Here is a 72,089-nt window from a genome sequence, read left to right on the forward strand (position 1 = left end):
CCCGGCCGGAAATCGAACGCGGGACCCCGTGATTCAGAGGCAGCAACTTTATCCATTATACATTCGAACTGCCATTGTCATCGCTCAAAGAATTGTCACTTTTATTGTAACATCACCCGATTGTCAAGGATCTGGCGTTACTTATTTTTGTCACACTACAGAAGCTCACTTTTACCGACTGTCTGTCATTGTGTAATATTCTGTTGCTGAACTGGTGTTTAAGAAAAAGCAGTTAATAAACGGAATAAAAGTAAAAGCATGTAATTATGAAGCATGCTCCGAGTGGTGGCACATTTAAAGCAAGCATCGCAGTCCTTTGTTGCCTCCTCTAACTAAATAAACAAAAAATAAGTAAATAAAAGTAAATAAATAAAATAAAAAAATTCAGTCCTGGACTCTGTAGCGTGCTTTCAGTTAAAATGCCTTTTCCGTAACTTTAGCGTAGCACACTGTTTTTAAAGCAGGATAAGCCTAAATAATCAAAAAGTCAGCCCCTTGCATTACCCAGTACACACAGACACTCCAAAGCAACCTTACGATGTGTGGTAGAGGACCGTTCACAAGATTCCTTGTGAGCTCCAATTTAACTCCGCCTACACAGTCTCCTCCCAAGATATTTGTAGGTAGAAACAAAATGCTGTTTGTCTCTTCTGCAAACGTACGCTGTCGAAAATTTCGCAGTGAACCTAATGCACAAACCATCTCTCGCACCATCTACTTTTTGAATTTGATATGTCCGTGATGCTTTCAGACTTATTGGGACGCACCGGCGACGATAGACACCACTATTCATCTGCATCATACTCCACAAGCCATCTACTGATGTGTGGCGGAGAGTACTTTAGGTATCACTATCTGATCCCTCCGACCCTGTTCCACTCGCGAATAGTGCGTGAGAAGAATGATTGTTGGTAAGCCTCTGTATTTGCTGTAGTTTCTCGAATTTTCTCCTCGTGGTCAATACGCAAGAAGTATGTGGGTGGAAATGTTTTCTGTCTCCTTCTGAAAAGTGTTGTCCCGAAATTTTAATAGTAAATCTCTCTTTGATGCACAACGCCTCTCTTGTAACGTCTGCCAGTGGACTTTGATTAGCATCTCCGTTACGCTCTCCCGCCAGCTAAACGATCCCGTGACAAAACGCGCCGATCTTCGTTGGATCTTCTCTACTTCCTCTATCAGTTCTAAATGATAGGGATCCTAGATGAATGAACAGTACTCAAGAATCGGGCGATGGGTTACATTTCCTTAAGATTCTTCCAATGAATCTGAGTCTTGCGTCTACTTTTCCCACTATCTGTTTTATACGGTCATTCCAGTTAAGGTCGCTCTGTATAGTTACGCCTAGATATCCTATCACACTTCCCCGCGGTACTCCGGATATTACCTTAACATCTGTCGATTTAGTTCCGTTAAGAGCGACGTGCTGAGTTCTATCCGCAAGAAAGTCTTGAATCCGATAGCAGGACTGCTCCGACGCTCCGTAAGCTTCCATTTTTTTCTTTAAACGGCAATGCGGGACGCTGTGAAATGCCTTACTGAAATGAAGGAACACGGCATCAACCTGAGCGCCGTTGTCCAATGAGCTGTGGATCTCGTGGAGGAACAAATCGAGGTGAGCTTTCCTCCTATGGTTCCCAGACTGACGAGCAATATTCAAATACTGATCTAATGCAGATTTTGTAAGCTATCTTCTTTGTTGATAGTCTACATATCTAGTTTGTCTGGTGTCTGCCTTATCTACGATTAGTTTTGTGTCAGTATTTCACTTTTAATCGCTTCATACTTACAAATATTTAATGAATTTTACTGTTTCCAGCGATTATTCTAAAATCGTGTAGTTAAAAACATTAACGGAGCTTACCGCCTAATGAGGTGCAACATGTTTCATTTGTTTATGTTGAGCGTGAAATATCAGTCACTATATCAAACATCAATTCTCTGCAGAGCGTCGCCATTTTACTACCATGTGCTCTAGCTTTGCGACTTCTCTATATAAAGCAGTATCATGCTTGATCAGCCCCATGGACCTTCCCATGTTTCCCAACAGGTACTTCAGAAGATTTTACGACACCCAGGATATCCATGGGATCACCCATCCAAGTACTAACAGGGCCTGCGTGATTGTGCGTGAACCGGTGTGTCTAAACTGGCAAGGCCGTTTTCACGAATGAGTAGGAAACTTAAACTGAGTCCTATCTCATTCCTTGGTTGAAGAACACTGCCGGGTGAGTGCCAAAACTGGACACTCGCGAGCGTAACAAAAATATCTTGAGACGTATGGTTGTAACGTTTCGCCTGTAAAGATTAAGAGAACATCTTATACACCACGATATATCGATATTTTCGCAGTTAACATGAACTTAAATAATACAGTATTCATGTTAGTCATTTTTTTCTTTTCTCTATATTTAATATTTTATTCTCTATGTTTTGCGGTGATTAAAAACTTATCAGCAGCCAACGTCTCTTTCACGTAATTGTTCTTACTGAAAAGATGGTCGATATCGGGCAGCAGCAGGTAAGGTACCACAGCGACATCTTTACATAACTATAACAATACACTATTGGCAGTGGAAAGCATATACAATTTCCCACATTGATTCCCCGTATTGATTCGTACACCTTCCACACACGGCGGGATATCGACGTAGGTTTTCACTTTTTACACGCCCTTCACTTATTAAATAGCGGTTATGTACATTTGCGGTACAACCGAAGGTACTTTTACTTCAAAAGATTTCCCTGCGTTAACAACGCCATTTCCTCCAGTAACAGATGAGTGGAAAATTGACAATGATTGCCATACTTACCGTTTCTCGGTACGAAGAGTGCCATTTATTGATTCTTAATCACAATGAATTCCTGACGCGTATTGAAATGACGTTCTTTCTTGTGTAAGAATAGGAAACCGGATTCACGTGGTCCTTAGCAGTACCACTCAAACATACGCTTAAGCTTCCAACAAACAGACTCACTATAAACTTTATTCCACACACAAGATTAATTTGTAACGTTTTCTATGTTGCCTTAACATGCCTATCGCTCGATATGTTACCAACCCGTCTCACAACTACTCTCTCGTGCAACAAGATCCTTAACTCTCCGCGTTCCCTTGGAACCACATTCTGCACGATAATTAATTATGAACATCCTTTAACATAACATTTTGTGTCTCTTACGCGAAATGTACCACTGATCAGTCTAACAAACACAATTACACGTCCCTCCACACGCCACTGTCCTTCAGCTATCTCCCGCTACCGGTTGCTCCGATTTTACATTGATATTAATTTCTCTTAGTATTTATACAATACAAAATACACATGTGAAACATTTTATATGTTGGTTTATATAATCTAGAAAAAAATCGTAGATAAATAAACACCCAAAGAACCATTCCGCTTCAAAATAAGGGACCGTATTTCATCCCTAGCTAAGTTCCCTTGCACACCAGAACGTGTCTGAACGGCAAGCACTGTGGATCGCCCCCTGTGGTGTTCTGTGTAGTTGTGTGAGCCCGTCGACGTGGCCCAACGCGTACGGCGACTCACCAGTGCAGACAAGCATTGTACATGACCCTGGCTTAGTTGCTGCGTCCATGTTAGTTGTAGCATGCGGCGAACAGCGATACACGTGTACAGCAGCGGCTTATACATTCAGCGACGTCCATTAAAGATCCTATTTAAGTGTGTTGCCTTTCCTAATAACGCTAAATTGATTTCTAAAGAAAATTAATGTAAGATATATCTCTCACGTGTTACACGTGCGCCCTACTTCGAATACATTTTATTTAAGCTTTAATTACATTTGCGCTCTACCAAAACTGCGATTCGGTACTGCGTAAAAGAAGTAGGAAATTGTAGGTTTGCCGGTACTATTAGTATGGAAAGACACATAAAGGAAAGTTTAAGAGAGAAACTGGGAGCCGACGTCTTCTCTTTGTTTTTTTGTTTGTGTGGTTGTTTGGTTTGCACATAATTAGAACCGCCCATCATTCTGTGTTAATTCATCGTGTATTTTATATTTTTACAGAATATAAATAGCATTGTATAAGTAATAAAAATTAGTTCATCGCCTTGCTTCTGCGCTTTCATTACGTTTGATGTAAGTATAGTTTGTATGCACGAATATAAAAATTATGTTGAATATTTTCGTTATTTTTTACTCATTAGTGCGTTCTTCATCATGATCAAAGGCAGTTGCCTGTTGTTATTGGTAAGTTCGAAGGTTGCTTCTGAATAAGAGAACCATATTGCACATAATTTCGACGAAGCATTGAAACGATGTTTGATACGCTTTGCGTTTCACTTTTATTTTACCTTTTTGTTGACGAAATTACATTTTCTAGCGCTATGTGATAAATCTATTTTGTTTTCTTTACTTTTACTATAGCATCCCTCAGTTTCACGTTAAAAATCAACAATATTCGAATAAAACCTGAATTAAACATTAACAGTTTCAGTTCTTCTATAAATGCTGTTTACTTTTAAAAACGGACAGACAGGTAAAACTAAAATGTTCCGTTGGTTATCTAGCCCTTTATATATCCCTACTCAGTTTTTAGACGATTCACCACTTCCGATTTTTAAGAGAATCTAGTAAGACACTGATCGCTTGCGTAAGGAGAGCGCTCGTTTGAGGTAACGGACGACAGGTATGCAACACACCTAACATACAGGTAACGTGGGTACATTGTTAACTGATCAAAGCTACTAGGAGAACTATCGTAGTCTGCGCTTGCTTATGATAAGCTACGGTAGCCCCGGTACTTTTACAGCTCTAGTTTTAACGCAACAGACGCTCAGTCTAAGTTTAAATAGCCTAAATGATTATATAGCCTAAATTACACTGCAATCAAGAGGTAACTTACTAATTTTATGTTACACTGAATAAACGCGTGTTAGTCAAGAGTGATTAATTTCACTTGTGCGACTCTGAGATAAAAAACTGAAATAAAGTTAGTTAAGTGTTTAACTCAAAATCCGTAAAGCGGTACTCGGCCTACCACTTTTACCCTGCACGTAAAGGCAGAACGAAGAAAACTGCATAAACATAATTCTCTGACATTATAGTTCCCATAAAAACGAAATACCAATGTTGCTGAGTAATAAGTATGCATGCACCCAGAACTAAGTTCAGTCTCTTGAAATATACTGACGTGCCCGACACACGCAGTTCATATTACACGGTAAACAAGTTAGCGCCAAACACTGGTGCACCAGCGGTAGGGTTTGAAGGCAGTGCTTGCTGCAGTTCTCGATCAATCAGAACAATGCGCACTTATGACATGTCCGTGCGTAAGCCTATGATGGCGGCTTGCAGAACTGTCCACTTGACAGTTTAACTTACTTATTACGTGAGTCATCAGATCCTCCGGAACACGGCAAATGCCCTGAATGAATGGAAGCATTTATGACTACTATTTTGCAAATTAACAGTGGGAGGTATGTGGAGCAAACAGTATATTTATATATACAGAGCGCAGGAAAACTACGTATACAAAGTTTTAGTGTTTAGAGGAGATGAAAAGCGACACATTTTTATGGGCTACCCTTGATAGTTTTGATAAGAGACTTCCTTTAGGCCAACGTTCACAGTATTTTTGGTTGGTTCGTATGCAACACGTAGGCATCTGTGACAAAATTACGTCTTACTGCTACTAGAGATACGTGTTAATTGTTGCTAGCATCCCTGTACAAACGACTGCATTATTACGCTTATGTTGTGTTGACAAGAAAGTTTCTACTGATGTTTACAGGTTCTTTTCGGCTAAATACACAGGAACCGAGATAACTGACACGCATGTCGTTTACAGGCAGGAAGAATGGAACAGTCGAACAGCTAGGTGCCCGAATGCGGAACGATTTCTAGGGACGCAGTTACCGAATAATATCGCATTTCAATCAGTTGATGGCTATCTTCAATTTCCCTACATCACTCCTGTGGATTTCTCATTGCGAAGCCAAAAGAAGCGATTCGCGTAAGAGGCGCCGATAGACAGCCCAGAAGAGCTGGTTGCCCATTTGGCTGAAGCTACAGCCATTTTTCGTGAAACACCTGGTCGTTTCGAACGCGTTGGACACGCAGAGGTCAGTTATGCATTAACGTAAACGAATGACAACTACTGTAAAATAATATTATCACGCGGCATGTTGAACACTGACTCCAAACATCACTAGTATCAAAAACTGTCAGTATTTTTCGCATGGCCGCACGGGCTAACCGCGCGGGGTAACAGCGCGGTCTAATGGGTTCTTGCCAAGGTCCACAAGGCTGCCCCCATTGGAGGTTCGAGTCCGCTGTCCTTAGCGTAAGTTAGTTTAAGTTAGATTAAGTAGTGTGTAAGCCTAGGGACCGATAACCTCAGCAGTTTGGTCGTCCCATACGAACTCACCACAAATTTCCAATTTTCGCATGATTTGTCACTGCTAAGTTACGTAACTCGGTGAGACGTAAACCACACGTAGACAGGATTTCTGCAGTATAGTACAGAACGTAATTGAAAAGAATGTGCCATGAAACGAACAGAAATGACACTTTTATTCAAAGACAATAGTTACACAGAAATCATTGCATTTGGGCATTACAAGAGGAGGAACGTGTTTCGTAATACGGTGTCTAATCAACACGGGGGGCATTGATTACTCTGAAAAGTACTTCCATGCTGGCCGCAAGCTGTAAGGAGTTCTTGAGCAGGGCGTTCCATTCCTCTAGCAGTGCGATTAACAACAGCTAGACCGAGCGAGGTGGCGCAGTGGCTAACACACTGGACTCGCATTCGGGAGGACGACGGTTCAATCCCGCGTCCGGCCATCCTGATTTAGGTTTTCCGTGATTTCCCTGAAGCGCTGCAGGCAAATGCCGGGATGGTTCCTTTGAAAGGGCACGGCCGACTTCCTTCCCCGTCCTTCCCTAATCCGATGATACCGATGACCTTGCTGTCTGGTCTCCTTCTCCAAACAACCCAACCCAACAACAGCTGGATGGACGCTGGCGCCTGTGAACCTGCTGCACTTCGTCTTCCCAGTGCACACGTCGCGTTGTCGATGGGGTTGAAGGCGGGAGAACGAGCAGGCCTGTCATCTCGTCGAGTATCCTCTCTTTCCAAGAACTCCTCTACCTGCGCTGTTCGATCCAGTCGCGCACTGTCATCCATAAGTCAGGGAGAATGAACCACTGATAAGACGCATCTGGGGAAGGAGTACAGATTTACAATAACGTTGATCGGTGAGTGTACCGTGTGCAAAGATCTGGAGATCATTACGCCCACGCTACATTGTGACTTCCCAAACCATAACATCTGGACCAGCAAAACGATCTTCTTCGACCATTCTGACCGTACACTCATAAGGCAAAGGGTGGGATTACGTAATGCACCCAGCAACATTGTTGAACATGATCGTTTAAGGCTTTGCGGTCAGCAAAGAAGCACTTTGCTGAGGATCCATTGTTGTCCGTCCGTGATGATCAAGCGTTGTCAAGTCCCGAGAATCATCATAAATAGCGTTTACTTCAGTGCAGTTATTGACTCTGAATAAAAGTGTCATTCGTCACACTGCGTATTCCTCTTAGCTACCTTCTGCCGTTTGCTGTACTGTAGCAGTTCTTTCTATGTATGGTCCAGGTTTCATCGAACTATGTGACTTGGCAGTGGCACATCAGGCGAAAGATACTTTCACCCTTACATTTTGCACGTCAGTTCTGTTGCATGAATAGGTGATGTCGATCTAAGGCAATATTACAAGCGGAACCACTTTTATTTTAAAGGGAAAACAGCAGAAAACTTCTGCATTTGATAGCCATCCTATTAAGCAGTTTGTTGTAAAAACGTCTGCTTTGGCTGACCTCATTTCAGGATTCCGAAATACTGTGATGACGATGACGCGCAGTGCTACTTTCGACGATTCTTCGTTAAAAGCCGTCTCCATATCCGTTAAATTTCAGCTACGGGCGACTCCCATTCTGCCACTGCTGGCGTCGGAAGCTTGATTCTGTGGTACTGCAGTTCCAGAGTGCGCACAATTTTAAAAACGAGATACTGACATTTTTGTGGGGGGATCTTTGTTTTCACCATATCACACTCCGTAGTGCAGCAACAGTTTCTGTTCATTAAGCAACACGACACAGTTCAAGGACCGGCCTCTGTGGCCAAGCGGTTCTAGGCGCTTCAGTTAGGTACGCGCTGCGCTGCCTTCGGCATGGATGTGTGTCATATCCTTAGGTTAGTTAGGTTTAAGTAGTTCTAAGTATAGGGGACTGATGACCTCAGATGTTAAGTCCCATAGTGCTTAGAGCCATTTGAACAGTTCAAGGCTTATTCGCATGAAAGCACATTCCATTCAAATGTGGTATTATGTAGATGTGTTGTTTCACCAGCGACGCAACGATTCACGTCCACTGCAAACGATAAAACCGTTTTAGTTCATCCAGGAATAGAAATGCATGACAGTCCAAAGTTTTCTCAAATGTAATCGCTGTTTCTTTGCAGTTCAATTTGATACGGTACACTAATTACTTTAAACGTTTTATTCGTAACATCTCGCACGAAAGGCAACCCACCATTCATACTGCCGCCAAAACAATTATCGTTTCCCTACCACTTTTACCCTGCACGTAAAGACAGAACGAAGAAAACAGCATCCCTAACCATTGATTTTTCAATTTCGATAACTGAAATAAGCTCTCTAACAGCGAAGATACATTGAATTATTTATGTTGAAGCAGTTATATTTGTAATAATTGAACTTTAAACGTTTATTACTAAATAAAGGGAATAAAGCAAAATAATATAAGACGAAAAAGATGTATAGGCCGTTTAGAGATGTACGTTTACAACCCATCTTCATGTAGAAACGCAGCGCATTCTAGTGGCGTCGTATTGGGTTCCTTTCCCCTTCCGTTCAGCAATGTTATGAATCAGAGAGTTGACAAGCGGTAAAGGGTCGTTTCGTCAAGAACTTTAGATGCTCGACTGAGGTAAGATAAAGCAGGGGAGAGGGGAGAAAACTAAGGGCCCGGAACGGATAACAGCAGAAGCCTGTCCAATATGAAGAAAATAATGAAGGCAATCCGATAACATGCTGTCTAATAAACGTGACGGAGCAAGAGACAAACCGCATCAGACAGCGGAACTGAAATCAATACCCGCAGAGAGGAGCGAGCGAAAGGGAAACTCAATAAGAGACAGATCTTTCGATAAGACAGGCTGCGAGTCGGACGACAGTGAAGCGGGGAGAGTTGTCCGCGACGGGGTAGGATAAAATCAGAGGAAAGGATTCCTAAAGAACTTTCTTTAATGTTTCTTTCTGGGTGAAAGCACAAACAATGGACGTGCTGTATTCGTTCAAGGAATAACTGATTCAGGGTCTGAACTTGTAGAAATCGTAACACTTGCATTTTCACTCCGGCGTTGAACTTCATCTTATACAGCTAGTTTTAACTTGGCGTAGGTAGCTTGCTACAGCTGCTAAATATTTGAAGAAAAAAAAAAGCCTATAACCATTAGCAGTTTTTATAACATCTACATCAGTATCTACGTACATACATACTCCTGTCCCACTCGCAAATAGAGCGAGTTAAAAACTACAGCCTATAATGCCTCCGCGCGAGTCGTGATTCTTCTTAACTTACGTTCGTATTCCTTACGTAACGTGTACGTTGGTGGTAGTAGAATCGTTCTTCAGTCAATTTCATTCTCAGTAGCGTTCCTCGGAAAGAACTTCGCCTTCACTCCAGGGATTTACCACAGCATCTCCGAAATACTTGCATGCTGATTGGACACATCGGTAACAAATCTAGCAACCTAACTCTGAATTGCTTCGATGTCTTCCTTTAATTCGACCTGATGTGGATCGAGCAACACCCAAGAACTGGTCGCTTTAGTGTTCCATGTGCGGTCTCTTTTACAAATGAAAATCTCTTTACGAAAACTCTTCCAATAAACCGAAGTCGACCACACACTATCCACGCTACAATCATTACATGCTCGTTCCATTTCATATCGGTTTACAGCGTCACGCCTAGATACTGAATAGACCTCACTGTGTCACGTAGCACTCTACTAATGCTGAGTTCGAATATTAAGGAATTGTTTTTCCTACTTATCTGCATTAATCCGCATTTACAGCTATCAGCCTTCCATCGTACCAACAAGAAATTTTGTCTAATCATCTTGTATCCTCCTACGGTCACTCAACGATGATACATATACAGTGTGTTAACTATAAGACGGTAGATTCGTGAGGGGAGTACGTGGAGAGGAGGATGCAAGCATTGGCTGGCGAAGGGGAGGAGCCTGTGGGGGAGGGGGGGGGGGGGGCAAGGCACGCCTACCAGTTGCAGTGCTGGCACTACAAACTGCGCGTCATGCTTACACAAAAGCAGACGAAAGGCTTGGAAGTAAAACTCGCTTTAAATGTTGTTCGTAAACGAAACTGAAATCGTCATGTACATTAATATATATATATATATATATATATATATATATATATATATATATATATATATATATATATATATATATATATATATATGAATGTATGTACATTTGTCTACTATGCGCTCACAAACCATTCATCCGACTGCAATGAAACTTTGGTGAGTTGTTCTCCGAACGCCCGAAAACAGTAATAGACAATGATTCAACAGTTACGTTACTGTTGTATACGTAGCGCAATTGATTAGGTAAAGGCTTGTCACGCAGCGTACCCACGTTCGATTCCCATTACTCGCAACTTTTTATTTCATTCCCCGCATTGTTAAACTATTAATTATAAAATTTAAATACACTTAAGGAGGTCATATTGTATAACGTAACTGTCAATCTCTATATATAAAAATGAATGTAAGTATGTCTGTCCGCCCTCTGTGCGTTCCGAAACCATTCATCCGATTGCGATGAAATTTTGGTGATTCCTTCAAAGTGATTGCGAATAAAATATCTGAAATGGAAACTCACCTTTTCTTGCCAGGCCTTTGTGGTGATACGACAGGATGATTCTTGGAAAACTGTTTGAATCTTCCAATGCAACGCATGCTTTGTCCTGTGTATGTAGCAGCTCTCACTGAAGATTTGTAAATGGGGTGAAGCAATTTTTTCTGCTCCCTTTCCCTTTCGTAACATTCAATCACACGCAATATAATTTTGCGAGCATCGCTGCATAATACTGGATTCCTTCTAACCGTAGGCCTACCGGTGGGGGTTGTTGGCGACTCCTGAGATGGGCCAGCAACTGCCTCTTCACTCATTTTGATAATGTTTAGCACAACTGCACAATAAAAACACGCAGAACAGTACAGCGCAAAACAATAACGAAGCAGACGACAACGGCTACCTTGTACAACACAGTCAGCTACGTAATGTTGGCAGCAGTCGAAACTGCGTGCCTACCGAAGCCTCCCGACGTTTACCGACTTCTGCCGATTCAGGACTAGGGAGAGGTCTGCCATCTAAAAGTTTACACACTGTACGTACACCTCAGCCCCATCATCAAACAGCCACAGATCGCTGCTCGCCCTGCCCGTCGTATCATTTATGTACACAGGGGTCCTGTCACACTTTTCCGGGGCACTGCTGACGATACCCCTGTTTCTGGTTAACAACCGCTGTCGACGACGTACTGAGTCTTACTACTTCAGATGTCTTTGAGCCACTCACATATCTGTGAAAATATTCCGTATCTTCGTATCGTCGTTAATAGTCTGCAGTGGGGCACCGTTTCAAACAATTTTCGGAAATCTAGGACTGTGGAATCTTCCCGTTGCCCTTCATCTACTGTATAGTTCGTAGAATATCATACGGGAAAAGTGCAACCAGAGTTTCGCGGGAACAATGCTTTCTAAAACCGTGTTGATTTGTGTACAGAAGCTTTTCTATCTAAAGAAACTTTATTACACTCAAACTGAGATATGTTCAAGTATTTCGCATAAAATCGATGTTAAGGATCAGTAATTTTGAGGATAAGCTCTTTTACCCTTCTTATACACAGGATCAAAATTTCATACTACTCATATTTGACCTATTATCATGGCAGATACAACGATATTTCACGGTGTTACGTAACTTACAAATAATTTGGGTAATGTCATGGATCACGCAAGTAGGTTTCAACTCAGTATATACACTACTGGCCATTAGAATTACTACACCAAGAAGAAATGCAGGTGATAAACGGGTATTCATTGGACAAATATATTATACTAGAACTGACATGTGATTACATTTTCACGCAATTTGGGTGCATAGATCCTGAGAAATCAGTACCCAGAACAACCACCTCTGGCCGTAATAACGGCCTTGATACGCCTGCGCATTGAGTCAAACAGAGCTTGGATGGCGTGTACAGGTACAGCTGTCCATCCAGCTTCAACGCGGTATCACAGTTCATCAACAGTAGTGACTGGCGTATTGTGACGATCCAGTTGCTCGGCCACCATTGACCAGGCGTTTTCAATTTGTGAGAGATCTGGAGAAAGTGCTGGCCAGGGCAGCAGTCGAACATTTTCTGTATCCAGAAAGGCCCGTACAGGACCTGCAACATGCGGTCGTGCATTATTCTACTGAAATGTAGGGTTTCGCAGGGATCGAATGATAAGTAGAGCCACGGGTCGTAACACATCTGAAATGTAACATCCACTGTTCAAAGTGCCGTCAATGTGAACAAGAGGTGACCGAGACGTGTAACCAATGGCACCCCGTACCATCACGCCGGGTGATACTCCAGTATGGCGATGACGAATACACGCTTCCAATGTGAGTTCACCGCGATGTCGCCAAACACGGATGCAACCATCATGATGCTGTAAACAGAACCTGGACTCATCCCAAAAAATTACGTTTTGCCATTCGTGCACACAGGTTCGTCGTTGAGTACACCATCGCCGGCGCTCCTATCTGTGATGTAGCGTCAAGGGTAACCGCAGCCATGGTCTCCGAGCTGATAGTCCATGCTGCTGCAAACGTCGTCGAACTGTTCGTTCAAATGGTTTTTGTCTCGCAAACGTCCCCATCTGTTGACTCAGGGATCGAGACGTGGCTCCTCGATCCGTTACAGCCATGCGGATAAGATGCCTGTTACCACGACTGCTAGTGATACGAGGCCGCTGGGATCCAGCACGGCGTTCCGTATTACCCTCCTGAACCCACCGATTCCATATTCTGCTAACAGTCATTGGATCTCGACCAACGCGAGCAGCAATGTTGCGATACGATAAACAGCAATCGCGATGGGCTACAATCTGACCGTTATCAAAGTCGGAAACGTGATGGTACGCATTTCTCCTCCTCACACGAGGCATCACAACAACGTTTCACCAGGCAACGCTGGTCAACCGCTGCTTGTGTATGAGAAATCGGTTGGAAACTTTCCTCATGTCAGCACGTTGTAGGTGTCGCCACCGGCGCCAACCTTGTGTGAATGCTCTGAAAAGCTAATCGTTTGCATATCACAGCATCTTCTTCGTTTCGGTTAAATTTCGCGTCTGTAGCACGTCGTCTTCGTGGTGTAGCAATTTTAATGGCCAGTAGTGTATTTCATTGGATTGTAAACTACTTGGGTGGTTTATGACATTAGCCAAATTATGTGTAGGTTTCCTACCACTGTAGAATATCGTTATGTTTGGCATACAGATAACTCATTTGCGAGTAGTATGCAGTTTTGATCCATGTCATGGACTGCTTTTCTTCCAGAGATGATGGTTATAAAAACCGAAACCGGTAAGGGATAAAGTTGAATGCGTACAGCTGATGGTATAAAAATGCTTTTCTCAGTTATTTAATTAAATCAGTATAAGTTACACAGCCTTTCCGAGATTACATCAAGTTTGCGATCAGCAATTACTGGCCATTTGCCTTTGCAATGAGGCCTAACAGTTGCTGATTATTTATCGTTTCTGGATCTTTGTGATATTTACTGCTACTTTCTGTACATTTACGTTTCCTGAAACAAACTGAATTCCTGATCACAGGACGAAGAGAGATGGCGCAAGTTTTCTTTATTGTGGGCGAGCAGTGTGATAACGGCACCGGCTGGGCGTCTCAACCAGTAATTTGACAACGGAGTTCTTAGGCTTCCGAACGCATACTCCTCATAAGCAACAAACAAATTCTAATGACTCTCATGGCAGCAGAAAAGCTGGAATATCGCCCCTGTGCTCAGTCCTTTGCTGTAGGATGTCTATAAATATAGGGAAAATTTTAAGTGGATTAATACCTCGAACTGATGATTTCCTTACCGAGTCCTAACACACTCTGTTCGGTGTCACAAAATGTGTCGGCACCTCTCATTGCATTAAGGTTCATAAGTAAAGTATACTGCGATTTAAACTTAAGTCATCTGTGAGCTCTACATATACGAACAATGCCACGTGCACAAGGTGCGTTTTGATTGTAACGTTTTATTTCTGACAAACCTTAGCATAATATGCTATATTTTATCCAGTAATACGACAACCTGGCATGAGGTTCCAACTCACATTGAACACGTTTCGTAAGAGAAAGATTTGAAGGCCAGAAGGTGACAGCAAAATCTGCTGAAACCGGCTGTCCGAAATGATGCAGTATTTATGCGATTCTGGCTATAGAAAACTTTTTACTAAGTAAAAGAGATTTTCCTTCTCATTTTTCAAAATGAGAAAATTCGACTACAGTGGTGTCCAAGTGAGTTAGGTCTCGGAAATACACTCCTGGAAATGGAAAAAAGAACACATTGACACCGGTGTGTCAGACCCACCATACTTGCTCCGGACACTGTGAGAGGGCTGTACAAGCAATGATCACACGCACGGCACAGCGGACACACCAGGAACCGCGGTGTTGGCCGTCGAATGGCGCTAGCTGCGCAGCATTTGTGCACCGCCGCCGTCAGTGTCAGCTAGTGATGGGCTAAACTGCGATTTTCCGATATCAGTGATTTCTGTGAATGCTACTTTTGAGTATCTGTGATTCTTAACTGTGATTTGTCGCAGTTAAGAGTCGCAGTTAAGGAACATAGGTCGTGTATCCCTCCGCCACTGCTATTTCTGCGATTTCTGCTACTTCTGCGATTTCTGCTACTTCCGCGATTTCTGCTACTTCTGCGATTTCTGTGACTTCTGCTACTTCTGCGATTTCTGCGATTTCTGTGACTTCTGCTACTTCTGCGATTTCTGTGACTTCTGCTACTTCTGCGATTTCTGTGATTCCTGCGATTTCTGCGACTTACCACCGTATGAGAAAGTTACATCTGTCAACACAGAAAATTGCATCTCAACGAACCTGTCTTTGGCAAGTATGTTTTACGTTTTTTCTTCCGTTGGCTTTAATTTTGTATTAAAGAAACAACTGTGAAAATATTAATAGTGTAATTAATATGTAAGTAGACGTACAGTACCGTAATAGTTCGTATTTAGAAAATGAATTGTAACATATTGTTATGTTCACAGGTACCTGAAATACATTTCAGTCACTCAGTAAAGTGATAACTCAAAATATCATTGTCAACAGATCTGAAGAAATTGCCACTGTGTCTTCAGACCGTTTTCGTCAGACGAGAGGTTAGTTTCTAAGCGTTTCGATGGACTTAATTACTTCAGTGTGATCGTTCTTGCAAATGTGATATTCGTTATAGCAAATATTAGCAATCTACTCTGTCAATTATATTGCTAGTAATTAATGACAGCAAAAATTGTTTAATAATCCTTGTGTTTTTGCAGACACAGTTCTGACTCTGATTACTGGTTGCTGTACGTATCTATCCACATCAAGGCTGTTTTTGAGAGAGACTAGTGAAGATTCAAGACAGTTCTTAGAGGATTTGCAGTTTAAAAGTGAAATAATTGTGAAATAAGTGTGTGAATGATTAAACTGTGTTTTATTGAAGTTGTTGTGCGATTTTAAAGGAATAATAAATGTCAAATATAGTGAGTGAATAATAAAAATCTCATTTTCCACATGTTTAAGCCGTCCTATACCCATAATTTTCCGCCACTTACTTATTGGTAAACACTTGTTGGAGAGTGACATGCCGCCCCCCCCCCCCCCCTTTCACCACAATCGTGGTGTGACACTGACCTGTAACTTATCCCGAAGTCTACAATATGCATTTTGAGGCTGTTGATATGAAAGTGGGAAGTACAGATCTTCCAGTTAAATCAGGAATAGCTTAAGTGCATTACTTGAAAGTAACACAGGAAAAGCTTACTTATGTAGGTGGTAGTAGTGTCGGCAAAAAGTTCTTGTGTGTGAAGTTGCCATGTAGAACACCAGGTGTAAAACTTTTCTCCCGGGTCTTGAACTGTGTCGGAACAAAAGTGAGGCATTCATATGACTGTTTTCATTTCTCTACACTTATACAGATGTCTAAGTTCTGCTGTGTTAACACTACAAAGTCCTGTAGGCATGTGGAGTATTAACCAAAACTGTCATATTGGAAGCAGAATCAAACACATTTGTTACGTTACTAGATATTTTCAGGAGAAAAAGGCAATGTTGTTTCTTATTAATATAATACATTCAGAGTCACAGCAGTATTTGACCAACCATAACTGATGCTGAATGTGCATGTCGTCATATAATATGAAGGGCTTATTTCAATAGTGGTACAAGTCCATTACCTCCACTTTTCTGTCTATAATGCATCTGAAATTAGTGATCCAAACAAACATAAATAAAGGTTCATCTCTAGCAAGAAGCCATATGCTTGAATATTTCTGGTATCTCAAATGCAGATTTGTCAGCGCTCATTTAACTTTACGACTCTGTATCTCAAAATGAACAAAAATGGACTTGTACCACTATTGAAATAAGCCCTTCATATGCACACACAGCACATCGAACTCGTGAGGCACAAGGCTCTCATAACGAAGTACGTACGTCGGTCAACAGATGACACTAGGAAAAGTATGTTAACTGCGCTTTTTAGTTGCTACTTGCGACTCTTAGTTGCGATTTGTCACAGAAATCGCAGTTTGACTCGGTAGCGAATAGCGTAGTATGAACTTTGCTCAACAGATGGCAGTGCTAACTGCGCTTTTTAGTTGCTACTTGCGACTCTTAGTTGCGACTTGTCACGGAAATCGCAGTTAGACCTGATACCGTATCGAAGAGATGGACGTAGTACGAACTTTGGCCAACAGATGCCACTGTTAACCGCGCTTTTTAGTTGCTACTTGCGACTCTTAGTTGCGACTTGTCACTGAAATCGCAGAAAGCAGTGCTAAATTCGAGCAATAGATGGCTCACGTCTTTGAATATGAAATACTACTTGCGACTGCTAACTGTGACTGAAATCGCAGTTAGATTCTGTAAAGTTGCTACTGTGATATCTGTGACTTCTCAGTCACTGTGATTTCTAACAGATACGCGATTTCCTGCCCACCACTAGTGTCAGCCAGTTTGCCGTGGCATACGGAGCTCCATCGCAGTCTTTAACGCTGGTAGCATGCCGCGACAGCGTGGACGTGAACCGTATGTGCAGTTGACGGACTTTGAGCGAGGGCGTATAGTGGGCATGCGGGAGGCCGGGTGGACGTACCGCCGAATTGCTCAACACGTGGGGCGTGAGGTCTCCACAGTACATCGATGTTGTCGCCAGTGGTCGGCGGAAGGTGCACGTGCCCGTCGACCTGGGACCGGACCGCAGCGACGCACGGATGCACGCCAAGACCGTAGGATCCTACGCAGTGCCACTTCCCAGCAAATTTGGGACACTGTTGCTCCTGGGGTATCGGCGAGGACCATTCGCAACCGTCTCCATGAAGCTGGGCTACGGTCCCGCACACCGTTAGGCCGTCTTCCGCTCACGCCCCAACATCGTGCAGCCCGCCTCCAGTGGTGTCGCGACAGGCGTGAATGGAGGGACGAATGGAGACGTGTCGTCTTCAGCGATGAGAGTCGCTTCTGCCTTGGTGCCAATGATGGTCGTATGCGTGTTTGGCGCCGTGCAGGTGAGCGCCACAATCAGGACTGCATACGACCGAGGCACACAGGGCCAACACCCGGCATCATGGTGTGGGGAGCGATCTCCTACACTGGCCGTACACCACTGGTGATCGTCGAGGGGACACTGAATAGTGCACGGTACATCCAAACCGTCATCGAACCCATCGTTCTACCATTCCTAGACCGGCAAGGGAACTTGCTGTTCTAACAGGACAATGCACGTCCGCATGTATCCCGTGCCACCCAACGTGCTCTAGAAGGTGTAAGTCAACTACCCTGGCCAGCAAGATCTCCGGATCTGTCCCCCATTGAGCATGTTTGGGACTGGATGAAGCGTCGTCTCACGCGGTCTGCACGTCCAGCACGAACGCTGGTCCAACTGAGGCGCCAGGTGGAAATGGCATGGCAAGCCGTTCCACAGGACTGCATCCAGCATCTCTACGATCGTCTCCATGGGAGAATAGCAGCCTGCATTGTTGCGAAAGGTGGATATACACTGTACTAGTGCCGACATTGTGCATGCTCTGTTGCCTGTGTCTATGTGCCTGTGGTTCTGTCAGTGTGATCATGTGATGTATCTGACCCCAGGAATGTGTCAATAAAGTTTCCCCTTCCTGGGACAATGAATTCACGGTGTTCTTATTTCAATTTCCAGGAGTGTATATTGAAATCGACAAGGTATTTAACTCTTAACCTTTCAGTTTTTCCCCCATCCTTTCTGACAATGTTGAAGATCGAACTAATACAGTGACCTTAATAATAATGGTCTCTTGTTATTAGGCCTGTTTACGTAAACGAAGGAACTGCCCACATTAATGGGATTTCGTAAGTATTTCATTGATATAGGTGGGCAATATTCACTGGTGATATCTCGCACAGAACCAGATGAAAGTGAAAATCTGAATTTTGATTATGAAAGCACAACAGTAAGCACATGGTGGCTTCAGACTGCTTGTTATTACGTAACCTAACCAAACAATTAGACTCGTGATATCCTAACAGACAATACATATAACCGGTAGCTTCTGAAGTGTATCAGTAGAGGCTTAACAGAAACCACTAACTGCGCAATGTCTACTGATTTGCAGTATGTGATGCATTGTGTCACGCATGATTTTCAAGGTTATGAAGTTCATGCTGAAAGTGATGGTTTGTGCTTGTCAAAATTTTGTGACTTGGTTTTTGCTATCGCAATGGCTGTTTTTCAGATAAGCTTAAGATCTCACTTCCTTCCTTTCTTGCGTCTACTGTACGCTAAGCATTAGACGACGTCATTAATACAACTCATAAAAACCTATTATACTGTGATATTACCGTGAACCTATGTCCTGAGAAGCATCCGCTATAATAGATTTGTCTTTATACAACTATGACTCTGTAGGAGTCCAGTTTTTTGGCGATTTCACTGAGGCAAAAAGAAGCTCTGATAGATCACGACACTGAAAATTGATGTAGCGTAAATCTGGCGAAGACTGCAACACGTACGAACAGTTAGTAATGTAAATAAAAGGCTTCATGCCCTATATATGTGGATGAGACCTTCCACATCAGAAATTCGTGGACCAGCTTTGAGAAGTTTAGAGCACAACAAGAACAGTTCTGTGCTGTCGGCGTCATCGTAGCCGGTAGTCCTTTAAGGTCATTGCCTGGCTGCTTTCAACCGAACAGCCACGTCGTGAGTGACTCCAGGCTGCAGTGATGAAAGGCAGTGACTGTTCACGCGGTGACATGTGACTGACAGAGATCAAGAGTTCGCAACATGAGAACGATAACGTTAGCGCTGCTCATAGACTTTCAGCAGGCAAACAAACGCATGCATAAGGTTTCATTCCCGGGAGCGTTTCTTGAACTAGTAAATGTATAGCTTAATCTGAGATGAAAAAGTATGTTCCACTCTAAGGTTAGGCGCAAATTGAGAAACGTATAGCGCGTGTGGCGCAACGCAGCGCAGCGCAGCGCGCGTTTTTGTAACATCACAGGTTCAAATGGGACCGCGCAAATTGCGACGCGACGCGACTGGGACGCGACTCGCGCCTGCGCCAGGTCGCGCGGCGTTGTGGTTGAGGCACAGTTTCTCGCGCCGCGCGTCACGCTTGCCTCGCCTGCACCGTGGGAAATTTGAGGGGAGAGCGGAAAAGTAGCCCGGCCATATGCTCACATAGGAACGGCGCATATCAGCAGTGGTAGTATTGCCAATACGATAAATTTTACCTTACTGTGTACTGAATTTTATTGCCTTTGGGTAGTGTTTTGTTTTTCGCCATTTTATCGCTCCAGCTTTCTTCGTTAGCACGTTACACTTTTCTGTTATTTATATCTGCATAGTTTTGTTTTGTTTTTCTTCTGTCAAGAAAAATGTATACTTCAGTAACTGATGAGCCATTGGCCGCTGGAATTGCACCATATGCCTCCGCGATGTTTTCAGATCGCAAGAAGGGACAGAGGGTGGTGAATAAGGAACCAAGGAATATTATAAAATCATGTGATTAAGAATCAAGGCAGGAAAGTAAAGCAACGTTATATTCTCGCTGCCTAGTAAGCTAGCGTATCTGTACGATCTGTTACAAAAATTTAGAAAGGGATAATCTCCACAGGTGTGATCCCTTTCTTCTTGTGCTAAAAACCGTCCAAGTATAGAAGTTTCACTGTGATTACTCTGATATGGATGTAATAATGTAATACGACACACTGTACTACATGCATGTGAACAACATATTTCCACTGCAAGCTAGAAACAGTCGAAAAGCAGTCACAAATAACAATGTTTTAATTGGTTCGCCGTGATGAGAAAAAGCATTTCAATTGTTGCATGGACATTATCAGCATTAATAAACTAATTATACAACAAAAGGCTACACAAATGAAGAAAATGGTCGGTATTATTACGAAAGTAGGAATATCCTAAAAGAGAGTTATGATTAGATATATTTAATTTGTTGAAATGTGCTGCTAACAAAGGCACACATGGCTAGCTTGTGCATTCCTGTCGCGCGCATTATCCTTCGCTGCTGACAATACACTGACCATTGTGTTGTGCGACAGATCTATTATTTTTCTCAATAACAACTATTTTATTCGCGATCACGCATTGACAGTTTGGCAAGCCCTAGGTGAGTAAACAGGAACGCTCGTCATTATTTTAATACAGCTCAGATCAAGAGAAGGAATAAAATCCTTCGGTAAGTTTCCATTCCCGTCGCTCAGTGTTAAATATACGATGGGTTACGGGGATTCCACCAAAATTCCAACAGAATTGCCAATCTGTTTCTGTGTGAGCTGTTAACCTTTTCTCATTCGAAGAAGCATCACCATTTATGAGTAAAGGCCACATTTTTCTTGGTGACTGGTTTAATTGTACTTGCTTTGTCACAATCTAATTTGCCAAACTCATCTCACAGCAGCTATTGAGACAGAATTCCGAAACCGAGGGCCTCATTAAACAAGCTCAATAGCTTACGAAAAACCTCATAGTATCGGTTTGCAGTAACATAAAAGAAGAAATTTCATGTTTATTTTCATACTAGGAAGCTCTTGTTTCGCTAGCTGTCGATAACTCTTAAAAAAAATACAGTCATTGGAGTGAAATAAATAAAAAAGAAGTGTAAGTAGTGATATATCGCCATAGATAAGAAAGTTCCGTGTGTTTAATAATTGGCAAAACACTCTCCTCCTTGTGTGCTATCATTCGCCAAACTTTCGTTTCAATGTCTCGAGCGGTTCAGGAGGTACGAGAGATGTTGCGAGTATTTCATTCTCGCGGGCGTGAGATCGGAAGTGAGCGCGCTACATGGGATCCATAATCTCGAGATCGGAGGCAGATAGAGACCTCCTCCCAAGTCTAAACAAAAATTCAGCATGTTAGCTAAATTTCATACGCAGCAACATATGGTGCAATACGCACCAAACGCAAAATCATAGCGACCCCTACTTTTCGTTGCAAACTTTTTGAGTTTTGCGTAGTGTCTTACTAAAATGTGTACGTCACAGTAAGAATGGTCATTAGCGAGGTGATCGGCACTTCGTCACGAAGCTGACGTATAACGCTACAAGTAAGGCAAAAATTATATTTTCAGAGAATAGTTTCTGTAAAATCGTTTGAGAAAGATACGAGGTTGCGCGCGCTTCGGTTCAGTCAGCGCAGAGCGTAGCCAGTCGGCGCGTGCTAAGTATGGTGTACGCGTCGCAATATGCGCTGGACCCGCGCGACCCGTGCGGCACGTGCGTGTCGCGCTGTAGTGTCGTGTCATGTCACACGTGCTATACGCTTCTCAATTTGCGCCTAGCCTAAGGTTACGGCGAAGGGTGTAGAGTGCATGCAATTATTATGTCCATAAAATGCTCAATAGCTTTTGAAAATCACATTTTGAAGGGACAGATTTTCGTGATCTAGATTTACAGTGATTAATTTCAGCCGACTTCACGGAGACTTCTCAGCACCGTTTAGAAACACACTTCAGTTTCTCCGAACTGGATAGCTGTAAAGACTTAATAGTGAAGATTCAAGCGGGAAAGTTGTAAGCTGTGATATGCGCCTCAGGCAGGTGTTATGCCATATGCCGGACGCTTTTGGTCAGATGTACTGACAAAACAGAACAATAGGACACACTGAGCATGGTCGCGCAATAAGAGATAACTAACTAGAATAGATTTTGAATTGTCTTAACTGCATTTTTTTTAATGACTGGCTTCGGTTTAACATGAACCATCCTCAGATCTGGCTGTATCGGTTACAAGAGTTACCGGTCCAACTGTCAGAAAAATTAACGTGCTACGTTATAGAAAGAAACTGATTTAAAAATAAAAATACACTACTGGCCATTAAAATTGCTACACCACGAAGATGACGTGCTACAGACGCGAAATTTAACCGAAACGAAGAAGATGCTGTGATATGCAAATGATTAGCTTTTCAGAGCATTCACACAAGGTTGGCGCCGGTGGCATCACCTACAACGTGCTGACATGAGGAAAGTTTCCAACCGATTTCTCGTACACAAACAGCCGTTGACCGGCGATACATCGTGTAAGGTGGAGAAATGCGTACCATCACGTTTCCGACTTTGATAAAGGTCGGATTGTAGCCTATCGCGATTGCGGTTTATCGTATCGCGACATTGCTGCTCGCGTCGGTCGAGATCCAATGACTGTTAGCAGAATATGGAATCGGTGTGTTCAGGAGGGTAATACGGAACGCCGTACTGGATCCCAACGGCCTAGTTTCACTAGCAGTCGATATGACAGGCATCTTATCCGAATGGCTGTAACGGATCGTGGAGCCACGTCTCGATCCCTGAGTCAACAGATGGGGACGTTTGCAAGACAACAACCATCTGCGCGAACAGTTCGAAGACGTTTGCAGCAGCATGGACTATCAGCTCGGAGACCATGGCTGCGGTTACCCTTGACGCTACATCACAGACAGGAGCGCCGGCGATGGTGTACTCAACGACGAACCTGTGTGCACGAATGGCAAAATGTCATTTTTTGGGATGAATCCAGGTTCTGTTTACAGCATCATGATGGTTGCATCCGTGTTTGGCGACATCGCGGTGAACGCACATTGGAAGCGTGTATCCGTCATCGCCATACTGGCGTATCACCCGGCGTGATGGTATGGGGTGCCATTGGTTACACGTCTCGGTCACCTCTTGTTCGCATTGACGGTACTTTGAACAGTGGACGTTATATTTCAGATTTTTTACGACCCGTGGCTCTACCCTCCATTCGATCCCTGCGAAACCCTTCATTTCACCAGGATAATGCACGACCGCATGTTGCAGGTCCTGTACGGGCCTTTCTGGATACAGAAAATGTTCGACTGCTGCCCTGGACAGCACATTCTCCAGATCTCTCACCAACTGAAAACGTCTGGTCAATGGTGGCCGACCAACTAGCTCGTCACAATACGCCAGTCACTACTGTTGATGAACTGTGGTATCGTGTTGAAGCTGCATGGGCTGCTGTACCTGTACACACCATCCAAGCTCTGTTTGACTCAATGCCCAGGCGTATCGAGGCCGTTATTACGGCCAGAGGTGGTTGTTCTGGGTACTGATTTCTCAGGATCTATGCAGCCAAACTGCATGGAAATGTAATCACATGTCAGTTCTAGTATAATATATTTGTCCAATGAATACCCGTTTATCATCTGTATTTCTTCTTGATGTAGCAATTTTAATGGCCAGTAGCGTAATTTATTAAAATTTTACGGGCACGTCGGACAAAAAGAAATGTGTTTTCACAAGTTATATCACATTTTGTCCAAGGAAAGCACGTTAATTTTTACGACTAACATTTTTAACCCAAGATATACGAAGCTGGGGAGGGAGGGGGAAGGCAGGCTACTTTATTCCCACTTTTTGAAAATACTGTAATTGAGCTAGTTATTTTACATTAAAAAATATCGGAAAAATTATTGATTTTAATAAATTCTTCTATCGGGTTCCATAAATTTTTTGTATTTCTCAGATGAATTTAGCCCGGAGCTTTAGGTCTCAGTAGTGATGAATCTCTTATTTTCAGACTGAGAACCTTACTTTCATACCAATATCACTTTAAAAAGTGTCTTAAGTGAACGTCAACGACAAAGAAATTTTTAATTCTCAAATTTTTTGTGGTGGTACACCAGTTGGTAGTATACGTTATTGAAAATGAGATAGATTTTGCTAATACTGTTCTTAAAGATATTTTCAGGTTCTGGATCCCACTTACACCTAAGCATCTCTTTAAGAAGTATGTTTTTAATTTTTTTTATCTAGGATGAGCATAGTGTCCACCTCCCCCCTTAGTAATGCATGTTATGGAAAACACGTTGCTATTATTGGACGTAAGGAATTCTATTCCTCTGAGGCCATCGACATTGTGATATACCTTGTTTTTCCTAAATAACTTGAGTACGACGAGAACAAGATAGTTTGTGGAAACTGTTTATTCATTGGCACAGTTGGCCATCAACGATCTTATGCAAACACTGCCTGTAAGAACATATACAAAACCAGTATCGCAGAAATATTATATTATTACTTCAATGATTTCATAATTTTATGAAAATAACGTAAGTAATAACAGTTTGGTCTCCGTAACCGAAAAACACTTTGTTACAAAAAGACAGCAAATGATTCAGTACAGGACCCATTTCATTCATTTTCACTGACCTTGATATTAACAATGACCTTCCTACGCAGCTCCCAGAACATGCATGAGTCGTCGATCAAAGCAAACGTTGTGGAATTCTCGGAGAGTGGTTGATTCAACGCGGAGGACGCGTACAACAGTTCAACAACAAACGCATATTTTTCATCACCCTACGCTTCTGATTTACTGACGGCATGAGCCTGCAATGGTCTGTCCTCAAGCGTGCAGTCGATCCTCACTCTTTCATTGCCCCCCTGGTGACAAAGCCATTGCTTTCTAGGTTTTCGGTTACAGGCTGCAACATTCCCGCTCCTTATTGTTCCACCTTTGCCATTTGACCATGGAAATCTGATTTTTACATCAGAATGTTTGTGAATCAAATTGGGGGCCAGAAGTTTTTTTTTTGTTGGAGTGCTACACTGAGTCACTGTCGGTAAGGATTTTCGTTATTTTAACTTTGGTGGATTTTCTTCTTACTGCATCTCAGGTCTCGATCACAGTCCCAGATCTAGGTTAAAACCTTTTTTTGTCGGTTTCATTGAAATTCCAGTCGTCAAGAACCGTTATGCTGATGCCACGTGCCTGATTGCTCGAAACTTGTATGTCATTAAAGTTAGTTCTTCCACTGTCCTCACTGTTTGGTTGTTCTACGACAGACCGTATTATCAACCTATCTAAAATAACAATGCCGAACTTCCTACACCCAGACTGATATTTACAGTTCCCGGAAGCGGTCTATGGCGGATGGCCAGAGTATTTACATCACTTCTACGACAGAGCTTCAGAGTATATGGAAGATAAGAGAGTACAAATGACTCCTCTGTCTACTCGTAAGTTTAGCTCCCACGGCGTCGATGCAGGTCGGCAAATGTAGCAAAATTTGTGCGCGGTGCACTAATTACTGTTGAATAACGTTTTCAATTGATCTAACTCGGACTTCAGAGTTTCCGGGTCTGACAAGCCCAGTGTACTACGATGGCCGCTCAATAAGTAATGCTACTACTTTTTTTTCTCGGACAATTTTGGCTGAAAAAATGTGGAATCTGTTGTGGGATTTCGTGGAATATTTCCGCTTCAGCCCCTATGGTTCATGAAGTTCCGAATGGTGATGCGCTTCTGTAACGGAGATGCGTTCCAAGCAGAGAGTTGTCATTGAGTTTCTTTTCGCGGAATACTTTGCAACGCATATATTCATAGGCATGTCTGCGGAGACCTGGTAGTGAACAAAACCACAGGGAGTCGTTGGGCGAGGCATCTGTCATCACAGCAACAGGGTCGCGCAAACGTGTCCGATGTCACGCATGCCTGCCAGCCAACCACAAATGTGTTTCTTGCGTGTTGGAACGTGCGGACACTCTCACTGGAGGTGATGGACGGATCACAGTCAAACACTTCGCTGCACAGCTGAGCGTTTTTCTTGGTTGTGCTGACACACTCGTCTAAAACTTGGCGTACTCAGAGGTATGTGCCCGCTAGGGTCTTCACTGCCTAACAGAAGAACAACGAAGGATCATTTGTACGGTTACCTGCGCGTTACATGGCTGATCGCGATATTTTTTATCGAACATATTCGCAGGCGATGAAACATGGGTTCATCACTTCGAACAGGAAACAAAACAGCAATCCATTGAGAGGCGCCATCTCTCCTCGAAAGAAAAAATTCAAAGCCGCACCCTCAGGTGGTAACGTCATAGCGACTGTTTCCTGGGATTCTGTTTGATGTCCTCCTTCACGGTGCAGTAATCATCTCTGAAGTGTATTGTGCTACCTAGGCAACTTGTTCGTCTCCACAAAAATGCAAACGAATTGCCCGCATCTCGTGGTCGTGCGGTAGCGTTCTCGCTTCCCACGCCCGGGTTCCCGGGTTCGATTCCCGGCGGGGTCAGGGATTTTCTCTGCCTCGTGATGGCTGGGTGTTGTGTGCTGTCCTTAGGTTAGTTAGGTTTAAGTAGTTCTAAGTTCTAGGGGACTGATGACCATAGATGTTAAGTCCCTTAGTGCTCAGAGCCATTTGAACCATTTTTTTTTTTTTTTTTTTTTTTTTGCAAACGAATTTCACCTTCTTCGTGATAACTCAAGGCCTCTCACAAGTCTGCACACCCGATAGGAGCTCACAAAATTTCATTGGACTGTTCTTCCTCATCCATCCTACAGCCAGGATCTCGCATTTTCCGTGTTCCATCTGTTTGGACCAACGAAGGATGCATTCCGCGGGAAGCTGTACGTGGATGATGGGAAGGTTGTTAATGCAGCTAGATGTTGGCTCCTACGTCGAACAATATGGTGGTAAAATGCGGGCATATAGGCCCTCCCTGTAAGGCGGCGTACGGCCGCTACATAGAACGGAGATTATGTTGAAAAACAGTGTTTTGTAGCCAAACGAGTGCATGTATTGATATCGAGAAAAAAGGCATCCTGCATTCAGAATAAATGTGTGGCATTGCTTATTGAACACCACGCGCAGTATTTAGAGAAAAACGTTTCCTGTGCTGGATGATGGTCTGATTGTCAGGCGAGGATCCAAGTGGATTAAGAGGTCACTCGTGGATGTCACGACCTATGCAAAACATTTCAGTAAGAGCGTTTATGTTTTTGCATGTATAGCTTGCAAATATCAGCTAACTTTTGGAGAATAAAGTAGCATGGAAACTAAGAGTCTAGAAAATGGTAATTACATCCTACATTTAACAGGATATCTTACAAGTGCTCGTGTTAGGGCCTGCCGCGTGGATGATTCTGTGACGTAATCGCCTGCAAAGACCGTTCCAACCAGGTAAAAGCTAGCAATCATAGCTGGTCTTACCTCATGTTCACACATAGCAACAGGAATCGACAGGAATTTCTGTAAGGTGGGTCAGAAAAGCTAAGAGTCTCCGAAAAGAAGTCGTAAAACTCGAACGCACCCCCAAAAATCTTGAAAGGAACAGCATTCCTCATGTTTACAAGCTCACACAGCTGTAGTCTGCAGCTCTGTGTCTATAATTGTAAAGCTAAGAGAAATACTCAAAACGGTAAGTGAACATTGCAGTTTTAAATCGTGTATAGTGCAATGATAAATTTGGCTTCAGGAAAACTGGAGGCACCAGAGAGGCCGTCCTGACGTTGCGCTCGATAATCGAAGCAAGACTTAAGAAAAATTAAGGCACGTTCATAGTATCTGTCGACCCAAAACAATCGTTTGCCAATTTAAACTGGCCCAAGACGTTCCAAATTCTCAGAAATATAGGGGTGATCTATAAGGAAAAAAGAGAAGACTCTGCAAGAGAGACGCTCAGTAGCTCGGTACGGGCTTTTGTTGAAGTTTAGAGAACATACCTTCACCGAGGAGTCAAGCAATGTATTGCTCCCTCCTACGTATATCTCGCGAAGAGACCGTGAGGATAAAATCAGAGAGATTAGAGCCCACACAGAGGAATACCGACAGTCTTTCTTTCCACGAAAAATACAAGACTGGAATAGAACGGAGAACCGATAGAGGTATTCAAGTTACATAGGCCTTAATTTGAGACAGAAATTTACCAGAGGGTACGTTTGGAGCACACCATTGCGTGGTTGTGGATCGTAGCTAGCGGTGAAAGCGGAACAGAAAATAACAGGTGGCTTGCGGAGTATGGATGTAGATGTAGATGAAGAGAAATATGCGAATTGTTCAAGAGTCATGAGGGGACAGTAAGATTGGCATACCAAGAACGAAGCACTCTTTCATCCGTACCCTTTGCGTCTTTGTATGCAGGAAGCAGTAACGGGAAGAAGAGTGGAACTAAAATTTAGGGTAAAAGGATGTCAGTGATAAGATCGCTGAGGACATTGCTATTCTTAGTAAATGTGATAAGGGCTACAAAATCCGTTGAATAGAATGGACCATCTAATGAGCGCACAATACAGAACGAGAGTAAACCGAAGGAAGACGAAAGCAATTAGCGGGAGTAGAAATGAGAACAACGAGAAACGTAACGAAGTAGTCGTTGTTACGGAATTCCGCTTCCTAGGCAGAAAAATAACCCATGACGGACGAAGCAAGGAGGACACAAAAAGAAGACTAGCACCGGCAAAGAGGGCATTCCTGGCTACGAGAAGCCTACTAGTATCAAACATAGGCCTTAATTTGAGACAGAAATTTACCAGAGGGTACGTTTGGAGCACACCATTGCGTGGTTGTGGATCGTAGCTAGCGGTGAAAGCGGAACAGAAAATAATCTAAGCATCTTCGAGGTGGTGGTAGACAACAACGCTGAAAATCTGATGGACTGGTAAGGAATGGGGGGGGGGGCTTTCATCACAACTGGTGGAGAAAGGATACTATGGAAAAAATGGACAAGAAGAACGGGCAGAATGATAGGACACGTGTTAAGACATGAGGTAATAAAGTCTATGGTATTAGAGGGAGCTGAAAATGATAAAACTGCAGGGAAAGACAAGGATTGGAATACGCCCATCAACTAATTTGAGACGAAGGGAGCAAGTGGTACTCTGAGATGGAAGGGTTGGCAAAGGAGAGGGATTTGTGGTGGCCCGCATCAACTTGTCAGAATACTAATAACTCAAAAAGAAAACTACTACATTAAGTTATGACAGATTGTTGTTGTTACAGTTTGTTGTTGTTACAGTCTTTAAGTGAAGTCTCCTTGCCCAATTATCTGATGCATCTTTTTCAATAGCAGTATATCCCTACAACTGCCGTCCGCAGCTCGTGGTCTTGCTGTAGCGTGGGGCCCCGGGTTCGATTCCCGACGGGGTCAGGCCTTTTCTCTGCCTCCAGATGACTGGGTGTTGTGTGTATATTATCATCATTGACTCGCAAGTCGCCGAAGTGGCGTCAGCTAAAAAGGACTTGCACTACGGCGGCCGAAAAACCCCGCATGGGGTCTCACTGCCAACAATGCCATTAGATCATTTCCTTTTTATTTCTACAACTGTCGTTTCTTGGAAGTTAAGGTTATGTACTAACCGCCGATGTAAACAGATTGTTATCGTAATATTGCAACCTTTTACATATTTTATTATAGTTAAACGATTTATTATTACAATCAAAACGTTTCTATTTTTTATTGTTATTGTTATTAAAATTGTAACATCTGTGTCACGTTGAACGTGGGGATCCTCGCCTCATGTTGGTGTCCGTGGGCAAATAGAATTTACGATATGTGGTATACCACAGCACGTTGAACGTCAATAAAAGGGAGACCGGTCCAGCTTTCTGTTTTCAATCCATAAACGCTCCTGGTGGTGGTTGTTTGGTCCACTTAAACACGAGCTATTTGTGCTTGTTTGTCACGATTATCCGGCCGTTAGAGTATTCAAATACTGTGACCGTTATATGATCTTTGCACATCCTCAAGCTTGGCGATGTTTGGATAGAAGCACATTTTTGGGATCTCCGCTTGTGATGAAGGAAAAAAGTATGCGGCTTACGAGCTTCCCAGCAACATGCGGTTGGCCGTACATCGAAAGGCCACCGGGCACGACTTTCGAGGCCACCCGGACTTGGTGTGGCCACTAGGACCGTCGCCAAGCGCTCAATTTGAAATTCAAATAAAACTTCATCAGTATGCGAAACGAGAGGGGGCAAAAATTAAAATAACTTATTGTGGTAGTTAACGTTTCGTTTCTGTACAGTGTGTCTTCAAATAATTTTCTGTGGCATACAAATTTACAACGTACAGGTACTAAGCACCAAAGGGAGCAATCGGGGAATAAATCTGAACTTCCAACGTGGTATCCTGTATAGTACAGCATTCAGTCCCTTAGATAGCACTCCTAAAGTCAACGGATGCTAAGTTATGTAAAAACTTTACCATTCTGCTAGAGATGTAGTGTACGTAGAGAGAGGCAAGATAGTTAAGGTCTCGACGAAGTCAGAATGCATTTCACTCTGCCAGATTCAAGTCCCGATCCGACAGAAAGTTTCATATTAGCGCACACTCCGCCGTAGAGGGCAAATTCATTGTGGAAACAATCCCCTAGGTTGTGGCTAAGCCATGTCTCTGTAATATCCTTTCTTCGAGGAATTCTAGTCCCGCGAGTTACGCAGGAGAACTCCTGTGCAGCGTGGAAGGAAGGAGATGTACTGGAGGAAGTAAAGCTGTGAGGACGAGTCAAGAGTGGTGCTCGGGTAGATCAGCTATTTGAGCACTTAACCGCGGAAGCCAAGCGTCTCAAGTTGGAGTTCCGGTCCTGCACACAGTTTTAATTTGCCAGGGGCATGAGCCCGAATGAGGAAGAAGAGGACCGTGCCTTGTGCCGAGGAAGTATCTCAGCATTCCCCTTAATCGATGCTGGGGAGCCGCAGTAAGCCTAAATCCGAATGGTCGGATACATTCTCGAACTCCTGTTCGTCAGAATAGAGTACAGAATGCTAAACCTCACTCGGTGTAGTATATGTACCAGTTTCATCTTTCATCCAACGTCGTCGAAAAGGCCACGAAGTTTCGTAATAAATCATAGCTTCTTCATTCTGTTTGCTTATTTATCACATCTTACGTATTACAGACTGATTCCGCCACGATTTTCTAGCGGAGGCAAAGCCTACTGTAGGAATCGGATTCCGTGAATATTATGAACATAAACTGCCTTTCCAGAATGAATTTTCACTCTGCGGCAGAGTGTGCGATGTTCTGAAACTTCCTAGCAGAGGGGAACTGTGTGCCAGGCAGAGATTCGAACCTGAGACATTTACCTTTCACAGGAAAGTGTCCTGTCGACTGAATTATGCATGCACGACTCAAGATCCGTCCTCAGATCATTACTTCCGCTTGTGTCATTCTGCATACTGTAACACCCTTTCGGTTACAAGCGAGGCCACCTTCATAGATTATGAAAATTCACCCTTTTTGAATAACTTGCAAATCTCTATTTGGAATTCTTCGGTCCCTTTACGAAACTATTGCGTCATGAAATCTCTGCCATACGTCGTACAGGTACTTGTAGTTTATAAATGCTTAATTACGTTGCTTCATTCTGACAGTTTGCAGTATTTGATATCGTCACGGCGAAACCACACACAAGTCAAAATCCGAAGGCAAGGTCGTTAATGAAGCAGAACAGTTGACAATAGCAGCACGTTTATTACTGACACTAGCGTACAACCAGAACAGAACTCACTTCCTGGACGGGGAATGCAGCTATATAAAAAAAATCGAATATTCTAGAATTTTGATGTTTATGCAAACAATGAAATATTCCAGGCTGTAGAAACACTGCAGAGATCAGCGGAGAAATGCTTCTACGTGAGTACATAAAAGCGAATTTCCTCCTTTTCTTAAAATACTCTGAGTGAAAGTGAGATATCAGCTGCCTCATTCTACTTTCCTCAGCTCCTTTGCAATTTAAAGTGCTGATGAAGGCAGAATGAGCCACCTGTTATCCCACTTTTCAATCATCAGAGTCTTTTAATAAACAGGACACAGTAGCCTTTTTTGTGCTCCGAGGGGATCGTTTTTCCCCTGGTTTGCTTCTCTTCCCTGCTTTACTTCTGTGTAATTGAAATAAGGCGAAACTACATAATTTTAGACCTCCGACAAGATTCTATGTACACAAAAAGTTTTCATTTTGTTCAGTACTACAACAACATAGGTTTCGCAGAATCCTGACGATAACGGGGATACTTAACAGCATATTTCTCTCTGTTACCTCTCTTTATACACTGTTTTCTTCTCATACAGTTTTTAGAAGCGTGTTTTGCGTTTACATCAAGGTAACTTTTAACCTCTATGTTTCGGAAACGAATAAAGACGTCAACAAAGTTTTCAAGGTCGTTCGAAATTGATTTGTTGGGAATGTACAGTAAAATTTTCAGCCATTTGTCGGGCGTAGCCGTCTTGGAATCCGTGCCTTTGTTTTGGTAGCCAAGAACGATATTCTTCGGATTTTCTCAGAAACCTCTCCTTGAGGCCCACCGGAGACTACTTCTAATGCAGAAAGAACCAACTGGTTTGCTCCATTTGCATAAGATGGAGGAAGTATATAGTATTCATAGTTTGATCCGGTACTATTGGAGGATTACAGTAAGATAAACTGCTGTTGGGTATACAAATGGTCCCCAGTCCAAAGCCTATCCAAAATTTTTCACCCCACCTTTCTGTCACCAACGGAATCCGAAGTACGAGTCCCGAAAAAACCGGTTTTTAAGAGCGAAGATTTGGAACGTGTTAGATAGCTACTATACTGCAGTGTCTATGTTGTTTGGAAATACGATCCTTTGGAATGCATAATCGGGAAATCCTGCGTCGAGTCCCGGATCGGCATATTTTTTCGCTGTCGTCATTATATTATACAGCTAACATTGTCCATATTCGTAACTGCGAAAACATTCCTTGTACGTTAGGTATCGCGTACTGCCAGTCGCGAACCGATACGATACTTCAGGAACGTGCCACAAATAAAAAACGCCAAGGAATAAATAACTTCTGGTTTTCGGTTTAGAACTGCCGACTTGCAGCACGTCATTCAACGGCGCTGTCTACCACGCTACACTGCATGCACCACATCTCGTTGCCACGTAATTGCTTTCTCTTTCATCAGCAAGTTACATCTACTTGACTCTAACTGAATCAAGTTCTTTTATTCCCCACGAATACCACTCGGTTAGCCAATTAACATTCAGAGTACGTTCCCGTTATTGTACTTGACTAATTGATATACTTCGTCTGTCATATGTTTTCGTGCCTCTAGAACTTTGCAGTTGTATCTTTGGCCAGTAAGATGTAGAAATACCAGACAGATTAGTTCGTTTTGAAAGTTAAAAACGTTTCTGAACGCTCCGTGCCAAGTGAGCTAGAGTTCTGAGTGAAGTAAATGAAGCGTCCTTCAGCGTCCGGGAAGACCAGACCGCATCTCCCCCTGGTGATGGTCTCAGAGTCTTGGCAGCGCGCTGGCGAGATACCGTTCTCTCGCTGCTTCCAGGACGTCCCTCGGTGGAAGCTGGCATCGGTGATGCAGAGCCAGCTGTGGATGGAGCACCATCGGAGGGCTACCGCGACAGGTGAAATACCGCAGGAGAAGCAGCAAGCAGGCTATTTCCAGGCGAACGGCGTCCCGCGAGCGGACGCAAAGTACAGGCGGTCCGTCGGAGAGGCGCGCATATCTCAGGGCTGGTTCTCGCGTTCACTGCGCTCTGTCTTTCATAACATCTCACCGCACACGTGGCTGCATCGCCTGTCTCCACCGTGCGTTTCTGCTGTACTGGGAGCCTGAGCTCTCCAGCAGGCGACGTTGCCATTATCTTGGTAACTTCAGCGAATATACTCGACGTAGAGGGGCGGGGGTTTGACGCTTTATTTGGGTACTGTAAATGTAGTTCACATCAGCGACGGTCTCTTTTGTTAAGGGCAGCACGTTTCCGGAGATTTGTCTTCTACTTAAGGCATTTTACTATGGACGGCGCGGTGGTCTGATGCGTTTGTAGTGCACTTGGGTATGTGGAGACCGGTGAACTGAGATCAGCTTCGTACGGCTCAAATAAAATTGACCCCCACGCTATACCTTCAGCTCCGTGCCCTGTCACGCAATGGATACATCCAACACTCTACACATAGCTTCTACACATTAGCAGGAACCAACATTGTAAGTAGGCTGTTTATGTTTTCTTTATGTACTTATATTGGTAACGCCGCCGCCACGTAGCGCTCTCTGTATGAAAATCACTGGCTGTGCTGTGTGCAGTCTGTGGCTAGTTTGCATTGTTGTCTGCCATTGTAGAGCGGCAGCTGGATGTGAACAGCGCGTAGCGTTGCGCAGTTAGAGGTGAGCCGCCAGCAGTGGTGGATGTGAGGAGAGAGATGACGGAGTTTTGAAATTACATATATTATAACTTGTGATGATATTAAGGTAAATACATTGTTTGTTCTCTAGTAAAATCTTTCATTTGCTAACTGTCCCTATCAGTAGTTAGTGCCTTCCGTAGTTTGAATCTTTTATTTAGCTGGCAGTAGTGGTGCTCGCTGTATTGCAGTAGTTCGAGTAATCAAGATTTTTGTGAGGTAAGTGATTTTTGAAAGGTGTAGTTTAATGATAGTCAGGGCCATTCTTTTGCAGGGGTCTTTGATAGTCAGATTGCGTTGCGCTAAAAATATTGTGTGTCACTTTAGTGAATGTTTGAGTACGTTCAGTTTTGCTCAGCTGTTTGAAAAGCAAATAGTGTAAGAGGTTTATCAGCACAGTCGTGTATAAATTTTCCTAAGGGGACGTTTCAACATAAACGCCCTAGGGCCGGCTGGGGTGGCCGAGCGGTTCTAGGTGCTACAGTCTGGAACCACGCGACCGCTATGGTCGCAGGTTCGAATCCTGCCTCGGGCATGGATGTGTGTGATGTCCTTAGGTTAGATAGGTTTAAGTAGTTCTAAGTTCTAGGGGACTGATGACCTCAGCTGTTAAGTCCCATAGTGCTTAGAGCCAGTTTCGAACGCCCTGGGTCACCTCTGAGCTCCAAGTCCGAAGTAAACAGAGCGTAATCAGTACAAGGCTCTTTTTTATTACAACTGTCACGCCCCACTTACAATACATATTTATCAATTTTGTGGAAGTACTATTTGTATATTAATCGTCATCATCATCTCATGTCGCTGTACTCATTGCTAAACATCGTAACCCCTTGAACCAAACGTCACCATCCTGGGCGGGTAATAGCTTCTCTAAGCGCCTACATGTTTAGTTTAACGTTAATACTACATCAGAATATTTTATGATCTGAAGATGGCAGTAGCCGAAACCGGTAATAGTGAAGTGTAAATGTTCGTGTCATCAAGACGGACCTGTAAAATGAAGTACCAAGCTATGATCATCGACTCATTTTCGGACTTCATGTCTTCAACTGGAAAAATCTTGACTTGATCTATCCACCGGCTCGCTGCTCTTCCCCTCTGCCTCGTGCCCTTGAATTTTCCTTTCATGATTGTTTTCCTATCTTTTCTCCATATCTTCTCACAATATGGCCAAAGGACAGGACATTTTTTTGTTGACACGAGAAGAAAGGTTCTTTTAGATATTAAGTTGCTTAATAACTGACACGTTAGTTCTCCTTTCGGTCCATTTTATGCTCAGCATGCTGCGCCATCACCAAAGCTCAAATGCATCATTAAGCTGCTTGTATCAACAAGCCAAATAATTGCGGTGTACATTATTGCTCTGTTCTGCCAGATCTTTGTGAGCTTCTTCATAGCCACTGGACGTTCTGCAATCTACCTTCTTAACAACTTCCCGTGTTGCAGATGGCTGATGCAAAACAGACGAAAGAATGCATGACTTCCAACCTCTTTATCCCACCGGTGAGTTGGATCTGTGCTCGGTCAATTGTCACGAGTTTGGACATGATGTGATTGATGTTCAGTCCCTATGATAGACTAAAATCTTTTATTTTTGTCAGTCATTCAGCAACTTCGCTTTCGCTGATATCGTCGGCAAACCGGAGGTTGTTGGTAGTTCTTCCACCAACTGATATGCCTTTATTCCATCCATTATTTAGGTCTTATGCCACCAAAAACGTCTACCCCACCAATTGTTTCTGACAAGGGAAAACATGTGCCTATTGAATAATGTTGTACAGTTCTATAGTCAAATCTATCCACAACATCGCGAGTGATCAGGAAGAAGCCACGAGCGTCTGCAGCTCTCGACTGCCCAGGAAAATGGTTTTTTCGAGAGGTATCGTCTGCCAACCAGATCGTCCAAGGAATGTTTGGTAAGCCAATCAGGCACCACTAATTTAGTATTTAATGTCATTCCATAATAACTGTGGCTTTAAAAAAATAATCTTTCCATGTGATTTGATAGGAGACTGACTCGTTTTGCGTATATGTCTTGGATTTAGGAGAAAGTTTTAACATGAAACAGGACATAAAGAGTTTAAATATAGGGCTGTGATTTGTTGATTCAGCTTTGGAGGAGACTTGTATCCTTTAGGCACACAAGGCAGGCAGAACCATCCACGGCTGGTCCTGGGGCCGATCCATCGGCAACGTCCCCCGTACCACATTCGTCTACACCTCAGCAATTCATAATTAAATGCCTGGCAGAGGGTTCATCGAACCACCTTCAAATATTTCTCTGCCACTCTACTCTCAAAGAGCGTGCGGAAAAATACCGAACACTTCAGTCTTCCAGTGCGAGCTCATTTATTATATTACACTAATCATTACTCCCTGTGTAGGCGGGTGCTAACATAATATTTTCGCACTCGGAGAAGAAATTTGGTGATTGAAATTTCATGAAAAGATTCTTCCTCGAAGAAAACCACCTTTCTTTTAATGATTGCCACCTCAACTCGGGTAACATTTCCGTGGCACTCTCTCCCCTATTTCACGAGAGTACAAAAACTGCCCTTCCTTGTTTTCCGATATGCTCCGTCAGTAGTAAGAGAAGCGGATCCCACACCGCATAGCAATGCTCCTGAAAGGACGGAAAAGCTTAGTGTAGGCAGTCTCTTTAGCAGATCGGTCACATCTTATCTTCACCGATAATTCTCAGTTTTTTGTTCGCTTTCTCCAGAGCATTATGTATCTCCTAGTTAGATTTAAGGTATCCGTAATTGTAATCTCTAAATATTTAGCTATATTCAAAGTCTTTAGATCTGTGTGACGTTCGTGTAACCGAAAGATAGCAGTTGAATGACTTCACACTTTTCATTATTTAGAGTCAATTGTCATTTTACGCACCACACAGGTATCTTATCTACACTATTTTGCAAATGTTTTTGATCATCTGATGAGTTTACAAGATGGTAAATGACAGCATCAACTGCAAATAATCAAAGGGGGTCGCTCAGATTTTCCTCTTTGTCGTTATATAGATCAGGAACAGCAGAGGGCCCATAAAACTTCTTTGGGGAACGCTAGATGTTACTTATGTTTTACTCGATTACTTTCCGTCAGGTACTGCGAATTGCGACCTTTGTGACAGTAAATCCTGAATGCAGTTGCACAACTGAGACGATACTCGGTAGGCACGGAATTTGATTAGAAGTTGCTTGTGAGGAACTGTGTTAAAACCCTTCTTGAAATCAGGAAATATGATCAGCTTGAGACCTCTGTCGATAGCCCTCATTACTCCGTGCGCATGAAGAGCTGCGCACGGAATTTTATGAATCTGTGCTGACTATTTAACAATAAACCGTTTTCTTCCTGGTAGTTTATAATATTCGAAAACAATATATGTTTCAAAATCCTACTGAAAATCTACGTTCGTGATATGGGTTTGTAATTCAACGGATTATTTTACTTCCTTTCTCGAGTATTGGTGTGACTTGTGCTACTTTCCAGGTTTAGGCATGGATCTTTCGTCGAGCGAGCTGTTGTGTAAGATTGCTTAGCAAGGAGCTATTGTATCAGCATACTCTGACAGGAACCTAATTGATATACGATCTGTACCGTAGGACTTCCCTTTACAAAGTGATTTAAGGTACTTCGCTGCAGCTGTTATTTCTCCTAAATTCGTGTTTAGTAACTCCGCTTTAGTGGCATTGTTGTCGCAACGTTACCTTTGCTATCGCGCGGTGCTGGCCATTCAAAATTCAAATGAAGAAGGACCGGAGATACTGCAAACAGATTGATTTTGGAGATAACACATTGTAAAAAGATCACATGATTGATAATACAGCCCTCTGCCTCTGTGAAGTAAGGAAGCTGATGAAATAAGAATTGAGTGTTGCTGCGATTGCTGTTTTCAGCCGCTGCTACACGCCTCAGCATTGAATCAATGAGGCTCTTGATGTGTTTTTGGGGTATGGCAGTCCGTACTGCTTCTAAATTTTGCCAAAGTTGATTAGGTTTATCCAGGTTTAGTCGTTACGCAGTCATCGACCAGACGTTTTCAACAGGCGAGTGATTGCGGGAACACGAAGCAAGGCAGAAATGTCATCCAATGGGCCACGAAGAAGTCTCTAACACCGCGTACCACGTGTGGTCGCGCATTGTCCAGTTCCAATGGGACCATTGGCAAGCTCCGAAGGTACATGACAGCAGACTCCAACACTTCTGAGATGTAACGCTAGCTGGTTAGTGTACTAGAAATGCGTACGAGAGAGGTGCGGGAATGGAATCCAATACAAATCCAAACTATACTACCGGGTGCAGGACCGATATGGCGATGCGGAAGGCAACAGTTCAACATTCTCTCACCACGGTGTCCCCAGACTAATCTGACCACAGTGATGGCGCAGGCAGAATCGGGATTGGAGGAGGCAGAATCGGAATCCGTCAATAAAAAGAACGTCGATCCATTTGGTTGTCCATGTCCGTCGTTCATGGTACCGCTGCCCGTGCAGACGCCTCTGGGGTTAACTCAGTGATCAACGCAGCAATGGACGCCTGTTGTGTGCAACATAGCGAATTTGTTGTGATATGGTTCGTGAAATGGCACTTCTCTCTCTCTCTCTCTCTCTCTCTCTCTCTCTCTCTCTCTCTCTTTCTTTCTTCTGACTGGTTTGATGCAACCCGCCACGAATTTCTCTCCTGTGCCAACCTCTTCATCTCCAAGTAGCTCTTGCAACCAACACCCTCAATTACTTGTTGGATGTATTCCAAACTCTGCCTTCCTCTACAGTTTTGGCCCTCTATAGCTACCTCTAGTACCATGGAAGTCATTCCCTGATGTCTTAAAAGATGTCCTAACGTCCTGCCCTTTCTCGTTTCCTGTGTTTCCCACATATTCCTTTCCTCTCCGATTCTCCAGAGGACCTCCTCATTCCTTACCTTAACAGTGCACCTAATTTTCAACATTCGTTTGTAACTCCACATCTCAAATTCTTCGATTCTGTTCTGTTCCGGTTTTCCCTCTGTCCATGTTGCGCTACCATATAATGCTGTGCTCTAAACGTACGTTCTCAGAAATTTCTTTCTCACATTGATACTAGTTGACTTGGCCAGGAAAGCACTTTTTGCCAGTGCTAGTCTGCTTTCGATGGCCACCTTGCTCCGCACGTCATTGGTAATTTGGCTGCCTAGGTATCAGAATTCCTTAATTTCATCGAATTCATGACCATCAATTCTAATGTTATGTTCCTCGCTGTTCTCATTTCTGCTACTTCTCATTACTTTCGTCTTTCTTCCATTTCCTCTCAATCCATATTCTGTACTCATTATATTATCCATTCCATTCAGCAGATTATGAAATTCGTTTTCACTTTCACTCACGATAGCAATGTCATCAGCAAATCGTATCACTGATATCCTTTCACCTTGAATTTGAATTCCACTCCTGAACCTTGCTTTTATTTCCATCATTGCTTCTTCTATGTACATATTGAACAGTAGGGGTGAAAGACTACATCTCTGTCTTACACCTTTTTAATCCGAGCACTTCGTTGTTGGTCGTCCACACTTATTCTTCCTTCTTGTCTGTTGTACATATTGTGTATTACACGCCTCTCCCTATAGCTTACCCCTATCTTTCTCAGAATTTCGATCATTTTGCACCATTTTACACAGTTGAATGTTTTTTCCAGGTCATGCCATTACCTTTTCTAAAGCCAAACTGATTGTCATCTAGGACATCCTCAATCTTCTTTTGCTTTCTTCTGTATATTATTCCTGTCAGCAACTTGGATGCACGAGCTATTAAACTGAACGTGCTATAATTCTCGCACTTGTCACCTATTGCAGTTTTCAGAATTATGTGGATGATATTTCTTCAAAAGTCGGATGGTTTGTCGCCCGACTCATACATTCTACACACAATGTGAATAGTCGTTTTGTTGACACTTCCCTGAATGATTTTAGAAATTCTGATGGAATGTTATCTATCACTTCTGCCTTATTTGATCTCAAGTCCTCCAAAGCTCTTTTAAATTCTGATTCTAATACTGGATCCCCTGCCTCTTCTAAATCGGTTCCTGTTTCTTCTTCTATCACATTAGACAAATCTTCCCCTCATAGAGGCTTTCAATGTATTGTTTGCACCTATCCGCTCTCTCCTCTGCATTTAACAGTGGAATTCATGGTACACACTTAAAGTAACCACCCTTGCTTTTTGACTTTCTTGTATGCAGAACCTGTTTTTCCGACTATCATTTCTTGTTTGGTTTCTTCACATTTTTGATGCCGCCATTTCATGCAGCTATTTCCTCTTAGCTTCCCTGCATTTCGTATTTATTTCATTCCTCAGCGATTTGTATTTCTGTATTCCGCAGATTCCCGGAACATTTTCGTACTTCCGCCTTTCATCGATCAATTGAAGTGTATCTTGCGTTACCCATGATTTCTTCGCAGTTATGCTTTTTGTGCCCATGTTTTTCTTTCCGACTTTTGTGATGGCCCTTTTTAGAGATGTCAATTCCTTTTCAACTCTACTGCCTACTGAGCTATTCCTTATATTCTTTATTGCTGTATCTGTAACCTTAGAGAACTTCATACTTATTTCTTCATTCCTTAGTACTTCCGTATCCCACTTCTTTGCGTATTGATTCTTCCTCACCAATCTCTTAAACTTCAACCTACTTTTCATCTATACTACATTGTGATGTGATTCGCTATGTCTGCTCCTGCATATGCCTTACAATCCAGTATCTGATTTCGGAATCTCCGTCTGCCCATGATGTAATCTAACAGAAATCTTCCCGTATTACACGGCCTTTCCCAAGTATAGCTCCTCCTTTTGTGATCCCTGAGCAGAGTATTCGCTGTTACTAGCTAAAATTTACTACAGAACTGAGTCTTCCTGCATTCTCATTCGTTGCCCCAAGCCTATATTCTCATCTAACCTTTTCTTATATAACCTTTTCTTGTACTCCTTCCCCTACAACTGCATTCCTCTCCCCCATGACTATGCGCTCAGTATTCCTGTCATCACACGTAGTGGTGCTACGAGATTCCCCTTTCGTCCGTCGTTTCCTCCTGCATACAGCGATTACAGATCCGCATCACATTCGCTCGGTTCCTACTGACATAATCACCGATTTCTCTGAAGAACAATCCAAGTGTGTATAGGCAGCATTCTTCCTCGGTCGAACGCTGAAATGCTCGAAAGAAGTTCGCTATCTTCTATGACTCATACTGAAGCTACTTAATCAAAACAACTGCACAAAAGAACGATTACAGTACGTCCACGTGGCCCTCTGTTGCCCCTTTACATAGCGCTTGCAGGTGCCGCTACTGGCGCTCGTGATGTGCGCCTGCGCTGAAAAGCTAATCATGTGTATCTCTCGTCGCCCCAGGCTCACGCTGCCAATTTCACCTGATTTTTATACTTCTTTGAGGATGTTGCATTTTCATCCGCCAGTAATGTACATCATGTGCTTATCTGCCGGCTTTCGAGACATCCCACCTGTTCGTTGGCAAAGAGCGTTTGTTTCTTGTGAAACCCTAGGTCAGCATGCTTTGGTGACACTTGTTCATTCGCTCTGACGTCATCTTTGAACGTAGCCACAGTACAAATAAACTTGTTTTGTCGTTAGACTTGTGTTACGTGTCAGTACAGTAGTTATGGCCATAGGACACAGGAGGGGCTGCCCACCTATAGGTATGTGAGCTGTAACAGTAGAAGAATGTTACGAGAAAATACTCGTTTAGTAGGTATTCATCAAGACTATGCTGGATCAGGAGAAAGACTGTCAGGCTGATCTATGTTGTACGCCATCGGTCAGATGTCTCTGAATTCTGTCTCCGCCGTCCCTGTACATATATTTTACTGACTGTTGTATACTACTTCGAACACAATAGTAGGGAGAGGTGGGCTACAAGGCGGTGCAGCAGATGTCGCAGGGAAGCTGGACAGAGCAGAAATAATCAGCGAACACGTAACTACACTAAACTGAAGTTTCGATTAAATTGTAGCTTTCTCAAATCGTTGCGATGAAATTTTGCAAAAGATCAAAGAGCAGTACAGCCCAGTTATTACAAGAATCAAGTGAGCATCGTGCATTGTGGGGCTCCAGCTACTAATGCACAAGCAAAGTGTCGAAGGCTAGCTAAGACTAAAGACTGGACCATATAGTGCCGCCAGCCATCCTACATCGTGGCAGTAGAGAGCGCTTGTAGTCAGAGCTGCATAAGGATACGGAGTGCTTATAAATTGTGGAAAAATCGGAATTTTTTATGGCTTTATTAAATTCTATAGTCTTTCCTGATTATATGGATACATACATTATAGGGTTTCAAATGAGAAATGATCTATGTATACCAAATTTTAAAGTTACGGGCATGTATGCCGCCACATCCCCTTTATTTCTGTTACAGAAACCAGTATTATTTCGAAAAGAACTGTGAACTTTCTGTTTGCAGAAGTTATACGTATGATACATTGTATATGTTGGTAACAGTGCAGGTTTCTACTGCCTGTAAATGATTATCTTTGCTAGTATTTACTTTTGTTTCGCTGAAGCAGTTTGTTCACGTGTCACTGAATGTTTGTTGCCCAAGTGCTACATATATTTCTGGAAGTACATATCTTTTAGTGTGCAATAAATAAGGACTATGCCACGCATCAAGAAAATCAATAAAAGGAAATTCCGTGGTAACCAGTTCACAAACAAAGCAAGCCACAATCTTGAAAGTAACCTATGGATCAGTTCTTCAGGGAAGAAACTCCCACATGACACGCCTCCTGGTGATTCAAATTTTTGTGTTAACAATGACGCTGTTTGTAGTGGACTTGTTATTGTTGATGTGGGCAGCTTATCTTCTTTGATAAAGGAAGTGGGAAAATGTAAACAATGTGATGGTGTAGACTGTCTGGAAATAACTGAACAACAAAGCAGCAGGAAGGGTTCAGTGTCAAAATTAGTTGTTCTTTGTAGAACCTGCAATAAATCTACCTCTAGAATGATTTCGAACATTGTGCATAATTCATATGATGCGAATTTTAAGTTAGTGTATGCATTGCATGCAATAGGAAAAGGAAGAAAGGCTGCTCAAACGTTTTGTGATTTGATGGACCTTCCTTCTCCTCCCAGTAGGTTCAGCAAGTACATAAAAATACTTTTAGATGCCTTGATGGTTCTGTCTAAAGCATCTATGAAACGTGCAGTAGAAGAAACTGTATATATTAGTGGAACCAGGGACACTGCTGTTGCACTTGATGGGACGTGCAATGTTGAGGACATCATTCCTTGATTGGTGTTGCTAGTGCTACTTCTCTGGAGAATGGAAAAGTTGTTGATGTTGAGTGCTTATCTAAGTACTGCCACACATGCCATTGTAACTTGAAGGACATATTAAACTTCAGTGTTCTAAGAATTATGATGGCTACAGTGGAGGTATGGAGTGTGATGGATCTCTTTAAATGTATTTTAGAGGTCGGTGTCCGTTTATAAAGTTAGATATACGAAGTACTTAGGCGATGGGGACTCTAAAGCTTTCAATAAAATCAATGAGTTCAGTGTTTATGGTGATCTCTTGGTAACATAACTGGAGTGTTGTGGACATGTGCAAAAGAGGATGGGTGCTAGATTGAGGAAGCTACGAAGAGAAATGGAAGGAAAGTTGCTATCTGATGGAAAATCTCTGTCTGGCCTAGGCAGATTAACAGAAATTGAAATAGACCGTCTTCAGAGTTATTAAGAACTGCCAATTAGGTGAACTGCGCCTCTGAATGAAGTTACAGCAAAGAGAAAAGCTTTACTGGCCACCTACTTTCATAAGATGTCCACAGATGACCAACCTGTTCACAGACTTTACCATAAAGGACCAGATTCTTGGCATGGTTACCAAAAAACTATTATGAGTGAAATGAAACCAATTTTTAGAGATCTGAGTGACCCTGTTTTGCTTAGTAAATGTCTTCAGAGGGGCACTCAGAATACGAATGAAAGCTTCAACCATTGCATATGGGAAAGAATACCCAAGAATGTTTTTATAGGACTAAATACATCAAAATTTGGTGTACTAGAGGCAGTGATATGTTTCAGTGATGGAGTGATAAGGAAGTTGGAAGTCGTGAGAATTTTAGGCATAAAATGTGGCTCTAATATGGAAGATCAATTGCTTGCATGTGACAGACAACAGGTGAATGAAGCTGAAAGATTCGATCTTCAAGTTACCAAAGAAGCAAGAAGTGCTAAAAGGAATGCCAAGAGGAAGCTTGAAGATGAAGAAATTCTGTAGGTTGAAGACTGTGCTTCAGAAATATTCTGAGGCTCAGTTTAATTGGACTCATACCTTCATTAGCAATTTCCCACAAGTTGTATTTTTCATAATTCAGGTACAAATTCTTCCTTAAGTTTATAAAGTAGTGCTCTAATTTTTTTATGTAACTTACAATAGTCAGTACTTATGTAGTAGACCAAAGCTTTATTGCAGAATCAAGTAAATTATAGAACAAAAACATTTTTATTAGGAAAAAAATTATAAAAATTGAAATGTTAAGATGTGATATTTCAAATGGTTCAAATGGCTCTGAGCACTATGGCACTTAACTTCTGAGGTCATCAGTCCGCTAGAACTTAGAACTACTTAAACCTAACTAACCTAAGGACATCACACATATCCATACCCGAGGCAGGATTCGAACCTGCGATCGTAGGGGTCGCGCAGTTCCAGAACCGAGTTCCAGAACCGCTCGGCCACCCCGGCCGGCGATGTGATATTTGTATGTCGTAGTAATATAATAATTGGTGGAATTAAATAGGCCTATTACCTCAGCCATCATGACTGGCATATCTGGTAAAAATTTGGTCGACAAACTGCCTATTGGCTTCTGTCTCGGGTTCTTCGGCCGACGTTCATCTAATGATTTTTCTGACGTTTCGCCAGCACGAGTGGCTGGCATTGTCAAAGCTTCACCCTCCATTGCCGGTGGTGAACTGGAGGCGAGCTCGCGGCCGCAGACTATATGTACCTGGCGCGCCAACGTCCGAGGGCTTCTCCACGGTCATTTCCGGTGCGGTTCTCCTCTTGCTACCTGCGACGGTCGTTCGCTGCAGTACGGGAAGCCAGGATCCGTTTACCTTAAGGCTTTCCTCCTTCTTGTTGAAACTGTTCGCGTGTTTTTGGATTTCTACAGCTTCTCTGAACAAGCGCGTGTGATAGTGCTTCTCTACAGCCAGAACTTCCGTGTCGGAGAATTTTATTACGTGGTCGGTCTCATTCAGTGCGTGCTCTGCCACGGCCGATTTCTCCACCTGCCCCAACCTGCAATGTCGCTTATGCTCTTTGATCCTGGTGTTAATGGATCGTCCAGTCATTCCGACATAAACTTTTCCGCATGTGCAAGGTATACGGTATATTCCCGACATTGCAAGTGGGTCTCTTTTCTCCTTCGCCGATCTAAGACACTCTTTGATCTTCCTTGTCGGTTTGAAAATCGTCTTTACGCCGTGTTTGCGCAATATACGGCCGATTCTGTCCGTCACTCTGGGAATGTATGGCAGAAAGGCCGTACCCGACAGTTCTTTTTCTGGTTCCTTACTTCGCCGAGTGTTTGGCTCTGTTACACTTCTAATGTAATTTGTGGAGTACCCATTGCTCCTCAGAACAGTTTCCAGGTGTTGCATTTCTCGTTTGAGGTGTTGAGGCTCACATATTCGTCCTGCTCTCTTTACGAGCGTACTAATCATGCCTCTTTTTTGGCTCGGGTGGTGGTTTGACAGTTTGTGCAGGTATCGGTCCGTGTGTGTCGGTTTTCGATACACGCTGTGTCCCAGGTTTTCGCCGTCCCTTGTGACCAGCACATCTAGAAATGGCAGTTTCTTGTCTTTTTCTACTTCCATGGTAAATGTTATGTTGGCATGGAGGCTGTTCAAGTGTCTCAGGAATTCACCGAGCTGTTCTTCACCATGGCTCCACACCACGAAAGTATCATCGACGTACCTGTACCACACCTTAGGTTTGAAGGTCGCCGAGTCCAGTGCCTGTGCTTCGAATTGTTCCATGAAGAAGTTGGCCACCACTGGACTGAGAGGACTACCCATGGCGACGCCTTCCAGCTGTTCGTAGAAATCGCCATTCCACGTGAAATAGCTCGTGGTGAGACATGCATGGAAGAGCTTTTTGATGTCTTGCGGGAACATGAAACCGATGTGCTCCAGAGCGTCGCTGAGTGGCACTTTCGTAAATAACGAAACAACATCAAAACTGACCAGGATGTCGTTTGGCGCAAGTTTCAGTTTCTTCAGCTTCTCAATGAAGTGTCCTGAGTCCTTAATGTATGTGTCGGTCTTTCCCACGTGTGGCTGGAGCAGAGAGGCCAAGTGTTTCGCCAGTTTATACGTTGCTGAGCCAGGAGCGCTAACGATAGGTCTCAGTGGAACGTTGTTCTTATGGATCTTGGGTAATCCATACAGCCGAGGTGGTAGGGCTTCTGTGTTGCGCAGGTTTCTCTGTATGTCCGCCGGCAGAGAAGACGCCTTGATTAATCGATTCGTATTCCGAGTGATACGCTGCGTCGGATCTGCGCTTAGTTTTCGGTACGTCGTCGGATCTAATAGGTCTCGGATCTTTTGCTCATAATCTTCGGTCTTCATTACGACGGTCGCATTCCCCTTATCGGCAGGTAGTACCAATATACTCTTGTCGGCGTTGAGCTTCTTAATGGCTTGTACCTCTTCATTCTTCAGATTGCAAGCTGGTGGTTTTGCTCGGCGCAGTATCCTGGCTGTTTCAGTGCGTATTTCCTCTGCCCTTTCACAAGGAAGGGTCCGAATGGCTGCTTCGGTGTTGGCAATGATGTCCTCCATAGGTATAGTTCTCGGGATGATAGCGAAATTCCCTCCTTTTTGAAGAACAGACACTTCCTCTTCGGTCAATTGTCGTTCAGTGAGGTTGACCACTGTGTGTGACATGTCGGGAATCGCCTTGTCGGTCTGCTTCCGGCATCTTTCAAACTTTTTCTTTTGCCGCTCGGTGCAACGCTCGAGTTCGTTCTGCATGCTCCTGTGAGTGATGCTGTCGATCTTGTCCCAGTCGTCTCGATGCATTTTGCTACTTAGTTGATAGAAAATGTCCAGAAGTTCCTGATCCGTTCTTGCCAAGTCTCTCCGTGTTGTATGTATTCGCTCACGAAGAAAAGCTCGTTCCATTCTGTCGTAGATACGATGTGCTTGGGCGGTGGTGAATAGGCGCTTGCATCTCAAGAACTTCGGTGTAGCACATTCATCTCGGCACCGTGACAGAAAGGCGAGAGACGACATCAGTCGCGCTTTCTTCTTCCGTCGTTGGTCAAGGCGTCGGTACAATCTGCAAATCTCCTCCCCGTAGAGGCGTAATACAAAATTGTTGAGGCTTTCGTGGCCACTTGTTGACAAACTGCCTATTGGCTTCTGTCTCGGGTTCTTCGGCCGACGTTCATCTAATGATTTTTCTGACGTTTCGCCAGCACGAGTGGCTGGCATTGTCAAAGCTTCACCCTCCATTGCCGGTGGTGAACTGGAGGCGAGCTCGCGGCCGCAGACTATATGTACCTGGCGCGCCAACGTCCGAGGGCTTCTCCACGGTCATTTCCGGTGCGGTTCTCCTCTTGCTACCTGCGACGGTCGTTCGCTGCAGTACGGGAAGCCAGGATCCGTTTACCTTAAGGCTTTCCTCCTTCTTGTTGAAACTGTTCGCGTGTTTTTGGATTTCTACAGCTTCTCTGAACAAGCGCGTGTGATAGTGCTTCTCTACAGCCAGAACTTCCGTGTCGGAGAATTTTATTACGTGGTCGGTCTCATTCAGTGCGTGCTCTGCCACGGCCGATTTCTCCACCTGCCCCAACCTGCAATGTCGCTTATGCTCTTTGATCCTGGTGTTAATGGATCGTCCAGTCATTCCGACATAAACTTTTCCGCATGTGCAAGGTATACGGTATATTCCCGACATTGCAAGTGGGTCTCTTTTCTCCTTCGCCGATCTAAGACACTCTTTGATCTTCCTTGTCGGTTTGAAAATCGTCTTTACGCCGTGTTTGCGCAATATACGGCCGATTCTGTCCGTCACTCTGGGAATGTATGGCAGAAAGGCCGTACCCGACAGTTCTTTTTCTGGTTCCTTACTTCGCCGAGTGTTTGGCTCTGTTACACTTCTAATGTAATTTGTGGAGTACCCATTGCTCCTCAGAACAGTTTCCAGGTGTTGCATTTCTCGTTTGAGGTGTTGAGGCTCACATATTCGTCCTGCTCTCTTTACGAGCGTACTAATCATGCCTCTTTTTTGGCTCGGGTGGTGGTTTGACAGTTTGTGCAGGTATCGGTCCGTGTGTGTCGGTTTTCGATACACGCTGTGTCCCAGGTTTTCGCCGTCCCTTGTGACCAGCACATCTAGAAATGGCAGTTTCTTGTCTTTTTCTACTTCCATGGTAAATGTTATGTTGGCATGGAGGCTGTTCAAGTGTCTCAGGAATTCACCGAGCTGTTCTTCACCATGGCTCCACACCACGAAAGTATCATCGACGTACCTGTACCACACCTTAGGTTTGAAGGTCGCCGAGTCCAGTGCCTGTGCTTCGAATTGTTCCATGAAGAAGTTGGCCACCACTGGACTGAGAGGACTACCCATGGCGACGCCTTCCAGCTGTTCGTAGAAATCGCCATTCCACGTGAAATAGCTCGTGGTGAGACATGCATGGAAGAGCTTTTTGATGTCTTGCGGGAACATGAAACCGATGTGCTCCAGAGCGTCGCTGAGTGGCACTTTCGTAAATAACGAAACAACATCAAAACTGACCAGGATGTCGTTTGGCGCAAGTTTCAGTTTCTTCAGCTTCTCAATGAAGTGTCCTGAGTCCTTAATGTATGTGTCGGTCTTTCCCACGTGTGGCTGGAGCAGAGAGGCCAAGTGTTTCGCCAGTTTATACGTTGCTGAGCCAGGAGCGCTAACGATAGGTCTCAGTGGAACGTTGTTCTTATGGATCTTGGGTAATCCATACAGCCGAGGTGGTAGGGCTTCTGTGTTGCGCAGGTTTCTCTGTATGTCCGCCGGCAGAGAAGACGCCTTGATTAATCGATTCGTATTCCGAGTGATACGCTGCGTCGGATCTGCGCTTAGTTTTCGGTACGTCGTCGGATCTAATAGGTCTCGGATCTTTTGCTCATAATCTTCGGTCTTCATTACGACGGTCGCATTCCCCTTATCGGCAGGTAGTACCAATATACTCTTGTCGGCGTTGAGCTTCTTAATGGCTTGTACCTCTTCATTCTTCAGATTGCAAGCTGGTGGTTTTGCTCGGCGCAGTATCCTGGCTGTTTCAGTGCGTATTTCCTCTGCCCTTTCACAAGGAAGGGTCCGAATGGCTGCTTCGGTGTTGGCAATGATGTCCTCCATAGGTATAGTTCTCGGGATGATAGCGAAATTCCCTCCTTTTTGAAGAACAGACACTTCCTCTTCGGTCAATTGTCGTTCAGTGAGGTTGACCACTGTGTGTGACATGTCGGGAATCGCCTTGTCGGTCTGCTTCCGGCATCTTTCAAACTTTTTCTTTTGCCGCTCGGTGCAACGCTCGAGTTCGTTCTGCATGCTCCTGTGAGTGATGCTGTCGATCTTGTCCCAGTCGTCTCGATGCATTTTGCTACTTAGTTGATAGAAAATGTCCAGAAGTTCCTGATCCGTTCTTGCCAAGTCTCTCCGTGTTGTATGTATTCGCTCACGAAGAAAAGCTCGTTCCATTCTGTCGTAGATACGATGTGCTTGGGCGGTGGTGAATAGGCGCTTGCATCTCAAGAACTTCGGTGTAGCACATTCATCTCGGCACCGTGACAGAAAGGCGAGAGACGACATCAGTCGCGCTTTCTTCTTCCGTCGTTGGTCAAGGCGTCGGTACAATCTGCAAATCTCCTCCCCGTAGAGGCGTAATACAAAATTGTTGAGGCTTTCGTGGCCACTTGTTGACAAACTGCCTATTGGCTTCTGTCTCGGGTTCTTCGGCCGACGTTCATCTAATGATTTTTCTGACGTTTCGCCAGCACGAGTGGCTGGCATTGTCAAAGCTTCACCCTCCATTGCCGGTGGTGAACTGGAGGCGAGCTCGCGGCCGCAGACTATATGTACCTGGCGCGCCAACGTCCGAGGGCTTCTCCACGGTCATTTCCGGTGCGGTTCTCCTCTTGCTACCTGCGACGGTCGTTCGCTGCAGTACGGGAAGCCAGGATCCGTTTACCTTAAGGCTTTCCTCCTTCTTGTTGAAACTGTTCGCGTGTTTTTGGATTTCTACAGCTTCTCTGAACAAGCGCGTGTGATAGTGCTTCTCTACAGCCAGAACTTCCGTGTCGGAGAATTTTATTACGTGGTCGGTCTCATTCAGTGCGTGCTCTGCCACGGCCGATTTCTCCACCTGCCCCAACCTGCAATGTCGCTTATGCTCTTTGATCCTGGTGTTAATGGATCGTCCAGTCATTCCGACATAAACTTTTCCGCATGTGCAAGGTATACGGTATATTCCCGACATTGCAAGTGGGTCTCTTTTCTCCTTCGCCGATCTAAGACACTCTTTGATCTTCCTTGTCGGTTTGAAAATCGTCTTTACGCCGTGTTTGCGCAATATACGGCCGATTCTGTCCGTCACTCTGGGAATGTATGGCAGAAAGGCCGTACCCGACAGTTCTTTTTCTGGTTCCTTACTTCGCCGAGTGTTTGGCTCTGTTACACTTCTAATGTAATTTGTGGAGTACCCATTGCTCCTCAGAACAGTTTCCAGGTGTTGCATTTCTCGTTTGAGGTGTTGAGGCTCACATATTCGTCCTGCTCTCTTTACGAGCGTACTAATCATGCCTCTTTTTTGGCTCGGGTGGTGGTTTGACAGTTTGTGCAGGTATCGGTCCGTGTGTGTCGGTTTTCGATACACGCTGTGTCCCAGGTTTTCGCCGTCCCTTGTGACCAGCAGGCCGGCCGGTGTGGCCGTGCGGTTAAAGGCGCTTCAGTCTGGAACAGCGTGACTGCTACGGTCGCAGGTTCGAATCCTGCCTCGGGCGTGGATGTGTGTGATGTCCTTAGGTTAGTTAGGTTTAATTAGTTCTAAGTTCTAGGCGACTGATGACCTCAGCAGTTGAGTCGCATAGTGCTCAGAGCCATTTGAACCATTTTGTGACCAGCACATCTAGAAATGGCAGTTTCTTGTCTTTTTCTACTTCCATGGTAAATGTTATGTTGGCATGGAGGCTGTTCAAGTGTCTCAGGAATTCACCGAGCTGTTCTTCACCATGGCTCCACACCACGAAAGTATCATCGACGTACCTGTACCACACCTTAGGTTTGAAGGTCGCCGAGTCCAGTGCCTGTGCTTCGAATTGTTCCATGAAGAAGTTGGCCACCACTGGACTGAGAGGACTACCCATGGCGACGCCTTCCAGCTGTTCGTAGAAATCGCCATTCCACGTGAAATAGCTCGTGGTGAGACATGCATGGAAGAGCTTTTTGATGTCTTGCGGGAACATGAAACCGATGTGCTCCAGAGCGTCGCTGAGTGGCACTTTCGTAAATAACGAAACAACATCAAAACTGACCAGGATGTCGTTTGGCGCAAGTTTCAGTTTCTTCAGCTTCTCAATGAAGTGTCCTGAGTCCTTAATGTATGTGTCGGTCTTTCCCACGTGTGGCTGGAGCAGAGAGGCCAAGTGTTTCGCCAGTTTATACGTTGCTGAGCCAGGAGCGCTAACGATAGGTCTCAGTGGAACGTTGTTCTTATGGATCTTGGGTAATCCATACAGCCGAGGTGGTAGGGCTTCTGTGTTGCGCAGGTTTCTCTGTATGTCCGCCGGCAGAGAAGACGCCTTGATTAATCGATTCGTATTCCGAGTGATACGCTGCGTCGGATCTGCGCTTAGTTTTCGGTACGTCGTCGGATCTAATAGGTCTCGGATCTTTTGCTCATAATCTTCGGTCTTCATTACGACGGTCGCATTCCCCTTATCGGCAGGTAGTACCAATATACTCTTGTCGGCGTTGAGCTTCTTAATGGCTTGTACCTCTTCATTCTTCAGATTGCAAGCTGGTGGTTTTGCTCGGCGCAGTATCCTGGCTGTTTCAGTGCGTATTTCCTCTGCCCTTTCACAAGGAAGGGTCCGAATGGCTGCTTCGGTGTTGGCAATGATGTCCTCCATAGGTATAGTTCTCGGGATGATAGCGAAATTCCCTCCTTTTTGAAGAACAGACACTTCCTCTTCGGTCAATTGTCGTTCAGTGAGGTTGACCACTGTGTGTGACATGTCGGGAATCGCCTTGTCGGTCTGCTTCCGGCATCTTTCAAACTTTTTCTTTTGCCGCTCGGTGCAACGCTCGAGTTCGTTCTGCATGCTCCTGTGAGTGATGCTGTCGATCTTGTCCCAGTCGTCTCGATGCATTTTGCTACTTAGTTGATAGAAAATGTCCAGAAGTTCCTGATCCGTTCTTGCCAAGTCTCTCCGTGTTGTATGTATTCGCTCACGAAGAAAAGCTCGTTCCATTCTGTCGTAGATACGATGTGCTTGGGCGGTGGTGAATAGGCGCTTGCATCTCAAGAACTTCGGTGTAGCACATTCATCTCGGCACCGTGACAGAAAGGCGAGAGACGACATCAGTCGCGCTTTCTTCTTCCGTCGTTGGTCAAGGCGTCGGTACAATCTGCAAATCTCCTCCCCGTAGAGGCGTAATACAAAATTGTTGAGGCTTTCGTGGCCACTTGTTGACAAACTGCCTATTGGCTTCTGTCTCGGGTTCTTCGGCCGACGTTCATCTAATGATTTTTCTGACGTTTCGCCAGCACGAGTGGCTGGCATTGTCAAAGCTTCACCCTCCATTGCCGGTGGTGAACTGGAGGCGAGCTCGCGGCCGCAGACTATATGTACCTGGCGCGCCAACGTCCGAGGGCTTCTCCACGGTCATTTCCGGTGCGGTTCTCCTCTTGCTACCTGCGACGGTCGTTCGCTGCAGTACGGGAAGCCAGGATCCGTTTACCTTAAGGCTTTCCTCCTTCTTGTTGAAACTGTTCGCGTGTTTTTGGATTTCTACAGCTTCTCTGAACAAGCGCGTGTGATAGTGCTTCTCTACAGCCAGAACTTCCGTGTCGGAGAATTTTATTACGTGGTCGGTCTCATTCAGTGCGTGCTCTGCCACGGCCGATTTCTCCACCTGCCCCAACCTGCAATGTCGCTTATGCTCTTTGATCCTGGTGTTAATGGATCGTCCAGTCATTCCGACATAAACTTTTCCGCATGTGCAAGGTATACGGTATATTCCCGACATTGCAAGTGGGTCTCTTTTCTCCTTCGCCGATCTAAGACACTCTTTGATCTTCCTTGTCGGTTTGAAAATCGTCTTTACGCCGTGTTTGCGCAATATACGGCCGATTCTGTCCGTCACTCTGGGAATGTATGGCAGAAAGGCCGTACCCGACAGTTCTTTTTCTGGTTCCTTACTTCGCCGAGTGTTTGGCTCTGTTACACTTCTAATGTAATTTGTGGAGTACCCATTGCTCCTCAGAACAGTTTCCAGGTGTTGCATTTCTCGTTTGAGGTGTTGAGGCTCACATATTCGTCCTGCTCTCTTTACGAGCGTACTAATCATGCCTCTTTTTTGGCTCGGGTGGTGGTTTGACAGTTTGTGCAGGTATCGGTCCGTGTGTGTCGGTTTTCGATACACGCTGTGTCCCAGGTTTTCTTGGCAAGAACGGATCAGGAACTTCTGGACATTTTCTATCAACTAAGTAGCAAAATGCATCGAGACGACTGGGACAAGATCGACAGCATCACTCACAGGAGCATGCAGAACGAACTCGAGCGTTGCACCGAGCGGCAAAAGAAAAAGTTTGAAAGATGCCGGAAGCAGACCGACAAGGCGATTCCCGACATGTCACACACAGTGGTCAACCTCACTGAACGACAATTGACCGAAGAGGAAGTGTCTGTTCTTCAAAAAGGAGGGAATTTCGCTATCATCCCGAGAACTATACCTATGGAGGACATCATTGCCAACACCGAAGCAGCCATTCGGACCCTTCCTTGTGAAAGGGCAGAGGAAATACGCACTGAAACAGCCAGGATACTGCGCCGAGCAAAACCACCAGCTTGCAATCTGAAGAATGAAGAGGTACAAGCCATTAAGAAGCTCAACGCCGACAAGAGTATATTGGTACTACCTGCCGATAAGGGGAATGCGACCGTCGTAATGAAGACCGAAGATTATGAGCAAAAGATCCGAGACCTATTAGATCCGACGACGTACCGAAAACTAAGCGCAGATCCGACGCAGCGTATCACTCGGAATACGAATCGATTAATCAAGGCGTCTTCTCTGCCGGCGGACATACAGAGAAACCTGCGCAACACAGAAGCCCTACCACCTCGGCTGTATGGATTACCCAAGATCCATAAGAACAACGTTCCACTGAGACCTATCGTTAGCGCTCCTGGCTCAGCAACGTATAAACTGGCGAAACACTTGGCCTCTCTGCTCCAGCCACACGTGGGAAAGACCGACACATACATTAAGGACTCAGGACACTTCATTGAGAAGCTGAAGAAACTGAAACTTGCGCCAAACGACATCCTGGTCAGTTTTGATGTTGTTTCGTTATTTACGAAAGTGCCACTCAGCGACGCTCTGGAGCACATCGGTTTCATGTTCCCGCAAGACATCAAAAAGGTCTTCCATGCATGTCTCACCACGAGCTATTTCACGTGGAATGGCGATTTCTACGAACAGCTGGAAGGCGTCGCCATGGGTAGTCCTCTCAGTCCAGTGGTGGCCAACTTCTTCATGGAACAATTCGAAGCACAGGCACTGGACTCGGCGACCTTCAAACCTAAGGTGTGGTACAGGTACGTCGATGATACTTTCGTGGTGTGGAGCCATGGTGAAGAACAGCTCGGTGAATTCCTGAGACACTTGAACAGCCTCCATGCCAACATAACATTTACCATGGAAGTAGAAAAAGACAAGAAACTGCCATTTCTAGATGTGCTGGTCACAAGGGACGGCGAAAACCTGGGACACAGCGTGTATCGAAAACCGACACACACGGACCGATACCTGCACAAACTGTCAAACCACCACCCGAGCCAAAAAAGAGGCATGATTAGTACGCTCGTAAAGAGAGCAGGACGAATATGTGAGCCTCAACACCTCAAACGAGAAATGCAACACCTGGAAACTGTTCTGAGGAGCAATGGGTACTCCACAAATTACATTAGAAGTGTAACAGAGCCAAACACTCGGCGAAGTAAGGAACCAGAAAAAGAACTGTCGGGTACGGCCTTTCTGCCATACATTCCCAGAGTGACGGACAGAATCGGCCGTATATTGCGCAAACACGGCGTAAAGACGATTTTCAAACCGACAAGGAAGATCAAAGAGTGTCTTAGATCGGCGAAGGAGAAAAGAGACCCACTTGCAATGTCGGGAATATACCGTATACCTTGCACATGCGGAAAAGTTTATGTCGGAATGACTGGACGATCCATTAACACCAGGATCAAAGAGCATAAGCGACATTGCAGGTTGGGGCAGGTGGAGAAATCGGCCGTGGCAGAGCACGCACTGAATGAGACCGACCACGTAATAAAATTCTCCGACACGGAAGTTCTGGCTGTAGAGAAGCACTATCACACGCGCTTGTTCAGAGAAGCTGTAGAAATCCAAAAACACGCGAACAGTTTCAACAAGAAGGAGGAAAGCCTTAAGGTAAACGGATCCTGGCTTCCCGTACTGCAGCGAACGACCGTCGCAGGTAGCAAGAGGAGAACCGCACCGGAAATGACCGTGGAGAAGCCCTCGGACGTTGGCGCGCCAGGTACATATAGTCTGCGGCCGCGAGCTCGCCTCCAGTTCACCACCGGCAATGGAGGGTGAAGCTTTGACAATGCCAGCCACTCGTGCTGGCGAAACGTCAGAAAAATCATTAGATGAACGTCGGCCGAAGAACCCGAGACAGAAGCCAATAGGCAGTTTGTCAACAAGTGGCCACGAAAGCCTCAACAATTTTGTATTACGCCTCTACGGGGAGGAGATTTGCAGATTGTACCGACGCCTTGACCAACGACGGAAGAAGAAAGCGCGACTGATGTCGTCTCTCGCCTTTCTGTCACGGTGCCGAGATGAATGTGCTACACCGAAGTTCTTGAGATGCAAGCGCCTATTCACCACCGCCCAAGCACATCGTATCTACGACAGAATGGAACGAGCTTTTCTTCGTGAGCGAATACATACAACACGGAGAGACTTGGCAAGAACGGATCAGGAACTTCTGGACATTTTCTATCAACTAAGTAGCAAAATGCATCGAGACGACTGGGACAAGATCGACAGCATCACTCACAGGAGCATGCAGAACGAACTCGAGCGTTGCACCGAGCGGCAAAAGAAAAAGTTTGAAAGATGCCGGAAGCAGACCGACAAGGCGATTCCCGACATGTCACACACAGTGGTCAACCTCACTGAACGACAATTGACCGAAGAGGAAGTGTCTGTTCTTCAAAAAGGAGGGAATTTCGCTATCATCCCGAGAACTATACCTATGGAGGACATCATTGCCAACACCGAAGCAGCCATTCGGACCCTTCCTTGTGAAAGGGCAGAGGAAATACGCACTGAAACAGCCAGGATACTGCGCCGAGCAAAACCACCAGCTTGCAATCTGAAGAATGAAGAGGTACAAGCCATTAAGAAGCTCAACGCCGACAAGAGTATATTGGTACTACCTGCCGATAAGGGGAATGCGACCGTCGTAATGAAGACCGAAGATTATGAGCAAAAGATCCGAGACCTATTAGATCCGACGACGTACCGAAAACTAAGCGCAGATCCGACGCAGCGTATCACTCGGAATACGAATCGATTAATCAAGGCGTCTTCTCTGCCGGCGGACATACAGAGAAACCTGCGCAACACAGAAGCCCTACCACCTCGGCTGTATGGATTACCCAAGATCCATAAGAACAACGTTCCACTGAGACCTATCGTTAGCGCTCCTGGCTCAGCAACGTATAAACTGGCGAAACACTTGGCCTCTCTGCTCCAGCCACACGTGGGAAAGACCGACACATACATTAAGGACTCAGGACACTTCATTGAGAAGCTGAAGAAACTGAAACTTGCGCCAAACGACATCCTGGTCAGTTTTGATGTTGTTTCGTTATTTACGAAAGTGCCACTCAGCGACGCTCTGGAGCACATCGGTTTCATGTTCCCGCAAGACATCAAAAAGGTCTTCCATGCATGTCTCACCACGAGCTATTTCACGTGGAATGGCGATTTCTACGAACAGCTGGAAGGCGTCGCCATGGGTAGTCCTCTCAGTCCAGTGGTGGCCAACTTCTTCATGGAACAATTCGAAGCACAGGCACTGGACTCGGCGACCTTCAAACCTAAGGTGTGGTACAGGTACGTCGATGATACTTTCGTGGTGTGGAGCCATGGTGAAGAACAGCTCGGTGAATTCCTGAGACACTTGAACAGCCTCCATGCCAACATAACATTTACCATGGAAGTAGAAAAAGACAAGAAACTGCCATTTCTAGATGTGCTGGTCACAAGGGACGGCGAAAACCTGGGACACAGCGTGTATCGAAAACCGACACACACGGACCGATACCTGCACAAACTGTCAAACCACCACCCGAGCCAAAAAAGAGGCATGATTAGTACGCTCGTAAAGAGAGCAGGACGAATATGTGAGCCTCAACACCTCAAACGAGAAATGCAACACCTGGAAACTGTTCTGAGGAGCAATGGGTACTCCACAAATTACATTAGAAGTGTAACAGAGCCAAACACTCGGCGAAGTAAGGAACCAGAAAAAGAACTGTCGGGTACGGCCTTTCTGCCATACATTCCCAGAGTGACGGACAGAATCGGCCGTATATTGCGCAAACACGGCGTAAAGACGATTTTCAAACCGACAAGGAAGATCAAAGAGTGTCTTAGATCGGCGAAGGAGAAAAGAGACCCACTTGCAATGTCGGGAATATACCGTATACCTTGCACATGCGGAAAAGTTTATGTCGGAATGACTGGACGATCCATTAACACCAGGATCAAAGAGCATAAGCGACATTGCAGGTTGGGGCAGGTGGAGAAATCGGCCGTGGCAGAGCACGCACTGAATGAGACCGACCACGTAATAAAATTCTCCGACACGGAAGTTCTGGCTGTAGAGAAGCACTATCACACGCGCTTGTTCAGAGAAGCTGTAGAAATCCAAAAACACGCGAACAGTTTCAACAAGAAGGAGGAAAGCCTTAAGGTAAACGGATCCTGGCTTCCCGTACTGCAGCGAACGACCGTCGCAGGTAGCAAGAGGAGAACCGCACCGGAAATGACCGTGGAGAAGCCCTCGGACGTTGGCGCGCCAGGTACATATAGTCTGCGGCCGCGAGCTCGCCTCCAGTTCACCACCGGCAATGGAGGGTGAAGCTTTGACAATGCCAGCCACTCGTGCTGGCGAAACGTCAGAAAAATCATTAGATGAACGTCGGCCGAAGAACCCGAGACAGAAGCCAATAGGCAGTTTGTCAACAAGTGGCCACGAAAGCCTCAACAATTTTGTATTACGCCTCTACGGGGAGGAGATTTGCAGATTGTACCGACGCCTTGACCAACGACGGAAGAAGAAAGCGCGACTGATGTCGTCTCTCGCCTTTCTGTCACGGTGCCGAGATGAATGTGCTACACCGAAGTTCTTGAGATGCAAGCGCCTATTCACCACCGCCCAAGCACATCGTATCTACGACAGAATGGAACGAGCTTTTCTTCGTGAGCGAATACATACAACACGGAGAGACTTGGCAAGAACGGATCAGGAACTTCTGGACATTTTCTATCAACTAAGTAGCAAAATGCATCGAGACGACTGGGACAAGATCGACAGCATCACTCACAGGAGCATGCAGAACGAACTCGAGCGTTGCACCGAGCGGCAAAAGAAAAAGTTTGAAAGATGCCGGAAGCAGACCGACAAGGCGATTCCCGACATGTCACACACAGTGGTCAACCTCACTGAACGACAATTGACCGAAGAGGAAGTGTCTGTTCTTCAAAAAGGAGGGAATTTCGCTATCATCCCGAGAACTATACCTATGGAGGACATCATTGCCAACACCGAAGCAGCCATTCGGACCCTTCCTTGTGAAAGGGCAGAGGAAATACGCACTGAAACAGCCAGGATACTGCGCCGAGCAAAACCACCAGCTTGCAATCTGAAGAATGAAGAGGTACAAGCCATTAAGAAGCTCAACGCCGACAAGAGTATATTGGTACTACCTGCCGATAAGGGGAATGCGACCGTCGTAATGAAGACCGAAGATTATGAGCAAAAGATCCGAGACCTATTAGATCCGACGACGTACCGAAAACTAAGCGCAGATCCGACGCAGCGTATCACTCGGAATACGAATCGATTAATCAAGGCGTCTTCTCTGCCGGCGGACATACAGAGAAACCTGCGCAACACAGAAGCCCTACCACCTCGGCTGTATGGATTACCCAAGATCCATAAGAACAACGTTCCACTGAGACCTATCGTTAGCGCTCCTGGCTCAGCAACGTATAAACTGGCGAAACACTTGGCCTCTCTGCTCCAGCCACACGTGGGAAAGACCGACACATACATTAAGGACTCAGGACACTTCATTGAGAAGCTGAAGAAACTGAAACTTGCGCCAAACGACATCCTGGTCAGTTTTGATGTTGTTTCGTTATTTACGAAAGTGCCACTCAGCGACGCTCTGGAGCACATCGGTTTCATGTTCCCGCAAGACATCAAAAAGCTCTTCCATGCATGTCTCACCACGAGCTATTTCACGTGGAATGGCGATTTCTACGAACAGCTGGAAGGCGTCGCCATGGGTAGTCCTCTCAGTCCAGTGGTGGCCAACTTCTTCATGGAACAATTCGAAGCACAGGCACTGGACTCGGCGACCTTCAAACCTAAGGTGTGGTACAGGTACGTCGATGATACTTTCGTGGTGTGGAGCCATGGTGAAGAACAGCTCGGTGAATTCCTGAGACACTTGAACAGCCTCCATGCCAACATAACATTTACCATGGAAGTAGAAAAAGACAAGAAACTGCCATTTCTAGATGTGCTGGTCACAAGGGACGGCGAAAACCTGGGACACAGCGTGTATCGAAAACCGACACACACGGACCGATACCTGCACAAACTGTCAAACCACCACCCGAGCCAAAAAAGAGGCATGATTAGTACGCTCGTAAAGAGAGCAGGACGAATATGTGAGCCTCAACACCTCAAACGAGAAATGCAACACCTGGAAACTGTTCTGAGGAGCAATGGGTACTCCACAAATTACATTAGAAGTGTAACAGAGCCAAACACTCGGCGAAGTAAGGAACCAGAAAAAGAACTGTCGGGTACGGCCTTTCTGCCATACATTCCCAGAGTGACGGACAGAATCGGCCGTATATTGCGCAAACACGGCGTAAAGACGATTTTCAAACCGACAAGGAAGATCAAAGAGTGTCTTAGATCGGCGAAGGAGAAAAGAGACCCACTTGCAATGTCGGGAATATACCGTATACCTTGCACATGCGGAAAAGTTTATGTCGGAATGACTGGACGATCCATTAACACCAGGATCAAAGAGCATAAGCGACATTGCAGGTTGGGGCAGGTGGAGAAATCGGCCGTGGCAGAGCACGCACTGAATGAGACCGACCACGTAATAAAATTCTCCGACACGGAAGTTCTGGCTGTAGAGAAGCACTATCACACGCGCTTGTTCAGAGAAGCTGTAGAAATCCAAAAACACGCGAACAGTTTCAACAAGAAGGAGGAAAGCCTTAAGGTAAACGGATCCTGGCTTCCCGTACTGCAGCGAACGACCGTCGCAGGTAGCAAGAGGAGAACCGCACCGGAAATGACCGTGGAGAAGCCCTCGGACGTTGGCGCGCCAGGTACATATAGTCTGCGGCCGCGAGCTCGCCTCCAGTTCACCACCGGCAATGGAGGGTGAAGCTTTGACAATGCCAGCCACTCGTGCTGGCGAAACGTCAGAAAAATCATTAGATGAACGTCGGCCGAAGAACCCGAGACAGAAGCCAATAGGCAGTTTGTCAACAAGTGGCCACAAAAGCCTCAACAATTTTGTAAAAATTTGGTCCCTTTCAAATGTATAACATCGCATTAAACGGTACCTCAATTTGAGGAAGCATTTTGGAAATAAAAATTGCATCAATTTCATTGTAATTTTTAATAACCCTAAACAGGTTCAAAAATATTCACAATACTTCTAATTTGTTTAGAAAGTTTTCTGCATTACCTGAGTTCAACAAAAATTTATAAATTATAAACAGTGCCTGAAAGAGATAGGTGTTGATTTTTACGTAATACTGAGCTGTAAAAGTACCCTGCATCCTTAAGGCATGGCTCAGCGGGCGTGCATCATGGGATCTGCCCGGTCTCCATGCAACCACTCTTGGTGCCTGTTCCGATGGCAACTGTGAGATGATGGTGAGGGTGCAATCGAATTATGATACCACATTGACCCGTTCCGAAGAAACTGCAACATTCAGTCAGTGAACATGAGGCATATGAATGCTTCACCCTGGGATAACACTTCCTAAACTACTACACAAAAACCTGTGGACTGTTTAACAATTTCTAATAGCTTTCCAGAGGCACCTATTTCATTCACAAGGAAACGGCTGTACAGCAATACCTAAAGATTTGGGAATATCAAGACACACTTCATCATTCTGGCCGTGATCCACAACCTTCTCGATTTCGTGAAAGAACTTGGAAAGATGGGCTACACGTATCTGGTGCTTGCAGAAACCGTACTGGTTTCTGATCCGTGCCCACTACGACATAAGAATCTAAAGCGCTATATAATTTCTTGTGTGTAGACTGTACGAACAATTATTTGGAGCTGTCCGCTGTGCTGCTGGGTTCTTTATACTATATGATGAGGTTTGAGTGAACCCTGATATTATTTAAGAGTTTACCGGCTCCAATTTGGTTAACTGACATTGCTAAAATTGTTTATACGGCTTCATACCTGTTGGTAATTTGTGAATATTGTTAATGATGGTTTAACGTTAGCACTGACTGTTATAGCTCAAGCTATGTGGGCACTATTGTTTAAATTTTATTTATATACTGTCTTACACAGTTAGCCTGAGTTACCAGTATTTGCACTCTACTTCAGGACTTTGAATAATATTTCTCTTGTTTACCCCTAAATTATATGTTAAACTAGCTGCTTCCGCCTGCACGGAAAAGAAAGAAATGAGAAAGCATACATCTCTAATCTGTTTAGGAATTGGATATAAGTCCTAATCTCTCCCCTCCCCTCCCTCTGTCTCACCATCTTCTCTCCCCCTATCTTTTCATTCCAAATTCTCCTGCACTCTCTCTTGTCATCTCTCTACGACCTCCTCTCCTGTCTCTCTGTTCTTTCTCTCTACCTCCCTCTCTCCATCTCCTCCTGCCCCTCTCTCTGTACGTCTCTTCCTTCCTGCTTTCTATATCCATTTCCTCAAGCCCCTCTGTCCATCTATTCACCCCTCTCTCTGAGCCTGAGCCTAGTGTATTGTTATTGCAAATTCTGGTTCCATAGTAGTCGTCTAATCATAAGCCGTTTTTCCATAAATACAACTTTTCTGTGTGCGAACAACATTTCGCTAATATAGAGAGGGTGATATTTTTCTGCGGTTTATAAACTCTAGGGATTAACCGACGAGAAGATACGGAACAAGAAAGGTCTAATGAACTTATATCTGGAAATGTATGGTACTCGCACTAGCATGTTCTGTCTCACACGTTTACATCGGTCAGGCTGCATCCGAACAGTGTCAATGGCAGCATGAATACGCTGCTCCAATGCCTCCACCTGCATACACGATACTTCTAAGATGGTGATATAACTAGAAATTGCTCGGGTTGAGATCCGGTGAACGAGCAGACCATGCAACTGGACCCCCTCATCCGATCCATCGACCAGGGAAGCCACGATTAAGATGCGTCCGGAACTGAATGGCGAAGTAGGCTGGAGAACCATCATATAGCAGCCACATAGCCCTTCGAATCATCAGTGGCACTTTTCCCATCAGCGGAGGTAAAGTCGTCCCCTCGAAACACCAATAGTCCCGGCCTGTTAGGCGACATAGAAGGAAAACTGGTCCCGAAACACGGTCGCGAATTATCCCGGCCCACGCATTCCGTCTGCACCGAATGCTGATTATTTGCTATTACTGCACCACGGAGGTTCTACATCTGTCCCACAGATGACTGATATGAAAGTTGAAGATACCACTCCGCGTGAAGGTGGTCTTGTCTGTGAATAGAATGGATGACACAAATCCCGGAAACGTGGTTGTCTGGTGAAGAAATCATTGACAAAACTGCTTCTGATATGGAAACTCTGTCGCTAGTAAGACCTGCAAGCGCTGTAAGTGATAAGGGTAGCTACAGTTGTCATGGAGAATGTTCCACATAGTCATCTGGCTTACCTCGTCTGGCGGGCCAACTACCTGGTATTGATACGGCGGTCGCTTTCCATAGTGTTAATCACATTTTCCTCTAAGTCTGGTGTCCGAACATTTTAGGTACGTCCTACAAGGTGTCCTGCTTCCTGAAATGACCCTATCTCAGACAAACGATGAAATAGGGTCACAAATGTTGAATGCTGTGGTTGTTGTCGGTGGGGGTAAGTCTGCTGAAGCAACCTTGTTGCCTGCCATCCGTTGCCATTTGCCTTTCCGTAAGCAAACACCATGTCGGCAATCTCTCGATTCGAATACGGAACGATAGTGTAAAACTCTGTATCAGATCCACTACAATGTGACTCGGGCGCAACATTATCAATTTCTATGGCAGGAGAAGGCGCTGGGGCGTGACGTATTTGGAACAGTACCATCCTCTAGAGGAAACCCATGCACACTGTAACTGAGCTGCGTGGTATAGCACGTATGGTTCAAATGGCTCTGAGCGCCGTGGGACTTAACATCTGAGGTCATAAGTCCCCTAGAACTATTTAAACCTAACTAACCTAAGGAGATCACACACATCCTTGCCCGAGGCAGGATTCGAACCTGCGACCGTAGCGGTCGGCCATTCCAGACTGAAGCGCCAAGAACCGTTCGGTCACAGTGGCCGGCTGTAACGAAGTGTGACTGAATAAATGGTGTCCAGCATGGAAACTATGCTTTTCTGGATGTAAGCTCATTAGACCTTTTTTGTACTGTAGCCTCTCACCGATCAATCCCTACAGTGTACACAGTGGAAAAAATAAGCCTGCATATTATACATTAAATATTTTAAAATGTATGTGTTCTTACATTTTTACAGCCCTGTGTAAAAATTTGAATTAAATCGGTCGAGTCGTTTTTGAGGTTTATGGTAATATTACGTATATACTCATATGTTATTAAAACATATTCCCTATGTACATCTGAATGTTCATCAGAGTGTTGTGTAAAAGTCAGAAATAAAAAAAAAGCACTTTTGGATATTTTTGATAATAAAGTTTCCCCTTTATTACATACGTGCTCGTATTTGGCTACAACGTTGTGTTAAATAAGCAATCAACGGAGAGTCTTCTTAATTACTGTGTTATATGTATCTTACGGTGTTCTAGGAGGTATTCAAGAACACGCTCGTACTCGAATGCAACATTGTCAAAATTTGAAAGGCATTGGTGAAGAACTTTCCGATTCTGAAGAAACAAAGATTTACATTTTCGTATACATAAATCGCTTTATAATTGGTAGTTGATTATTCCGAGAAAGAAGCTCTACGCAACGTCACACCCTGCAAAATCTTAACTGAAAATTCCTGCAGTTTCAAATATTTAATGTTTATTGCTCATTTACTTATATTGAGTTGATATGGCCATGTTTCAAAACTTCTTAAATAAATTTGTATTTGCTTGGCCAAGTATTATGTTTTTGTGGCTCGGTACCTGATCAGTCCCAGCTCCGCGCTTGTGAAAGTGTTCCAGCATTCTACAACAGAGTTGTCCAGTCTGCAAAACACGACTAAGAAATATGTTCCACAGTGGTACAGCGAACTGAGGTCCGTGGCAGAGCGAAATCTCAGCGGCGGCACTGCGAGGCGAGAGGGTCCGATGTACGAAGTCGTCTCTCACTCGCAGAGACGGCGCGCCCTTGGCTGCAGATGGGCCAGCGGCCACGACCGTACTCTCCGTCGCCTTTCATCGCCGAGTCGTGTCGATCGAACCGTGCGCTGCTGGTGCTCCTTCACTGCAAAAGGACAGTTGGCGGCTACCAGCTCCTCAGCTCTGGTTACTCGCAGCGACGTAGGGAGGACCGGAACGAAAGGGAACCGCCGAGGCGAATCGCGAGCCACGCCGCTTTCCACGGTGCGGTCTGCAACCTGCTCCTTCCCACCTGGCGCGAAACAGCTGCACATAGTAGCAGTGATGTGAAAAGGCGAAGCTCCAAACTTTGCCACCTTCAGCTCACAAAAAGCAGACAGTTGTTCTCTCCGAAATACCGAGAAAACTACGTTGCCAAAGTAAAGAATTTTCACTGTCCATCGGAGAGTTCACTGATTAGAAACTTCCTGACAGGTTAAAACTGTTTACCACACCAAGACTGCAATCTACAACCTATGCTTTTCACGGCTGAGCTATCCACACTCGTCCATTCAGTTCACTTCCGCCAGTAGCTCTATGCATCTGTACAAACTTGAAGTTGGTACCTTGCAAAACTAGCACTGGTGGAAGAAAGGCAAAAGTTCTGGATTCTAGCCCCGTTTTGCACTACGATTTAAATTAACAATACTTTTCAAATTGTTAGTGATTAACAGACCGGTTTTCTCAGTGCTTATGTGAGAACTACTGCTTTTTAAGATACTCTGTAAATCGTTATTAACTACAAGAAGCGGTAATTAATTGTGGAAATCAGATGTGACCAGGGATCCAAGAGAAACTTCCGCACTTTTATGGTTTTAAATAATGACGGTATTTGGAATAAGGGTATTCTTCGGGATAAGGTTAGTTGTGGGAGCGAAGGCAAAAAATCTTTAAAAAGGAACCGAACGACGTGAAACAATAATCCCAAATTTATGATAAATGTGCCCAAAAATTTGATTTGCGTTCGGAATGTATGCCCCGGCTTGTGCGATAGACAGAGATCAGCGACTGTAATTAGGGCCACATAACGTGTTTAACTTGAGAAATATCTTCAATTACGGTAACGACTTTACGCCGTAGTTTCAATAGGTACATCGCAATTCAAGGCGACAATGCCACAAATATTTTTCATTCCGGAAAGTATACATGTTTAGAAAAGACAATTTGGTAACGGGCGGAGATAATGATCAACCGTACTGGTCATAGTTGTTATCTTTGACAATATTTTATTCATATTATCAAGTTAATAAACACTTCAAAGCAAATAAAATGATATTTATAATAAGAAAGGATGAAAAGAGAGTCTCGTGTTCGTTAGCTTCGTGAAATAGGTTAGTTTCGTGAAATATACGTATGAAACTGAGCATCCATAATGCCCTTTTGCCTACGATAGTTAAAAGCTTCGTTTATATTAAAATTTACTGTAAATAGTTTTAGCGCAAATTCGGTACGCAGTGTCCGAAGCCTGTCAATAAACCTTTCTAACGATGCTTCATTCATGCCCGTACGATTAGTACTGTATATACTGAGAAAATGGGATGTTGACTTGAGAAATAATTTACGGGGCGTTCCCGTCACAAACTTTTATGACTTATAGAGGGAAGTGGGTTGACAATATTTTGGATAGGTAACGATGTCCGGGCACATATCGTTTCAATTCAGAAGCGTAAAGTGTCCACGTCTGCCGAGGGAAAGAGAAAAGTCTCAGAATTGCTAGTCCGGGTGTGAAGTAGGATAGACAGGCTGACGCGTATAACGTCAAATGATCACTTGATGTCACATAACGCCTGCCTTGCTACGAGATTTCTATAGGGGCACAGGAAGAGCTCCTGACACGAGTTCTGGCCGCTGCACTATAAAATGAAGAGATACCAGGTGGGTGGAGAGTGTCTATTGTATTGCACTGTACGGAACTGAGATCCTAGAAACGACGGAGAGGCTTCGTCCCAATCGCAGCCCGCAGTGGTACACAACCCTAGAACAGGCCACAGCAGTCCACTCACCCTACCGTCGCCCTACTCCGAACCCAGGGAACGTCTCACACCAGATGAGTGTAACCCCAATGTTGGCGTGGTAGAGTAATTATGGTGTACGCGTACGTGGAGTAAGTGTTTGAGCAGCAGTCGCCGACATAGTGTAACTGAAGCGGAATAAGGGGAAGCAGCCCGCATTCGCCGAGGGAGATGGAGAACCGCCTTAACAACCATCCACAGGCTGGCCGGCACGTCAGACCTCGACACTAATCCGCCGGGCGGATTCGTGAAGGGGACCCTCACGCCTTACCGCCCGGAAAGCAGTGCGTTAGACCACACGGCTAACCGGGCGGGCTGGAGAGTGTGTACCGGAACATGTATCGTAGGTAAAATGTCTGTAAAACTTAGGCGGTCGCCACACCGTGCAGCTGTTGTAATGCATCAGTTTTGTTCTGTACGTACGGTATGCTGGGCTCTTTTTGGTTTTGGGATAATGTAAACACGTAACGTTTAACTGTTAATACAAACAAGTGGCCTGGTGTGATAAATGGATGTTTCGTTACGTTCGTTATGTTCCCTTTCCAATTGTTATCTAATTATTATATTGCGTCACACCTAATTCAGGTCCACAAGAAGAAGTGTATAAGTTAAACATCTGAACTTAAAGTATCACTGAACAGAAACGACACGTTTGCGGACATGGGTTTGTATTCAAAATACTATGGAAGACATAAAAAGCAGGCTAGCACAGGGAACAGTAGCATTTCTGGTCAAAATAAGTTTACTTGTATGAAACATTTCCCTTGATTTGACAAATAAACTACTGACGTTGTACATTTGAAGCACAGCTTTGTGTGGAACTGAATCGTACCTTGCAAGAAAATCAGAAAGAAGACGATCGAACTGTCTGAGGCGTAGTGCTACGTAAATATGCTCAGAATTTGGTCCGCTGATGTGGAATGAGGTGGTCGTCCGTAGGATCTGCGAAGAAAGGAACATGCGGGAAACATTGATAGGATGATAGAACAACTGTGGAGGCGTCAGGAAATGGCTGCCACAGAACTTGAGTGAGCTACATACGGTAAAAACTGTAGAGGAAGACAGAGATTGGGGCATAGCCAACAAATAATGTGAGTGCAATTGCTACTCTGCCTGAAGAGATTAGAACAGACGAGTAATTCGTGGCGGGAACATCAAACAAGTCAGAGGACTGATGTACAAAATAGGAAAAATAAATAAACAAACGTATTCAGCAATCAGTGAAGTCTCAAGTACACCTGAGATTTCTGTATTTCCCAAACCTGTGTGAACTCTAATCTTGTACTGTACTGAATTGGATCAAAACATTATTCTTGAAGCCACTGTTATCATCCTGGCACTTAGCGGAAGAACAGAGGAGAATATGAACAGGCTGTGAGGCGAACTAAGCCTGCTCTTACCCCTCACCCTTTTCCTGATTGTTAAAACAATGACTAAGCAAAAAGCGAGTAGCGAGTAGCGATCTCATTCGGTAGTTTGGAAGTGGGGCGCCGGAAGCCGTAATCGATTCGGCGCTGAAAGCTATTTGCCAGCGGCACGGTGCGGCGCACACACCCCGCCGCCACACACCTCGCGGGCCGGCCTCCGTCGCAGGCCGAATTTCTCGCCGCGTCAGCGAAGCTGCGGACTGCGGGCGGCCGTATAGCAGCAGCCAGCACCTGCCCGGCCGGGAAATATGCCCTCTGGGCCGTTACGTTTTTATAGGCTGCCACAGCGGCGGGCGGCCCTGAGAGGCGCGATTGCATACATCGTGTCTGCAGGCCCAGACCTCCGTCACCTGCATCGGCGAAATGTCCGCCCTCGACAGCCAAATTCTGCAGACGGGATGCTGGGGAGGGCACTTGACATACAGCTGCTGTTACGAATCGTTTGAGGTACGCTACACTGCACAACCAGATTATTAACTTACTTCGAGGATAAGTTACAAAACAGCTTGACTTGTGTACTTCGCCGTTTACAATGAAGTGGCAGAAGTCTTGCGAGAGTGATGTTCACGCATACCCGATGGCGGTAGTGTCACGTACACAGGGTATAGAAGGGTAGTGCATTGTCGGAACTGTCATTTGTACTTGCGTGATTCATATGAAACGGATTCCGACGTGACTACGGCTGCACGACGGGAACTCACAGACTTCATACGCCGAGCAATAGTATTTGGCGACGGAGGCATTGGGAATTCCATTTCGGAAGTCGTTAGGGATTTCAATATTCCGAGAGCCACAATGTCCAGAGTGTGACGAGAATACCAACTTTCAGAAATTTCCTCTCACCACGGACAATGCATTGCCGACTGCCTTAACAACCGAGTGTAGCGGCGTTTACTTAGAGTTGGTTCAAATGGCTCTGAGCACTATGGGACTTAACAGCTATGGTCATCAGTCCCCTAGAACTTAGAACTACTTAAACCTAACTAACCTAAGGACATCACACAACACCCAGTCATTGCGAGGCAGTTACTTAGAGTTGTCAGTGCTAACAGACAAGCAATACTGAATGTAATAACCCCAGAATTCAATGTGCGACGTAAGATCCGTTTGCATACTGCGGAGAAATTTGGCGTTAATGGGCTAGGGCAGCAAATGATTGATGCAAGTGCCTTTGCTAACAGCACGACGTCCTCCTGGGCTAGTGACCAAATCGCTTGGACTCTACATGACTGGACAACGGCGGCCTGGACAGATGAGGCAGGATTTCAGTTAGTAAGGAGTGATGATAGGTTTTAAGTGTGGAGCAGACCACACTAAGCCGTGTACTCAGATTGTCAACAAGGCACTGAGCAAGTTGGTGGTGGCTGGCATGGGCTGTGTTTATATGGAATGGACTGGGTCCTCTGGTCCAGTTGAACCGATCATTGACATTGACTGGAAATGGTTATGATGGGGATGATCTGCAGCCATTCATGGTCTTCATGTGAGAGGTGGCATGAGCCCCCTCTCATATTTCTACCTTACGCTTAGTAATTCGATTTTCCTCTCTAATTGCATGTGGTTAAAAGCTGCTGTTCCTTCACATGTGGACTTCCCATGCAGCGTGTCTCGTCACGCGGGTGTTCCGGTGACAGGCGGGCTTTGCTGATCTTGGAAGGGTTAAGCCGATGGGTGTGAGGGTGTCGAGTGGATGCTTTCCACACGCCAAAATTGTCATAAGAGCGGGGGCGACACGCCCACAGGGGCCTGACGGAGCAGCTGGGCTAGAGATTCCGTTACTTCGCAGAAATTAGTGAAAACACTTTCTGGCGGGCTACCAGCGAGGCGTGGGAATGACTTGTGTTCCCAGGCAGTCTTGGCGGGCCAATTCCCGCGTTTTCTGCAAAATCATAACTGTGATTGGCTTGCTCAGGGGATAGCTCTGTGACAGCAATTGGAGCTAAGTGTGGAATAGTAGTGCTTTGGCAATAGAGTGGAATTTTCCGCCGGTTTTCGAGTTGCTGATTGGAACGTTTAACCACGGCCACTGTCTTGGGGGCGGCAATGTTCTATGTTTGGCTTGTATGGGTGCTCTTTAGGGGAGTCGGCTCTCGCCTTTCGGTCGAAGTAGGTTACAAGACTGAGCTCTCGCTGCTCTGGCCAGCCTGCCTCCCGTTGGCTGTCTAATATACTTTCATTTAATTGTAACTGTTTGACGAAGTTGCTGAAGTTTTGATTTCTACGTAACTTTACGAGTACAGTTGGCAATTGAGAGTTCTGCGTACAAGCGGCCTATGTTGTCCATCTTGAACAGTATTGGCTAAAGTTGACTCTATCGGAGTTACTGTGTGACTTCGCTTGTTAAAATCAATCACTGTACCATCAGTGATTGTGTAGGGAGCCTTCTTCTTCTCCCTCAGAGGCGCATTTGTATTGATAGGAAGTCTTTAGTCTGGAACAACCAGACCAGAATAATTTGTTTAAGGCTATACTCGCGACAATATCATCACCACCTGTCGATTACAGTCAGTTCGCGTTCTTCTTAATCCATGTGCAACTGCAAAAGTCGGACTTAGGAAAGGGGAGGCTTAGAGCATCATTTCCATATGAGGATTATAGAGGAATTTAATGTTAAATACACTGATAGCCCAAGCACCTCGCACATGTTCCCAAGCCACAACTGAATTTTCATGGATGACAACGCA

The sequence above is a fragment of the Schistocerca cancellata genome, chromosome 5, assembly GCF_023864275.1.
Source record: "Schistocerca cancellata isolate TAMUIC-IGC-003103 chromosome 5, iqSchCanc2.1, whole genome shotgun sequence".
In the NCBI taxonomy this organism is placed as follows: Eukaryota; Metazoa; Arthropoda; class Insecta; order Orthoptera; family Acrididae; genus Schistocerca; species Schistocerca cancellata.